This window comes from Amaranthus tricolor, chromosome 7, assembly GCF_026212465.1.
Source record: "Amaranthus tricolor cultivar Red isolate AtriRed21 chromosome 7, ASM2621246v1, whole genome shotgun sequence".
NCBI classification, from domain to species: domain Eukaryota; kingdom Viridiplantae; phylum Streptophyta; class Magnoliopsida; order Caryophyllales; family Amaranthaceae; genus Amaranthus; species Amaranthus tricolor.
In genome coordinates, this window is record NC_080053.1 from 5,025,745 (window position 1) to 5,097,188 (window position 71,444).

Genomic DNA, 71,444 nt, shown 5'->3' on the forward strand with positions numbered 1-71,444 from the left:
TATATAAAAAAAAAAGAAAAAGGTGATGAAAATGTGAGAGATTAGAATATGTTCTTACAGTTGTGGTAAATGTAAATGATATTAACTTAATAGTGTAATTAAGTTTGGGGTGAGTTCTCTTCGATTATTTGACTTTGTTTGGTAAAAAGTATATAACCAGTCCTACTTGACAGTGGATTACGGATGAGGATAAAATATAAGAAATATTAAGTCAAAATTCTAATTTAATATGAAATCTTTTTGGTAAGGTGTTTAAGTATAAATTTGTATGAGCTAACCAAAACAAACATTATTATATTAAAGTAGATCATTTAGGGTAAGAACTCATCCCAAATATAACTATGAATGGGTGTAACGGTCCATTTGGTTGGTGGTATTAGACTTTGATAATGGGAATGAAAATTAGTGTAATTTTGATTGAAAAATCTATTATTATCTTAATGCTTATGTTTGTCCAGCTTTAATCATTTCATTTTCTTCATAAATTTCATTTCAATGCTTATAATCTCTAGATATTTTCCACTAACTTTATTTTAATATTTTTTATTTTTTATGGTCTCCACATCTTTCCCACTACCTCTATTTAAATATTTTTTTAATAATTTTAATTCAAAATTTTTCGCTAACTTTATTTTAATTTTTTTAAAATGTTTATAAGCTCCACTTTTTCACTTATAATCTTATTATTTAATAATGTAATGTGTCAATCATCTAAATAAATCATTTTTTTTAATTTCTGTGAAAATGTTTATAGGAAATGGAGGGAGTAATAATTTAATTTAATAAAAATGAAAAATAACATTAGATTCGAATCTAATAATATGGGTTGGGCACTTGGGTTAAACTGGAAGAAGACATCAGTATCGTTGCACTGGCCCATTAGCAACAGCCCAATAGTCGCCGTTTTAGGCTTTATTTGTATGGATTTTCCCGCCGGTCTTCAAACAAAGCGACAAATCCATCATTTTCATGCGAGAAGATGGAAATGGATTAATGAAGCCCTTTTAAATTTACAAAAACATCCTTCTATCTTTATTTTGAAATTTGAATTTAAATTTACAAAAGTGTCCATTCAAGTCATTGACTCGATTTCGAATCAAATATTTCTGATTAATTTTAGGAAAATTTACCCAGAATAATCCAACCTATTCATGATTTTCCTACAATAATCCCAACTATCGATTAACCATGAATAATCCCAACTATTGACTCACTTAACCTGTGCTGTTGTTGCTCTTGTTTTTACCGGCGAAACAGGTAATTTTCTGGCATTTAGTCAATAGTTGGGATTATTGTAGGAAAATCGTAAATAGGTTGGATTATTCTGGGTAAATTTTCCATTTTTAAAAATATTTATCTTTTTTTTTATATCAAAATGACTTGCTACAATAGGTAGCAGGTCACCCGGGTGTACCCAAGGCAAAGAAACTCCTAAGTTCGGATTATTCATGGTTAATTGATAGTTGGGATTATTGTAGGAAAATCGTGAATAGGTTGGATTATTCTGGGTAAATTTTCCTTAATTTTAAAACAAACTTTAAGTTTATGTTAATTTTAAATTTATTTTTTTATTTTAAATTAAAATTAAATTCAATTAAAAAATCAAATAAATATTAAATTATTAAATTTATTTTAAACATCTCAAAATATTTAATTAGACAGAAAAGGCGGCAAAACATGTGCCCTCAAAAACTGGGGCCTCTTACTTTAACTCTGTTATCAACCCTTTTCTTCTTGTTCTCGTCTTTCCTACTCTTTTATTTCTCTCATTATTTCTCTCTCTAACAAGTTCATCTCTAACAATCTCGCTACCCATTTCAAGAAAAGGTAATCCAATTTATGGAATTCAAGATGGTTTTCATTTTTTTAAAAAAAATTTTTATTGGGTTTTTCTTGGAAGGGTTTTAGTTAAGGTTAGTGTCTGAATTGATGTTTGATTCTTATGAATTCAGTTTTTTTTTTTTTCTTTTTTTCTTTCTTTTTTTTTTTTGTAAATTAGTAAATGGGGAAGGATTTTTTAAAGATTTTTTTGTAATTCATATTGATTTTTTTGGAGGGTTTCATTTATGGTGTGTGTCTGAACCGATGTTTGATTCTAGTTGATGAAGTTGTTTCTGTGATTTAGAAAATGGGGATGAATGAAATTGATAATCTATGATTTTTTATTTGATAAAGATTGTATTTTAATTACAACGTTTGTGAATTTGGTGAATTGTGTGCATCTATTGGGCAATAGGGTTTTGGAAGTTGCTTAAGGCTTAATATTTGAAATTCCCTATGTTGATATTTTTAAACTAATTCTCCAAGTCCCAAAAGATCACTAAATTCTTTTTTTTTCGTAATATGTTTGGATTTTTTTGGTGGCTTTCAGTTATAGTGGGTGCCTGAATACAGTTTGATTCATGTGAATAAAGTTTTTTTTTTTAAAAAAAAAAAAGAAAATGAGGAAGGATGCAAATGATGATCAGAGATTGTCTTTTTGATAAAGATGAGATCTTAACACTAATGTTATTGAATTTGTTGAATTGTGTTCATCTTTTTGAAATTTTGGGTTTACATTTGGATTTTTTTTTGTTGAATTTAGTGTGTTCGTTGTTCATACAATTGATTTGCTTTGATCCTAGTGAGTTTACTAAGTTATCAATTTTTGGATCTGTGATTCAATTTGATTAAGTTGTACAATTTTGGATCATTTGGCCTATGTTTCTAGAATTCGCCATTCGCATATATTAGCATATGTTGACAATCTTTTGTTTGATTTCCTTCGAACATCCAAAATCATTCGGTACTTCTGGCAATTCTTGTTGGTTACCTGTGGGACTCTTTTTGGGCTAACTTTGACCACTTTTCTCTGGCCCTCTCTTTGGAGAGGTACTGGTATAGGTTGTGCCTTACCTTTCCCCCATCGGATCTTACTTTCAAATGGTATACTGGTTTGATAACTATGGCTATGTGTGCGTGTTGTTGATTATGTTGTCACACTTACTTTATGCTCAACCTATTCTTCGGCATTTCTGAAGTCTAAATGTTGGTTTCTCCAATTGGTGGAAATGCCTAGAAACAGGATTCTTCAGTAGTCTCTTATGACACTATTTTTCTGTTTGTTATTAAAAGTGTATTGGTATGCGATTGAATTTTCCTTTCCTTTTGAAATCAATTGATGTAGTTCATACACTTGATTTCCTTCTAAATGTTTGTTATTTCTACCATATGATGCAGTAGTTGTGCTGCCCGAGAGGATCAAACTAGGATTCGTTTGTGATGGCAGAAAACATGTCTCCCAATGTGCAATTGGATGACCTTTCAGCTGAGGATATTACCCTATCTAAACCTCAAGGTAACTATCTTCTGGTATATCCTCTCTTTAATATTTCAAGCTACCTTGTAATTATGGCAAATACTTCCGTTGGTTTCTTTTAGTTGTTACAGATATTGTCATCTTGTGAGGAGAAATGAAATGTAACTATCTGTTGCAACTAATAAAAACCAGAGGTAATAGACTAGTCAAAAAGTTTCAACCTAAAGACCATCAAGAACCCAACAGATCAAGAAAAGCCAATCAAAATTGAAAGCTCGAAAACCTTTTTGAAAATCAAGAATTATAATTCATAGACCTTGACATAAATTGGCAAGTAACCTGTAAATCTTTCCAGACCCGAATCCATCAAAATTTAACCGAGTTCTTGAAATCCCATTAAAACACGAAATCTTTCGAACCTGATCTGACCAATTCATCATTTCACATAAAAATCTGTACTTTATAGCTTTGTTTATGCTTGGTAATTCGTTATGCATCGTCGTGAATTAACTATCATCTGGCTTTGGCCTTTTCATCTCACAGGCAATTTAGAAGAGCCTTTTGGTGTACCTGGGTCTTTTACAGATGAAGAATATCCTTTTCTAACCCCAGAACCAAAGCTTGCTTCACATGAAAAATATGATCACCCAAGTTACACCTCAGAGATATTTTCAAGCTTTATTAGTGGAAGTACTGACATGTCTTCTAAAGAAGGCTCTGAAAATTTTCCGTCATCATCATCATCAGATGCTGAATCTGCAACATCTGACCAGCATGCCAACAGCGATGAAGACCTTCAGCCTAAGGTAATCAACTTCGAGTTCGACACCAATGGAATGGAAGAAGAACTTCACGTAACCAATCAAGTAGATGGAGAAGTTATGCTTGAAGAAAAGAAGGAAGAACTCTATGACAAATTGCTTGAAAAAGTGGCTAATTATGAGGTTGAGCTCAAGTGTACGAAGAACAAGCTTCAATCTTCTGAAGAAGAAATTGCAAGGTTGAAGAACGAGAATTTGACTCTAGTTGAAGAGCTTGGGATTTCAAAAGAGAAACTTCGAATTTGTGAGGATAACATGGGCAAAATGGAGCATGATCTTAGACATGAACTTGAACAAGGTCAGCATCAGTTTCAACATCAACTAGATCTGGCCAACCAAAGCATTGATCAATTACAAACTGAGCTGGGTTCGGAAAGGAGGCTGGTTTCTGAGCTCCAAGAGATGATTAACAAGACTAAAAATGATTTAGATGATTATAATCGCGAAATTGAGAAGCTCAAACTTGCCTTAGATGATGCCCATAAAGACGCTTCCAACGACAGGACACAATTCCAGTATGAAATCTCTTGTCTGAATGAAGAAAAAGATGCTTTGGAGCTGAAACAGAAAGTGTTAGAGGAGCAGATAAACCAATATGAAAGTGAAAAGATTGAGGCTGGAAAGTCGCACGAAGCAAGAGAAACTGCTTTGTTAGACGAGATCAAACAGTTAAAGATCGAGTTATCCCAACAAAGTTCTGTTGTCGAGACTCTGAACCAGAACCTTGATGCTAACAATCTGAAGTATGACACTCTTATGGCACAGAAAGATGAAGTGCTTGCTAAAGTGCAGACGCTGGTTGCTGAACTGAATGCTCGAGAGATTGATATGCTGCAAATGGAGGAGCGCATCAGCAAAATGAATACCGAACACAGGGAGCTGTTAAGTGAATCAGAGAACACAGAAAAACTGGTGGAGGAATTGAGATTGAAAGTACATGATCAAGACCAAGAGATGGAGAAGCAAAGAGGTGTTATTCATGATTATGCGAATGAGAAAAGAGAAGCTATTCGACAGCTTTGTTTCTCGTTGGAATACTACAGAAATGAGTACCATGAACTCCGTCAAGTTTTCACCAAGTGCAAGCAGTCTGCAGTTATGGCTGCATAAGGAAGCATTATGAACTATGTTGTATATGTGTGATATTGCTGTCAATTAATCTTGATTAGTTTCTACCATCTTGTTCAGCCTGTAATGTTTTTTTGTTCATGTGATTCAGTTATAGTATAGTTAAACTATATTCATCCTGTTTAGGTTGTATGCTTTGACAGTCATTGTCCATTCTATGGAGAAATATCCAAAACTGGTTTCTTATTTTGTACTATAATATGTAGTAGCTATAAGTGGGTGAAGCTTAATACTTCCTTCTATTCACCTTATTAGTCCCACCTAACAGGGTATATTTACCAACGCAATAATTTCAGTATTAATATCACTAATTATGCATGATTATATAATATAAAAAGTCGATATCAATAATCTTTTTATTGAAATGAATTAAACAAGATCCCACCTGACTATGTTAAGTTAAAAGTGGTTGATAAACAGTGTTAAAAGTCAAATGGAACTAATATGTTGAACAAGAGTGAGTATTTATGAAGCAAATTAAATGGTGACAATGGTTAAAATACTTAGAGTTTGCGGTTTGATTCTTTATGGTATACATAAATTTTCAAATAATTTTTCAGAAACTATATATTTAACCTATTGGTATATTGGTCTTTATGCTACACAATAGTCTTTTAAAATAATCCATGCAGCTCTTATTGACATTTTTTAAAAGTTATTTAGCTTTTCAAATCCAAAATTATAATTTTCTCATTTAAAAACCAAATACTTACAATTTTAATTTGGTTTTTGTATGATTATTTTGTTTGGTCTATCGTTCATTGGACTATAGTTTTTCATAAATATTTTAGGTTTTTGGCCCTTTTAGTAATAGCATACAAAGTTAACCTCGTAAACAAGGTCAAGTCTTTGTTCGTTGTGCTGTTAGTAACAGCAAACAAAGGGTTTGACTATGTTTGACCAAGTAAAATATTTTTTTTCTTTCATTAACAGCGAATAACTTGTTATTTTTTAACCAGCCTTCTTTATTCGCTGTTAATGACAGTGAACAAATTCAAATCACAGGTTAAGATTTTTCGTGCTTATTTTGAAAATTTTGTTTATTCCATGCCTAATTTGAAAATTTTTTATATGAATTTGCTTATTTGTTCAAATTTTCTTCTTATTTGATTGGATCTTTTGAATAAGATTATTTTCATATTGATTATATCTTAGATGTTTGTGCTTAAGGTTATTAGGATCGAAATACTACCAAGGATCGTAGAAGGGGTATGATCGATATCGATAGATTGGGATCGTAGGATTGTGTGATCCTAAAATATTCATTAATGGTGCTTTATACTTAGTATCAGTTATATTTGTTCATTTTTAAGTTTTAAGGTGTAAGTAAAAACTTATTTGACTTTATCTATTAAGTTTGAAAAATAATACTTTAAATAATTATTTTTAAACTGCAAATCAAGAAAAATTTGAATTATATATTAATATTGATATAATTATTTTAAAAATATATATTTATACATAATTAAAATCTTGATTATCTGAAAATATTTTATGATTGAAATTTAAAACTACCCTTGTAGGATTGGATCGTTAGATCGTAGGACCGTAAATTGTGTTATGATCCTACCACCTAAATTATTGAGCTAAGTAGGATCGCACGATTTTACCACATTAAGATCTTACATATAATCCGAATCGATCAACTATTTTTAAATCATAGGATCGTAAAAATTAGAATCGTGGATAAAAATTGGAATTCTAATAACTATATTTGTGCTAAGTTAGCACTACTAACTAATGAATCGTGAACTGTTGTGGATTCAAGGATTCAAGATATTATGAGATCAATCAGAAGACATGCAAATCAATGCAATCAAACAATAACAAAGATAACGAGATTCACTCAATATAAGCTAATCTTTCTTAGGTCTAGATTATGTTTATTAATTGATGAAGAAAAACAAAGAAGTTCTCTTAAAGAAGTAAGAACTCATAATAAAGTATCATGATGAAACGGTCAACAATAGATATGATGTCACTAGGCATGGCCACGGTCCGGGTTGGTCCGGTTCCGTTCCGGTTCCATCCGGTTCCGGTTCCATTTGGAACCTGTCGCGAACGGTTCCGGTTCCGGTTCCGGTTCCGGGCGGTTCCAAACGGTTCCTTGGCGGTTCATGAGGCGGTTCCGGCGGTTCCAACTCACGGGACGGGCGGGTCGGACCATCGGTTCCATTTTAATTTTTTCTTTAAATTTTTGTATAATAAAAAAATACTATAATATCGCGGACGTACCTTTGATGATTACTTGATTATTAGCGAAATTCATTGCATGTCAAGTTGTCATCGTTATTGAAATATTTACTAAAAAGAATGGAAAAAAATAAATTAATAAGAAACGAATCAATGATAATGTCGATAAAGATGATTAATAAAAAAAGAGGGAGAAAATGGACTTGAACCTAGTACCCAAATGAATACTAAGCTGCCTACGTATCCCGAAGGAATCAAAGCCCACGTAGTTCTTTGTCATACCTTTTATTTATAGTTGTTGAGTGTTGATTCATCGTTGTCGCTTGTCGGATTGATCCTATTCGTCTTCGTCATCATCATGTGGTTGATTAGATGCTTCCGCTGACTCTCCTCCTGACGATGATGAAATTGTATCCATCATCATCCATGGATCATCATCGTCGTCTTGATCATCATCGCTCCTTAGTCCTTGTGTTCGAATCTCCGCTTGATCCCAATCTTTCTTGCAAACACATATTTGAATACTATGTGGAGCAAGACGAGATCGCTTTTCGTCCAAAACTCTTCTACCTGCACTAAAAGCAGACTCCGACGCAATAGTTGACGCGGGAATTGCAAGGATATCCTTTGCAATTCTCGATAAAATGGGAAATTTAACAGATTTTTCTTTCCACCACTCCAAAATATTATAGACACTTGGGTCTATTTCAAAGTGGTGTTTAAGATAACTATCTAGTTCTAAATATGTGGTCGAGGAAGAAGAAGATCCTACAAAACTATCATCTTGAGTCATTATGTTAGCTATTACTGAATTATAGAAAGTGGGACGAGCCGAAACGCTAGCACGCCTAGACATATCGCGTTTCGGGTTATATACACTAGCGTAAAAATCATAGAGTTCAACTAAATATTTTTTATATGTTCCTACATAATATTGTACATCAGAAGACGGGCGATCTAACGATTGATAATAAAATCCTATTACTTTAGTTAGGACCTCAGTTTTAAAACGTGGGTCCAAAATGGTTGCGATTCCATAAATATAAGGAAAATCGGTAAAATATGATTTCCATTTTTCCATCATATCTGCAAGAATCGGCCTTAATTGTGGGTTAGTATCTTCATGTGTATGTTTAAGTAGATGATAAAAAATAGTAATACATTCACTTATTACTAAGTGAACGTTCGGTTCATAAACATAAGAAAAAATCTTAGTCGCGTGGTCATACGCTTCTAATATGTTATGTACACCTATTGCTAATTCCCAAGTTTCATCAGCTATGAAACTATCTGTACACTCACTATATAGTTGTGTTATTACTGGGCGATAAGCAATCGCCTTTCTTAATAAATCGTTGGTTGAGCCCCAACGTGTAGGAGTATCTAATGACCAATACACTTTTTTAAGTTGGTATTGGTCACATAATTGTTTATATCTTCTTTTTATCTTTCCGATCCTAAGCCATTTCACTATATCCCTAATTGGTTCTAATAATTCACTTAATTGTTTTATGCCTACTTGACAAGATAAGTTAACTATATGCGCACAACAACGTATGTGTAATAAGCTACCCCCAAGGATTAAACTAAAGGCAGGTTCGTTAAACAAAAGTTCTATACATTTAATGTTTGCGGTTGCATTATCAGTTGAACAACAAAATATTTTATCTAATAAGTTCCATTCTCTACATATCTCTACTAATCTATATTTTATGTTTTCACCGGTATGTCTTTCTGGCATTGTCTCAAAAGCAATTATTCTTTTTTGAATAATCCAATTTCGATCTATCCAGTGTGCTGTTACACACATATAAGCTTCTAAATGTGGGGGAGCAGACCAAATGTCAGTTGTTATGCTAACCTTACCATTAAACGATTTAAACATTTCAACTAATTCATAGCGCATTGATTCGTATAATTTAATTGTGCGTCTTTTAAGAGTGCTCCTAGGGATTGCTCTATATTGTGGTTGCAATTGTTGTCTAGTGAGACGCTCGTATGCCCTACTTTCACCGTGGTTAAAAGGCAATTCATCACAAATTACATACCTAGAAAATTCATCAATCATGTCATTACGATTATATCTAAAAGGCATACCTGTGTTGGGAATGTCCCATTGTGTCTGTCGGCTTCCACTTGTGGTCCCGCTGCCGCTTGCTGCGTGAGTTTCTTTTGTGATTCCATGCTTCTTTGCCAAATGTTTGTTAAAAGATCCCGTTTCACCACCTAACACGTATTCACAAAATACAATAAATAAATGTTTATAAAATATGAATATATAATGTATGAATGTATTATGTATGTATAAAAAACTTAAAAAGTATTTACCTCTGGTGAAACTGTATGAAACTAAGGGCTTTACTCCTTGACTTTCAATAATTTGACAAGTGCATAAGAAAATATCTGGATTCTCGGTTGGTTCTTTTGTGAAATACGACCACACATGTGAAACAGCTCTACTACTAGGAGGTGGCATTGCCGGAAAAGGTTGTCTTACTGGTTCATCTTCATCTAAATAAATAATTTAAAATTATAAAAATATAATTAAATAAATAAATAATTTAAAGTTTAATTAATTTGAAGAATAATATTATAAAACTAACCGATAGTTTGGAAATTGACTCGTTTACCACGAGCTTGTCTTTGTTGTTGTTGTTCTCCTTGTTCTTCATGTAGTCTTGTTGATGACTGTCGAGATATATGTATCCCAATTGGGGTCGTTGGTTCCTCTTCTTGTTCTTCTTCTTCATCAATTTGTATATCTCTTTCCACTTCTTCTGCATAATTATGTAACTCCGGGTCGTACCCTTCCGGATAATTATGTTCATAATTATAATTACTAATGGAGGGTGTTGTTGATACCGACAGAGTAGAAGTGACCTTTCTTTTGGAGGAACTGGAACCTCCTAATGATTTTGCCACTTTAGTAACTTTTTTTGTGGCTTTTTTCAAAAATGAAGACATGATTGATAATATTGAAGTAATAATAGAAATATAGAATTAAGAAATAAATAAATAATTAATTATGTAACTAACTAAATTAAGAAATAATTAGAAGACTAATTATGTAATTAAGAGAATAATTGCGTAATTAAATAATTAAGTAGAGAGAGTAAGTAGAGAGAGTAGGAGAATAGATGAGTTGTGAATGAAAATGATTGAAAGTGATGAGTATATATAGAGTAAAGTGCAACGGCTATAAAACGGTAACAAACGGCTAGTTTTGGCGAACCGGTTCCATGGAACCGGTAGGCCGGTTCAACCGGTCCGGTCCCGGTTCCGGTTCCACGGAACCGTTGAGCCGGTTCAACCGGACCAGTTCCGGTTCCGGTTCCAGAACCGGTTCCATGGAACCGTTGGACCGGTTCCGGTTCCAAACCGCGGGTTTTTTACCCGGTTCACGACGGTTTTTTCCGGCAGTTTCACGGTTCCGGCAACTTTTTCCGGCGGTTTCGCGGTTCGGGGCGGTTCGGAACCTGTCGCAAACGGTTCCGGTTCCAAGCGGTTCGGGACCGGTTCGGTTCCGGGTAACCCGCCCCGTGGCCATGCCTAGATGTCACCATAATACAGTCAACATTGTAAAAATTTTGCACAATAGATATGGTACAGTGCAAAATATAAAGGACACAACTGAAGAGTGTCAACAATTTTGAGAGTGTAATTGTATATAATTCTGCTGTTTCTGTTTTTTGAATATTGCTAAATAAGTAAATATTATAGTTGCTTTATTTGCTTCATTTTCCATTTAATATAAATAAAAATGAGTGGGAGAGCCCACAATAGAAAATTTTCATGTGGTGACCTTGAAATTTTGACGTTTTCATGTGATGGACAAATGTTTTTTATTCGTTTACTGGCTTTAAGTTTTTAACTTTTTTACTTGGTAGACAAAAAAAAAGATTCTTGTTAAATTTATTATGTTACCTATCGTAAAGAGTTTTTTCAATAAAAACAAATGTCACGATCATCCTTTTTAAACACGCTTTACTAAAACACGCTTTACACGCTTTGCTAAAAATTAGAAATTGTTGACCCTCAATATAATCCGAAAATGTTAACCAACCATAAGGAGAAGACTTCATTAGTTGGGGAAAACCCTACAAATTAGAACATTAACATCACATTATTCGAGAAAAATGATATATTACTCTAATAATTTTAGAAATTTAATAATAAAATAGAAAACCCTAAAATACTAAAACCATATCTTCCCTGCTCCGAATTGAAGAGCATTTGAAAAATGCCATTAACCAAGAATTATTGTATTTGTGAGATTCAATAGTATGCCAACTGACGACTACACTACGTACTCGGGTATTCTCTTGAAGCACAACAATGAAAACGACAGCCATGTTATATGAAGCAGAGAAGTACACTAAGTTTCTTGAAGCACAAATTGAAGCATTGAAATGTATGCCAGGTTATGATGATTATGGATGGTGCCTAGTTTCTGCTAAACAAATTGAATTAGGGTTTACTTTAAAAACCTTATTTTAAAAACTAGGCAATTAAGAAATTGGGGTAATTGGGTTAATGGGGTGGGGGCATGTTGGCGTTAGGGTGGGGGAATGGTGGTGTTGGGATGGGGCAATGGTGGTGATTGGAAAGGGGTAGAGAGAGATCGGGAAGAAGGGTCTAATTAAGTGTAATTAGGTTAGCTTGATAAATTTTAATGAAAGTCAAAGGTTATTACCTTGGTTAATGGTCATTTAGCAGGTCCTCTCACCTGAATCCGATAAAGTAAATATATCGATGTCGTATTTATAAATTTGAAGGTTGTTCGTTAAAAAAAAGTTTGCAGCTATTTTTTTTAAAAAGCTTAAATTTCAAGCTTAGTTGGCAATGAATCCTTAATTTTTTAAAATAAGAGGCGCAACATGGAAGAAGTGTGTAAGGGAAAAATTAAAGAAAAAAAGTGATAAATTTTTTATGACAATTATATAAATAATTAATAATTAATAATCAAATCCTATAGACATAATAAATAAGATAAAAAAGTTGAAATTAGAAAAAATATGGCAATTGATATAATCCATAAAAAGGAAGACATTTAATTAAAAAAAATTAAACTTTTTCATTTAAGCTTCAATTTCAAAGTATTTGGACAAATGAGTGTCACTCCAAACTATTTGGAAAAATAATCTTATAAGAAAAGCGTTGTTAAGAGCAGCGTTTTTGTACCCTAATTGGTTGGAAACTGAATTTTGAGTGGAAGGAAAAATATTATCAAAGACAACGTTTTACACTTAATGGAAAACGCTACCCTTGTTAGTGTTTTTCCTCAACCCTATTCTTTTTCTTTTTTGAAAAAAAAATTAATTAGAAAGTTTGGTGCTTATACAAGGATTTAAACCTTAGTCTCCTAGAAATTCAAAGCATGTATTAACCACTAAAACAACTTAGAATCTTTGAAACTATTTTACTATTAATGTGGTTTAATATGGAAATAAGTTTCAAAAATGAAAGTCAAACTTTGACTTTTATTGTATAAATTAAGAATAATATTAGTATCATTGAAATATTTATATTTTTCTTTACTTAAATAATATTTTAATTTTTAGTTTTAATATTTTTAATTTTTATTTTTTGTACCTTAATAGGCTAGGAACTGAGTTTTGGGTGGAAGACTAAAAACACTGTCAAAGACAGCGTTTTACACTTAGGGCATGCTTGAATTGGGTGTAAATATTTAAGAGGTAAAAAAGTCAAAACAAGAAAACAAAGTTGATAAATGAGAAATTAGTGAAATTTAACTGTTATAGAGGTGGATAAATGGTTTTAAAGTAATGAAAAATGAAGAAAGCTTTTAAATTTGTGGGGTAAATATTTATCCTAGGGGAGAGTGGAGGAATGTATTACCTCCATATTAGGGGAAATCATCTTCTTTTTTCTTCATTATTTTTATTTCATGCTCATTTTACCTTCTACACAACTATCTCAACTACTTCAAATGCATCTCTATTTGCTTTCATTTCATTAGTTTGACTTTATTTCCCTCCTTAAATATTTACATCAAATCCAAGCATGACCTTAATGAAAAACGCTACCAAGCGCTATTCCTCCCTTAATTTTTTTTGTGAAAAAAATAATTTAATTGTTTGGTTATACAAGAATTCAAACTTTAATCTCTTGAAAAGTCAAAGCATGCACTAACCACTTAGTCAACTTAACTTCTTTAACACTATTTTACTACTAGTGTCATTTAATATTAATATAAATTTCCAAAATAAAAGTCTTTAAAAAACTATTAATATTTAATTGCAAACTTTGATTAATAATGTACCAATGCAAGCGTACCCAAAGTCCCAAACTAGTTAATTAAAAATATAGAAATAAAAAAAATGGTTGACTTGAGAGTTAGGGGACCATAAGAATGAGTGCTGACTGCTGAGTTCTGACGAAGTCCTTACTACTCTCTCCTAAATTATTTGTAATATTAGAATTTTAAGTTACTTCAACATATTTATTCCACCTTTAATGTATTTAATTACGCGTAATAAAAAATATAAAAAGTATAGATTAATAAATATAATCCTTACCTTGATATAAATTCAATAAGATTTTATTTGATTATATTTTTAAATTATAGATTAAAAACTAAATTATATTAATAAGATAAATGAATAATGCAAAATCTTAATATTTCAAGTAATTAGCAGAAGGAAGTATGAAAAATTATAATAGTTTATTTTTTAATATAATAAATATCATATTAAATAAAGAGAGATTTTACATTTTGGAGTCTAATTTTAAAAAATTAATTGTTTAAATAAGATTGAAAATTTTGATACAGTTCAATTTTTAGAAAAATGATACATATTCTCTCGTATCCATCCTAATAGTTCCATTTGACTGGGCACATTTACTAATGTAATAGTTTTATTATTAATATCTCTAATTGTATATAAATAAAAATTATAAAAAATTAATATTAATAAGCTTTGCATTGAAATGAATTAAATAAGATCTCAATTGACTATGTTATAACTTATAGATTAAGAATAAAAAAAAAAGTAAAAGTTGCAAGTGAATAATGAACAATATCAAAAATCAAATGAAATTAATAAAGTGAATACCAGATTGTATAAAATAAATGTTAGAACTTAACAAGAATGTCAAGAGAAAATGATATATGGAGCATATAAAATAAATATCAAAACTTGAAAATGAATTCTCAAATGACGAGATTTTTTTTAAATGGATCTATCATAAGTTCAACCTATTAAAGATTAATGTTTACTTATTATATTTTTAATGCTTACATAACATACATCCTTAATGCTTATTTTCAATATTTTAATTATCTATACATACTTATAATATTTTAAGAAATGTATAATGAATCGGCCTAATTAGAATTAATCTCTTAAAGAAACAGTCTCTCACAAGATTTAAAAAATTTTTTTTTTATATCATAGAAAATACTACTAATAAACTGGAATACACAGACACGTCCCTGGACTGGCGTGTTCCGTGTCGGACACGGACACGCGAAAATCCGTGTCCGACACGCCAAATGAAGTGTCCAATATTTTAATATTTTTCCGGACACGCGGACACGGCAAGGACACGAAAGGGACACGGCTATGGACACGGCAAGCAGTCAAGGACACGTTTTTTTAAAAAAAAAATAAAAATAAAAAAATTGAATACATAATTCATAAGTAGAATTCTGAAGCAGAAGCACTCGTCACTCGAATTCCCTTCCCTCTATTTGTCTTGGCATGGCGGATCTTTCTCTCGATGAGCCCGAGTTGAAAACTACTTTTGTAGCGGAGAATGATGATGGATGTCATATGGATGATGTGTGATTATTAAACTTAAATTTACCTATTTATTTGGTTTTCTTTAAATTATCTTTAATTTGATATATTTATTATATTACCATTTTCGTGTCTCCGTGTCCGTCATTTTTAAATTGGCGTTTTTCCGTACCCGTATCGTGTCCGTGTCCGTTTTAGTGCAACCTAGCTATTAGCTAGTATACTAATCATAGAGTAAATTGACGAGGAGTGATACTGAGTTGTTATTAGTCCATCTTCTACGGAAACCCATAAAGCACGTCAGTTAGCCGGTTCAGGTTGGGCCACCCAAGTGCCCCACCATTAATTTCCCTCACTTTCAACCTCTTAAAGCCGCCAACTTTCATTCTTCTTTCTCCCACTCTCATCCTCTTTCCTTCTCTGTTTTTCTTTGTAGGAAACCAAACAAGAGACAAGAGATACTACTCCAATAAACATCCCAAATTACAACTATTTTTTTATATAAACAAAACACCATTTAATGATCAACCCAATAATTTCCATATTTTTCTTTACCCAAACTTTCATTTAGAAGTAAACCAAAATACCCCCAAAAAAATCATGATAAAAAGAAAAGAAATTACAATAATTGGTCATGAAAATACAGAGGATAGGAGAAGAGAGGACCCAATCAATAAAAATGGGCAATTTGACCTTGCAGAAGAAGTATTTGTTATTTTGACTATTTGAGCTTGACGTTGAACGGTTGAAGACAAGTAAGGATATTAATATTAAGAGACTAATTCTTTCCTCTGAAGGTTCTTACATTTTTTCCTCTTTTAATTTCAAAATGTTTTCCTTTTTATTCATAATTTGTTTCCTGTTTTTGATCATCCATTTTTTAATTATTTCTAAATTTAGCCTTTTAAATACTCTTTTATTTTAAATGTTTAATTTATTATGCTTAAACTTGATCTGGGTTTATCTTCATTTAATTAAATTAATGATAAAGATTGTGTAAAAGAGCAGCTGATAGTTGGTGCAAATTTACAAACTTTTTGATTGAAGTTGGTGCAGTATCTTCAATTTGGTGTTTATTAGGGTGCAAATTTACAAATTGTTTTTAGCAATGATTTCCCTTTTTTGTGGATGACTATGATTTCATATCATACGCCTATTATTATAAGAGTATCTTACAGTTTGTGTTTCATGGAGTAATATGAATTGTTGTGTTAGTGTTTCAAAACATTGGGACAAGTTCAGCTGCATTCACTTTTGCTTTACAAAAAGCAATGGATACTGCAATCCTCCCCAACAACTCCTCAATAAAGAAAAAGTGGGATTAGTTGTAGCATTGTGGAGTATTCCTCACTTTAATTCAAATCTCTTCTTTGTTTTTCCTTTGGCTGCATTAAAGATTCCATTTTTCTTATATACTGCTTAGATTCTCTTCCATTTCATTACTGGATCATTAAACAATTGTTTTTTTTTTTTTTTTGATATTGGTTCTGATACTTAAACCCATATACCAATATGGGATTTTGATTTTATGAATTTTGGTGTGTTAATCTCCCTTCATATTCTTCTCTATTTTTAATAACTATAAGTGTAAGAGTAAGGTCATATAGACCGAGCTTGAGCTTAGTGTCACGTGATTCGTTAATTCCCCTGTGAATCGCAAATCAAAAAATGAATTTTTTAAGCAAATCACAAATCTAAAAGGTGAACTAACTAGCAAATTATGTTTCACCGACTTATTGTTATTGTTGGTCTATAGTACTCACTATGATTCTTTTATTACTGTTGTATAGATTTCTTTTATTTGGGTTGGATTTCTTTGTAAAAGGGTCTAGTTCAATAGCTAATCTTGATATGAATTTCCATTGCCTAGTTTTTATAACAATGATTTGCTTCACATTCATTAGCATCATGTTCCCCACTACTCCATACAATAGACAATTAGATCTAGGACTTTGTTGGTGTATGTCAAGAAATTTAAGAGTTTGCCATGTTTTCCTACCTCTTATGGCTAAATGAGACTGTGAGCTACAGATTTGCCATTTTGAGGGGACGTTTGCTAACTTGGAAAAATCTTTCTATGGTCATGTTTGGTTCTTATTTCGTATACAAATTTAGAAATCAGAACACTAGTTTTGAGATTTTTTCTGTATATTCCCCATTTTTTGTAAACCATGTAGTCTCATGAGTTTCCTTGTTAATTTATGGAAAGTATTTATATGCTTTATGATGAATTGTGCTTTGAATTCCTCCTGCACAACCATGACCTTTTTGTTCAATTTTTCTTGGTGACAGATATAACCGAACAAGCATGGTTAATAAGAAGCATCCACAAGGTCGATTAGTTAGATGTCCGAAATGTGCAAGCCTCCTTCAAGAGCCAGAGCACGTTTCTCTATACACTTGTGCTGGGTGTGATACTATCCTACAAGGTAAACCATCAAACCGAGCTCCTAAGGGACAAATTTTATGTTCACTTAATTTGATTGTATGGTCAGTCTTGTTTCGATTTTGTTGTTTTGTTCTTGATATGCTTTGAGATTCAATTCCATAACATTTGCCCGTGCCTCTGTGTTATTTACGTAGTCAAACCGTTCGAACAGAATGGAACAGGGTAGTGGGGTTTAACATTGATATTTCTTCTGTTTCTTTTTGAGATTTGAACACTTAATGTTCATTGCAGCTAAAAACTACAAAGGTCATCATAGAAACACAGCTTTGAGCTCACTTGAACAAAATGTCGGTAGGAGTAATGGTGTCACTTATGCTCGTAATGGTGGAGAATCTAGCGGTTCAAGTCAAAGATCAAGCTCTTCTGGTGAACATTCAGAGGGTCAAGCTCCTGTCAGTGATTTAAGGAATTCTGAGCAGAATGGAACTTCCATTTCTTCGGATAGTAACTCTGTGTCGAAGAAGTCTGATATCCTCGAGAATGAGGAGGATGGAGAAAGAGGCAATAGATTTGATGGAAATCATAGTAAGTCTGATCAGAAAGGATCAGCCAATTCTGTCCAACATACTGTGTTGTCGGAGGAGACTAGTTTCATAGATATTAAGGAAATTGGGGAAATAGACGACGAACAATCTGATCCAAAGAATCAAGTTGATGACTATCTTACTGTCCTTGAAAACGTAGAAACTGAGCAACTTTCTTTAGCCAATTCGGTGAAAGAAGATGACAATGGTCAAGATGAACAGTGTGATGGCGTTTCTGTAGAGAATCCCTATCAACATCAGTTAGGAATCGTGATTGGTGAAACATCTGAAGTAGAAGATTCACACGTACTGGAGAACAAAGAATTGCAGCAACTTACTACAGAAGAGGAATCAACCGAAGATGAGGATGATCAACATGAACTAGAGCTGAAACGATGTGTGCACTCTGGCAATGATGCTTCTTCCCTGAGTGAGTCTCCGGCGGTAGAGTATCCTGAAGAATATCTTGCTTCCAAACATAATGCTCCTGAAGAAACCAGCAAGATGCACCTCCTAGAGGAACACTCTCATCAGGATCAACAAAAACAAAAGCAGGTTAATAATGGTGACTCTGCCAAAGATGTTTCATCGTGTGCCGAGTCTCCTACCCATTTTGACTGTGAAAATCTGACTGAACATGATTCTTCTGATCAACAAATATCTGGTGAGACCAGAAATTTTCATCTCATAGAAAAACTTTCTCATCCGGATACATCAGGAAAAGAGGTCAAGTATCTTGATGCAGATGAACCAGAAGTTGCAGTATCAGGCAAGGAACAAGAAAAAGGTCCGGGTTCAATCGAGCAAGTTGGATATGAAAACTCTGCCATCGGTGATACCTCTTCATCGATTGAGTATCTAGAAATTTGTGAGCCGGTGCATTCTGATTGTCAAGCAGAACATGATGCTTCAGATCAGAAATTGTCTGACGAGATCAGAGAGATGCACCTTCAGGAGGAATCCTTGCATCATATAGCAGAAATTGAGATTCATCACCATGATTCCAATGAACTCGATGAATTAGAGAATTTAGGCAATGAAAAACACAATCATTCTGATCCAGTTGATTTAGTAGAGGGCATTAAGGATCAACTCGAAAGTGTAAAGCTTTCATGTGCTGGTTCATCGTTAACTGAAGCAACTCAGGTCTTGAATGTTGATTCAGTATTTGGGACTGAAGATGGCTTAGAAGTTTGTGGAAGGGATCATGTTACTACTCCTTCAAGTGCTACAGATTCAAAAGCTTCTCAGGAGATGGGTACTCCCAAGATTTCCGAAGACTTTCATTGTGGAAACAGCTCGTTAGATAATGCTGATTATATCGTAAGTGAAGTTGGGAGCGTACTGAAAGAGAGAAGTACTAGAAGGAATTCAGGAGTTCCAACACAAGACGGAAGTTCATCATCATTGCCAATAGACCAGAAGGTGAAACGCGGCGTGAAAGAGGAAGGACCCCTAGAAGGAAATGGAAATTCTCAAAGAAACAATGCGTGTACGCTAAATAGAGATAGCTTCGTGCGTAGGGTTCCATACCACCGAAAAGGTTCTGAAATGACATATGAAACAGGTAGCTGTTCCAGTTATGCCTTGCATGATGAGCCCTCAAGTTATCAGATGCATCATCATCTTTGCAGAAGGAAATTTTCTGAAGCTCCTTTTTTGAGGGAAAAGGAGTTTCTTCCCATGTACTACAACAGCGAAACGTCAGGAGAAATTAATGACAGACCAAATTATCATGATTTCATTGACAGGTGGAGGCGAGCTGAGAGCTGGACGCAAAGTGGGACCCTCCCTCAAATGCAATATTCAGGAGAACTCTTCGGTGGGAGGAACTCATATATGCATCGCTACCCTGATGATCGAATATGGTCTGCCCAACTACCCCCGCCTGGAGTTTATTACCATTCAGGGGCATACATGGGTCCCAGCTGGGAAACTAGGTGGGACCCCTACGACTCATACCTGACAAGCCCACCTCAGTATTTGGGGTCAGACTTGTCCTGCGCTTGGGGTCATGATACACTATCCATCTCTGATGATCTGAGGCATAAAGATCAGGTCAGGAGGAGACTGTACTTGAGGGAGAAACGACAAGCAGTGAAAAAACAGTTCCGTCCCATAGCAGGTGGGACTCCATTCATCACATGCAATTTCTGCTTCAACATTCTACAACTCCCCACAAATTTTCTCATTTCTAGAAGAAGCAGAAGAGAAATCCACAAGCTGAAATGTGGTGCTTGCTCTAAAGTTCTAGAATTTTCCCTCGAAAATGAAGGTTCGTTTGCTCCTTGTGAAACTATCATTCACCGAAATATCAATTTCATTGAGAAATCTCAGGCAAATCACTCTCGTCAGAGTAGCTTAAATTCTGCAAACGTTAGAGGGTTTGTTTCACAAAATTCCTTAAGTGCTTCTGGTCGAGATAAAAGAGAGCTCATCCATGGAAGCTTGAGTAATCGAGAGACATTGGAGGTATTATATGATACTGAACCTACTGCTAGGGAAATACCACTAAGAGTAACCTGGAAAGTTCCTTCTAGGAGTAAGTCGCCTCTTCACAGGCTGATGGGCTACCCTTCGCTCAAAGACTTGTTATAACTGCACACGAAGATGATGATGTAGAGTAAGAGATTGGATTTTTCTAAGTTCTTAAGCTAAGAAAACAGATCGATAGTTATAGACGTAGCAGCGTACGAATTGCCACAGATTCTTTTTTCCTGATACTTGAAAGAGGAAGGACTAAGGAGCATAGCAATGTTACGGAACTCAACATCCATAATTGCAAATCATCTGATTAGCAGTAGTCAAGTAGATAGTTGAAGATTAATACTTTTATTTGTTTGCTATTGATGAGGTTTAGTATAGTTGAAAGAGCTATTTGTAACATATATTTGATTTGATATGTAGGAGTACAAATTTTTGTTTGTTACTTAGAATTGTCAGATATATACCAGATTTTTTTATATTATATCCGTCCCAATGAGAATGCAACGTATCTCCTATAAATCAGTCACGTTGGAAGCTTAAATGTTGCATTTCAATGGAATAAAGGGAAAGGGAGTATTGTTTTTAGAAGACGTAGGCAAGATAAAGGTGGTTGTTTGGGTGACCGTGAGGGCCGGACAGCAGCTGCACACTGAGATTGTTGAAGAACACAGTTTTTAGGGATGAAGGAGGCGAAAGCAAGACATTAGAAGACTGATTTGACCTAGACTTTTGACATTATATTATATTATTTGCCTCGAGTACTTAATTGCAACAATGAGTTTAGAAAACTAAATCATAAAAAAGATTGCTAAAATACTTCTCCCGTCCCTAGGAAATTGCAACAAATGTATATTGCACAAAAATTAAGAAATAGTGAGATCATTTGAATTAGGTAGATGATATTAAAGGAGAATTGATATGTGGATGAAATAAAATAAAGTAGTTATTTTCATAAAAGAAAATTGTAGCAAAATGAAAGGGACAAACCAAAAACGAAATTGCGGCAATCTCTTAGAGAATATGTGTTTTCCCCTTAAATATCTCCACATTTAAAGAAATTGCAACCTTAACAAAACTTATTAGATTTTTCTTTCAAATTCATCCCCTCAAAATACCTTTTATTCCTTTTTGAAATCCAAACAAATTCTTCATTTATCTAAATCCCTCCCCTGACTCCACTTCTATCCAAAAACCATGTTAGGGACAAAGGGTGTATAAGCTGAGAATAAAAATAATATTTTTGAGATGTTATTACTATTCAAATTTTAACAAATAAAATATTACCCAGTAAGATGTGCAGTAGTACATAATTCATCTTTAATTTGAAGATGCACATAATTCAATTATCTTTAACTATACCCTTTATATGTTGGGAAGTTGGGATTAGAAAAGTCATTTTACAATTCCCTTTTCTAAAGGTACAGTGATAAATTTGTATATCTATACATGCAGCATGTGCACCCTATCATATGTACACTATAAGACTCTTATTCAGGTATTAACTAGTGAGATGATTGGATATACATTTTCTATTTCATAAACTACTTGGACAAAAAGGCTGCTCTTCTAGAAGATATCCAAGTATACGATCATATTTATGAATATCAGTACATACTATCTTGAAATCCACCCCTGTTGCTGCTAGCTCTTCGATTAGAAACAATGGTGATTCGTTGGTCTTGTAGCATGTTCATATTGGGAGCCAGCAACCGAGTGTATCGATCAAAGTACAATAGCTGCTTCAATAGAAGGGCAAATTCTCGAGGGAATTTCAGTCCATATGACTCACTCACCCGTACCTGCAAAATATACATTGCTATGAAGTAAATATGAAAGGAGTCCATACGACTCACTCATTAAGTGATTTCCTCCTAAGTGGGTTTGGCATCGCTGGATGTCTGTAACCTTACCCTTGTAAATACAAAGAGGTGGTTTTCGATTAACCCTTGACGGAAAACATCATATGATTCCTCATAAGTCATTTTTACTATATTCCACTGCATTATTCACACATTATAGCATTATTCACACAACCGAAAAAACTGACTGCCAAGAATCTTGCTGTTATACAACTAATCGTCTGTCCCACAAAATTTATCCATTTTCCATTTTATCCGTCCCAATGAATTTTCCTTTATTTCTATGTTTTGATCTAACCTCACCTCTTATACTCTCTATATTCTCTCTCTTATTTCCAAATACCCCACTACTTTACAACTCCTTAGTCTCCGTGCCAAAAGCAAATTGGACAAAATAGTTGGAACGAAGGTGTACTTATCAGAACATAAACATCGACCTTTCGATTATGATTTTGCGGCCCAAACTACAATGCTTAATTCTCAATGCTAAACATACGTCAACGTTCTAGTCAAAATTCTTTTGAACGAATGACCTAATATGCACATTTTGACTTAAGAGGCGAGAAAAACTTGGTTCTAGTGGATTTCTAACTTGAATTGCCTCAATATGCACAAATCCATAAATAGGGAATTTATGGCTTTCAAATTGTAACACTAGTCTCCAACATTTCAATCATTTAAAAAATGTAATCTACAAAACCATTATTCAATAATTCACTGAGCCAATGCTTTTTTGAGCACCAAAACTAACATGTAAAACTAGAAGGTTGAACAGCATGAAGGAGCAAGACAGCAAGGTAGGAGAAAACACAGTTTTGCAGAAAATTAATTACATTACTCAGCACAAGCTCAAAACTAGTTAACCAAGACTGAAAAAGGGCAATGGAAACACATCCAATCCTACAAGTACAATAAAGTGATAAACGATTGGCCATAAAACCCACCACTCAAAAGCAGCAACCCATGTTTTGATATTACAAAAGAAAAGCCAGCATACAGTTCTCAAAAACAATAGCAAAAGAGTATTACCAGGTCAAGAAATAGGGCGTTCATCTGCCTCTCATCAAGTAATACATTAGCGGAAACAGCAGTTGCATTTGTACTTGGCCCCCGCGATGCTGCAACGACAATTTCTGTATCTAGATCCTGTATCAAAAAGGATTTACAAGTTTATATATAGTTTAGCACTGCACATTTTCCTTTACAAGCTTAGTTTGAACACGGTTAGTGAAAAGAACCAGTGTTTTTCAGAGACCATAGGGCAGGTATAGACTTGCAGCATGCAAGCATTCCTACTAGATTTAAATTACATACATCTGTAAGTTGTAGGTTTCTCTCTCTTTGAAGACCTTTCTCGAGTCGAGGGACTCTTTGACCGAACTCTCCTCTATGGGTATGAGCTGCCATCGTTTTTCTCTCCCCAGACCCTGAGCATAGTTTTCTATGAGCGGGATACACTAGGTATGATGATGATGACATCTGTACAAATCTTGGTCACATACTCTTTGGCTTATGCATGTTGTAATAGAAAATGTACAATGCAGCAAGGACTTTACATGCTACAAGAAAAAAGATATATCGGCTAGACCATGAAATCAAAAGAATAAGCCAAAAGCTAGAACAAGGACAATGACTGGGATTTATAGTGAAAGTTGGTTGTAAAATAAACAAATATTTCTACTGGCCCATTGCCAGGCAGGACATGCTAACTAAATTATTTTACTTCTTTTGACGAAGTTTCATATGCAAAGTGACTAGAACGAAAACTATAGAGAAGGATTTTACTTGTTAGGGCTAAGCATCCACCATCAACATGCTAAACATAGAAAATACAGAATATTGTACAAGAAAATGGACTACCTGAAAGGAGAGGCTATTAACCTCACTCAAGGATCAGTAAATTAAGGTTTAAGTGTGTGTTTGTGTTGTGTCAAGTATAAGAACCAAATATGCAAGTGTAGATGAATGACAATAATAAAGTAATAATCAAGACAAAGTTTAAGGTGGTTCACCAATCTTGGGCTACATCCACCATCTAGCCTAGGATTTATATTAATGTGTTTAAAGGAGAAAATATAAACTTGAAGGAATTACAATGGAGTATTAGTGTGGGAAGAGAGGAGCTAATTAGAGGGTAAACTTGAGCAAGTAAGGTAGCTCACTATAATGAGACTTTGGTGCAAATATTATAGTGGTAGTATGAGAAATGGGGCAGCAACTAAAGTAACAAAGCTGGCAGCTTATACAAAGAACAGAAGGCAGCAGCTTCACGTCAGATTTGCATGGAGTAGCTCTGCTGCTTGGCTTTCCTCTTTCGTGCATACTATGGTCTCCCATGCTCCTCACACTTGCACTTAGGACTGAAAATTTGCACTTCACATCCTTCACATGTCAAGCTAATACTTCCAATAGTACAATGTACTAATTGATTCCCAACAAACCAATCACAAAGTGGTAATTATTCTCTTCTAACTACACTAACTAAAATAATTTATTACCTTAATCATGTTCTTGATTACTTGGTGAACATAAGTCATCAATAATCCTAACACTACTATTGATGAGAAATTCTTGAGGGGGTCTCTCAACATGGCCAACAAATACACATGTCCAATGCTGACAAATTTAAGAAATGCCAAGAGCCAATGTTGGAAGACAATAAAGCTTTGCCTTTGATTTACGGATACCAAGACAATATTTGGATAAGGGGAAACGGTAGGAAAAAAAGGGAAGAAAGTGGAGGCATAAGATTTTCTATGTTTGGATAGCAAAAGGAGAAGGGAGAGAAATGAAGGGAACGGAACTGGAAAGATAAATTTTTTCACATATTGTACAAACCAAATCTTTCTACAATGAAAATTTTGGAAGAAAGAAAAAACACTTCCTTCCCCCTTCCCGCTCTTCCCTTTCCTTTCGTTCCCAAAATGCTTTCAAACATCCAAACATGCTCTAAAGGAATAAACAATTATAACCGACCTGTATTGTGGAAAAGATCTTTTCTAGATCTCTTGCGAAGGCATTAGCATCCACATTTTGGTTTGCCGCCCCCATTTCAATCAAGGCTGATGCCATTGATTCATATTCTTCTGTTGCTATTGACTGAAGAAAAACTTCCATGGCAGCCCAAGTCTTTGGAGATATACGTCCAACAATACCTGGAAACGAACATAGGAATTCTAGAATTATTTCTATCAGGAAAAGAGAGGCAGTGAGCAAGAACAGTGTTCGATCCAAATGATAGGAAGCACAATTTTCACAAACGTTGACTGTAGAGCTTCACATGACACTAGATCAGGGTTATAACTTATAAGGATTGAGAACTTACTTAAAATAGATCGGAGGGTAGGATCAATCGGTAGAATTAGATCCAAGGATTGATCTTAAGAATAAACTTAAATATGCAAAAATTTTCAGTCACTAGTCATAATATTCATTTTAAAAGTTCAAATATGGTACATGAGAAATTAATCATAATTGTGATTTTGAGCATATATTTTTCGAATCGGATCATAGGATCGCAGGGTTATGCTTTGATACAACCGCAAAAAATTCTATTCCAATTAGGATAGAATGATCCTACCAAACTTACGATCCTACATAGGATCCGAAGCCGCTCGTCTTTTTTCAATCGTTTAGTAGTAAGACCGTAAATTAGACTTGGGATTTTGTAACAATGCACAAGACTATCAAAAGGAGAAAATCTATCAAACACATGACACCCTTTAAATGCACTGGTCACAAATAAATGTCAAGCAACATGTACATTCTTAGCACTAATAGCATGTAAAAAATCAACATTAACATCCACCCACATGAATCACTGTGTGATTGACATAAAAAAGCTCTTACCAAAATGACAAATATTAGAGAGTGATTCGGGAGAAGGTGAGTATACATAATCATATTTTCTTACGGATTTTTTATTAAATCCCCTTACAAGAAAAGAAAAAGAAGGATGTTTCCAATATAGTAAAAAAAGCCAGATGATAAGCAGTATAGCCCGAAAAGTACATACCAAAGTCAAGAAATCCAATGCGGCCATCGCGTAATAGCCATAGGTTGCCAGCATGAACATCTGCATGAAATGATTCACATGCAAGCAAACTGCCAAACCTACAAAGACATCAAGAGTAAATTACAGTCAGTCTTGGATCTCATATACAGAAAAGAGGTAAGGCACATTGAAATGATTAGAATCTAACCAGACATTAAGGGCGGTTATCAGACTTGTCTCAGGATTAGGAACAAGGGAGTTTATGGAATCTAGGTCTGTAAGAGGAACTCCATAAAACCTTTCCATTGTCAAAACACGTTTTGTGCTACAGTAATAATATACTTTTGGAGCTGTAGCCTGCCTACTGAGCCCCATAGTGTCTATGTACCTCCTAAAGGCCTCAATATTTGCAGCCTCCTTACTGAAGTCAACTTCTTCAAGCATTGATTCTCTAATATCCTTAACAATACCAACCTACAGTAGGAGAGAAATTTACAGGATACTCAAGTCAATCAAAATTGAAATAGCTCAGCCTCTATCAGAACTCAGAAGTCAAAGGAGCTAACACTGGAGCTCAGGAAAACACAACAGAAACTAAAAGCTTCATATAATAGAAAACTTCTCTGTTTTACCAGTGATGTGCGGCTGAATTCAGGGTTTAAAAACTCCACAATGCGAGCTACAATGTAGACAAAATTTAGATCGGCTACTAATATATCTTTCATCCCTGGTTTCAAAACCTTTATGACCACATCCTCTTGAGAGCCTTTTAGTCTTGCACCATGAACCTGGAGATATGCCTCTAGTTTTGGGTAACTTGCCATTAGCCAGATAAATCAGGCAGAAAATAGAAAGAATATAACCTGCGCTATCGATGCTGATGCAAGGGGCGTTGGATTAATATATTCGTAGACACTATCAATTGGTCTCTTTAGTTCTTCATTCAGGATTACTTTGATTTCTTCAAAGGGGATTGCAGGGGCTTGATCAAAACACTTCTGAAACTCCTCAACATACTCTGGAGGGAATAGTGTAGGAGCAGATGCTATGAACTAATCAAAAGAGAAAATAAGAAAGATCAACATCGCAACTTTGCAACAAAACTGGTTAGTTACACAGAGGAAAAAACAAAGACAGCTCAAACGATCTTAAAAAACAAAATATGATGTGGAAGTAACAAAAGGAAATCTAGTAATATTCATGGTCATTTTAGAATCATCTCTCTGTAATTACCTGGCCCAGTTTTATATAGGTTGCACCCAGTCGTTCAAACAATTTCCTCAGATAGAAGGGAGAAAGCAATCCCAACTGTAGCTCAGAAGGTAACCCAGCTGATGAATTCGTCCACTACAGCAAGCAAAGAAGCCTTAGTTTCCTGGATAAATTGTAAAAGCCATTCATATCGACAAGTGTAATCTATATCATACTCAATAGTCCAAATTACCTTTGAGACATCTACTAGCCACTCACTACCAACCCCAACAACTGCTTGGACACCTTGAGCAAGTCTTAAGGCTCCACGAGGCCCTGTATTTATGGATGTCTGGATTATGTCCTCAACCAGCCTTGGAAGATTTTGCATTCGGTCTATGAAGGAATACAAAAACACATCAAAATTGTGACAAGTGTGAAACTTTGCATGTAAGTACAATGTAAACCTCTTAATCAAACAAATAACACCAAATGCATCCCATCCTTTTTCATTTGCCTAAACCACTTGTCAAACTTTCACCAGGTTGCTATACAATGTAAGTCTTTGACAATTAGCACATTCAATCGACACATATCTTTCAAAAGAATTAAAATCATGTGCAAACTCTCACTGGGTCTTTTTCTGAGGCAATTTTCAGCAGGCACAGTCCAAAAATAAATTCCAAGGTACAAAATCACCATCCATCTATGGATGGCGGGTGCCTAAGGTACTCGCTCTAGCACTTCACTTGCTTGCCTAAGGCTCTGGGCACCTCCTCTCAAAGTCAGAAATCAACCCCTCTCATGGAGTCCTTCATATAAATAGATCAGTTTCTCTCTCCTAAAAACAGAACCACTTTGTAAAACAATATCTCAGTTTTTTAGAAGCTCATTTACTTTCGTTCCATTGCTCTTAGTGTAGCTTAGTTTCACAACGATTCCCGTTTAAAATTGATTGACAATCGTACTCCTTGAAGATTTCTAGTATTTATTGTTAGAATGTTTCAACACTTGCTCAATTACTTATTTTCAATTAATCTATGTCTAATTTCAGAATTAGTTCATTTAAATTGGTGTTAGCATACGATTGTAGTTCACTTCAACCAACATTTTATGTTAAAATTCATGTTTTTATTTGTAGTTATGTCCATTTCCTTCAAAAAGAACAATGTCAAAGTCTTGATAGCAACATTTGGGGTTGGCTACATAAACCAAAAAAACTGACATGAGAGACCCACATTGTCGGTAACATTGTACTTTTCTTAGGTCGTATCTAATAATAATCTACAACGTAGAAAATCAATCAAATGATCATTTAGAGATACTTTCCTCCACTATTTATCCTTATGTACTACCTTATGCTCTTGTGAATTTCAATTTTCATGCCATTCTTCAATCTTGTGGTCCATTCCAAGTCATCTTCGACATACTTACTCTTCTAAACTCCTTAAAGTTCCAACCTTCATTGCTTGGTTTTAAAAGCACGCCTGAGTCGTGCCTAGGCATGAGGTGCACCAAGGCGGCCAAAAAAACGCCCCAGAGATTCAAAGCACAGGGCATTACGAGAGGCAAGGGAAAGGCTGCGCCTCGTGCGCCTTGTGTATGTTATCTTCAGTTTTTGCTTCTTTTTTTAAGTTTCAAGTACTAAAATACTTACTTTTACTTGATTGGGTTACCTTAAAGAAATAGTTGTTTATTTGAATTTGAAAGAGAAAAAAGCCTCTTTTTTGCCCTAGCCAAAGTAGATGAACATAGGCATTGTTCTTCTCTTTTAAATGTGCCGCCATTCTTGACCAGGTATTCTTCTTCTTCCTTTTTCTTCTTCCTTTTAACTCTCTATTCTTCTTTTTCTTTCTGATTTCGATCGGTTCTCTCTCTTTATGTTTTCTTTCTTTAATCTCATTTCTTCTTATTTTATTGAATGATGTTTGGATTTTTTTTCCCTTTTTTTTCTTGTCTTTTTTTATATAATTTTACTCTTATTGTTTATTACAATGATTCTTAATCTCTAATGTGTTTACAATTAGGCAAAAACAATGATTCTTAATCTCTAATGTGTAATTTTACAAAGGTATAATCAACCATGGATTGTGAGTGGCCTTTTAGACATAAGGGATAAACACCCATCATTTTTTCGTGGATTAATGAAATGCATCTAAAGATTGAGCTTGTGATATTGTAAATTTAAGATTGAATTGATTATTGTTACCTTTTAATCTAATTTCTTGATCACATATTGAGAAATGAAGATTAAAAAAGGTTAATTTCAACTCAATTAATGAGAAATGAAGTTCAGAAAATGTCGACTTAAACAAAATTAATTGTAATTCCATGAAAATAGGCTTTTTGGTCATGTATTTATGAGGACCTTGATTCAATTCATCATTAATTTGAATTCTACGAAAAAGAGTAATAAATTGAGATAATGTAGTTCTAATGAAAGTAATTACTTATAATATAAGAGAGTTCATTAATTCACATCCATAAATTTAGCTTGTCTCTTGTAATATTTGAAATGTCCATGTTTATTAGAGGTGCTAAACTAGCCCTTACCAGGCTAGCCTCAATGGTTTTTCATTGAGTTTAATCATCTTGTTATAGTGTTAATTGCCATTGTGTTGTACTTTACAATCAACTATAAGACCACTCATTGTAAAGTCCATTCATCATCAAGAATCGTTTAAACACAACCTTGAGCCTCCTTGAGTCAACCCTTTCATACCATTATGATACTTTTTGTAGTAAATTTAGGTGGTTTGGGTCATAAATATGTTTTCATCTTGAGACTCTAGGATAAAAAACACTTAGGAAAAGTTGTTATTATACTCATGGAATTTCTAATGCTTGCCACCACAATATAACGGTATCATACTAAAGTGTATTACTTGTGGAGGAGATAACAAAAATACAAATAGAAAAGCTCACATTGCATTCCTTAACTGTGTAGCATGTTTCTGATTTAGTTTTAGTTAACTAAACAAATTTATTGTACTGCGAAAGTTGGACTCTGGAATTTGGTGTCCTTTATGGCTCTTGTGTGCTCGGTTATTAATCAACCACCTACTTTTCTAATCACAATTTTTACAATCGGGATTATACCTAGGATCATTGAGGGGATGGAATCAAAATCGGAAGAATTGGATCGTAGGATCATGTGATTCTACGAATATGCATTAATGTGCTTTATATTACCAATTATCAATTATGTTTGTTCGTTTTTTCAGTGTCAAGGGTAAGTAAAAAGCTTTGACTTCATCTATTAAGTTTTGAAGAATACTTTTAACAGTCATTTTTTAAACAACGAATTAAGAAAAACTTGAATTTTATAGTGATATTGGTATAATTATATTAAATACATAGATTTATACATAAGTTAAACATGGATTATATGAAAATATTTTACGATTGAAACAACCCTTATGGAAACGGATCGTTGAACTGTAAGATCGTAGAATCGTGTTATGATCCTACCACCTAAAATTCTTGAGCTATGTAGGATCGCACGATTCTACCAACATTAAGATTCTACCTATGATCCGGGTCTGTCGTTTATGTTTGGATTGTAGAATCGTATATCAGGATCATGATTCTAATAACTATGTTTCTAACCATCTTTCTATTCACCAAAGCCAGGTGCAAGTTTGTTTTCTATTTCGTTTAGAAGTTAGTTTCTCATTGGTGTGGTTGGTGTACTTAGTGCATATATTTACCTTTCAAAACTTGAAGAAAATAAATCTTTTGGTTTAGTAGCTAGAATAGGTGTAGAACAAATCACTGCTAAGACACCTTACATTGTAATTTAGTTTCCCAATATTTCTTTAAAGACAAAAGGAGTTAAAAAAGTCAAAGTAAAAGGAAAGTATCTTGGTAAGTTTAGACAAGTGAGGGGGCAAGTGTAAAGGATATGCCTATAAAATACTCAATTTACCCCTTTGGTTTTGCTAAACTTCCCATTTTAGGTCAATATGTAGATTTTTCTATAGCTTCATTTTTTGTAATGGTTACATTTTCTCTCTCTATACCTCATCTACATAGTCATTCTAAACAATGTTCAGAGACACATCAAGCTGATCAAGACACTCATTGTGACTCTCATCAGAATTCAAGGCCTCTTTGTGACCCTCAACAGGACTCAAGGCCTCATTGTGACCCTTATCAGGATTCAAGGCCCAACTTACTATTGAACTACTACAATAAAGGAACTCAGCAAAGCCTAGACCAGCAACTTGTTTCAATAGCTCAATCTAAGGACCAGATTGCCCAGGTCAAGGAGGAGCAATCATGTGGAGTAATCCAAGAAGAGGCAAGAGCCATTGAGGAGGGCATAGAAGCATTCAAGATTCATGGTCCTTTCAGAACTCAATCTTGCATAATAGGCTGTGGGCAGACAACACAAGCCAACAGCCAAGGAGGACTTAACACTTTGTATCATGTATCCTAGTTTCAAATTGTATTAGGAATGATTAGAATGTTTAAGTCATCTTTAGGAATTTAACTTGCACGATGTTTTAAATAAATCCTCTTAAGGCACGTGCATGGTTAAGTGAATCCTATATATATACATAGGCTCTCATTTGTAAACTCATTCTGTTTTTCTGATTTTAGTGAGAAGTTTTCTTCAAATTGTGAGTTGTGTTCACAAGGGAATTAGGAGTCCTAATTCTATCCTGTGTGTCTTGTTGTGTGAGTGAAACATTCAAGACCATAGCAAGATTCCATGACAGGTTTGGTGAGTGAAGCCATACACAAGAGTGAGAGGTGGAGAGCCTAATTAGTGAGTGAAATTGAGAGGGTTTGCATCAAGATCAGTCCCTACACTGATCATATCTGAAATTCTGATTCAAAAATTGGTTTTATGACTTATGTTGCATCAATCCACACTGTGTAGAAAGGTTCTTGATCTCATACATAGTGCACATTCTCTCTTTATCTCATCTATATATTTTTTTCCATATACTTGCTTTTTGTCTTATTTTCCAATATATGAGTAATCATCCGTTATCGAAGAAAAATCAAAGCTACAAAAAAGCATGTCATTCACACCATTTATTTTACCTTCAGAATTTGTGTCAAATCCTAAACACGATACTCAAACATGGGTACACTTGGGCACTTCATTTGAAGCAATATTATGGAATTTTTCCATTAATTAGTCGAGATTGACACTTAAACACGTGCCAATGTTTTGAGCCTAAGTAACATAACCAGGTAATATGGAACAAAACTACACATACATTTAGAAAGATTACTTGGGATGAGAAAAACAAGAAATCAAGACTCCTTGGGTTTGAAATTTATCTACACTAGTTATAAGAAGTCACGTACAAAAGCAATTCCTTAGGTATGTAGTACCATGATTCTGTGACAACACAAACCATTTCACAATGGCAATACACAGAGAAAGGAGCACAAACAACACAACAAACACAACCAAGCAATAGCATCGAAAGTTATATGGTAGGGCAAAAAATGATAAGTGCGTTATAATATGAGCTCCACATAGCCTTATTGTCTTCTGAACTCTAAGAATAAATTTTATTAGTAGCATAATCTTCACCTGAGTTTCTAATACATACATAGTGACAAAGAAGCAAAAACACCACAAATTAGAGCTTGCCTTGAATAAAATAAGCATGTTGAAATCAAAAGTTGATATGTGTATAATTACCTACACATGACAACCAAGAGTCTATGACACAAGAAAAATCACAAGAGACCGGAAGAGGAAAGGAATATTGGTAATGCAAAATAAGAGAGAGAATACAAGGTACCTTGGAGACGTGAAGTGAAGAGATCTTGTGCTTGGGAGTACTGTGAATAAACAATCACACGGCGAGGGTGATAGTAGAGTTTCCTAGACCAAGTGGAAACATTTGTAGTAGTTAACTGCAGCCAAGATGAAGAATAAGGAAATAAAGTTTAATCATGATGCCTAAGTACGAAAATAAATTACAGAAAATAAAGTTTGAATATATAATACTCCATTGATAGTTTGATGTATCTATTCCCATGTCCATTATTTTTAACACCTAGTTTACTTAAAGTTCACCAAAATTACATTTCTAATTCTAATTTAATTACTTTATGGTAAAAGAAATTAAAATAATAAAAAGTTTATTAACTAAAACCATATTATCATTCCTCCAGGTGATAAAATCCCAAACAAATTCTAGCAATGTTAGAATATCTGATCCAACAACTTCACGCTCCAACAATTGTCAGCAATCCACTACAACTTGTAAAATCTTCAATAGGTAAGATTGTCATAGAATCTCAAAGTTTAGGTCGATATAAAGTTGGATAATTAAACAATGCTTGCCACAACTTCTAAACCTCGTTTTGGACGCTTTAATTGTTGTTTTTTTCACGAGTTGCTAACATCTAGTTTCTTAGTTTCTTTTAAGTTGTACATTTTTTGATTTGGTAGACGTTCACCACCAAGGGCCTCTTCTTTGCCCAATTGATTGGAATGAACTAAACTTATTGAAATTAAACTAAAATTAATTTATTTAGTAGTGAAAATGTAAGTGTGAAGGTGACAGCCAAAACTTACCAGAACCTAACTGAACCAAAAAAGTTGGGGACAACAAGCTTTTACTCACACACTTTTATTCTCCCCCTCCCTATTTTCTCTCTCTCCTCACGCTTAAGGTTTCTCTCTTTCTACCTTTCTAAATTAGTGTGCAAAAGTTGCAACCTCCCTTGGTTGCAAATAACATAAAGAAGTATCATTAAATCTCATACCTATAATTACATACAAATACCATTGACTCGAAGTTAAGCATTTGAACAAAATAAGATTCAACAATGTACAGCAATAAACAACAATAACAATAATTAAGTCTTAATCCCAAGAGATGGAATTGGCTACATTAACAAGAAAAACTCTCTTGTGGTCTTCCACAATATCCACTTCATTCATTCACTTTGTAAAGGAGGGTTTAAATAACTTTTGATTTGGCTTAAAGGAAACGTACATGGACCACGAGTAATAAATTAAGACATCAATAGGAGACATATCAAGGACAACGAAGGTAGGTCAGATAAGACAAGGACATGAAGATGAATCTAAAATGTTAAATGAGTAAGTTATAACTCCAAAATGAGGGTAATAGTTAGCCACACTATGTCTGTTAGTTATAGTCTCTAGTTCTTATTTGTTGCTACTTGTTACACTTGCATATTAATAACTATTCATTTAGCAATATTGTCTTACATCTAGTTCTTAATGTATTATGTATAAGAAGAAAAACAAATACCACTGGAATCTTATTTGATTCGTCTCGATGCATTTCTATCCACTTTTTAAAATTTTTTATCATGTGACTTTAAAGAAATCAACTATGTATAGTTTAAAAGCTTCAAGGTAAACAAAGCTCAACCTTGATTCAAATCCAAATTATTAATTCAGGAATTGATCGCTAGATATGAAATTAGTCGTGCATTGTTACCACCAAAATATGAAAAGTATCTTTGAGTGTATCAAGGCTATGTTCTCTTCAACAAACTTGTTAAACATAAGTGAACTCAGTAAGTACTGAAAACAAGTGAAAGTAGCTATATTAGTGCTCAATTGAACTGAAATTACAAGTAATGTCTAGTTTGGTTTTTTTTTTTTTTTTTTTATATATATATATATATAATGTTGGTATAGGGAATGAATTTAAGTGTGAATTTGATGAAATATGCTATACAATTTTCATAGTAATTTAGATTTCATCCTCACATATGTATTTTTCTTTACAATTTTCCAATGACACCTAATACCTCCTTCCATGGTAGTGAATGGAAGTGCATCTTTTAAGAAAAAGAATCACTAGGGCAGAACAAACATGATCCTAAAACTTGTGAATAGTATTTCTAGTTAAATTACATTATATATTCATTACCGTCTCCAACATTTAATACCTAAAGTATTATTTCTATTTGTAGTTTTGAGTTACAAAGATTACAATTCATCCATCCGTAGGATAACAGCTCGCATCAACTACCTCTAAGACTTAATCCCAGATCCCTAGTCCAACTTCAAAGTGTAGCAAAAATTTATCCTTACAAAGCCTAAAAACATTTTATTTCAAACAAAAACAAACACAAAAGATACAAACAAACAATAATCAACCACTCATTTAGAACATTTCTAAGTTTTAACCCACCAACTCTACTATTAAGAAATTTAAGATTTTACTACTGAATCTGGACAAACACAAAATTTCATAAATTGAAGCATAAAAAAGCAAAAAACAAAGTAGAAATTAAAGAGATTACAATAAATGCAACTTAATGACAAGTTAAGAGAGAAGAAAAGACCTGAGGGGGAGAGAAAAAGAAAGGTATGCGGCCATACGAGGTGTAATTTGAGCTCTTGAAAGCCATATTCGCCATTAATGAAACTGAAGTGTGAATTTTGGAATTGAAAATAAGTTACACAAAAGGAACAGGATGATAGTGAGAGTGACTAGAGGAAGAAATGAGAAAGGGGTAAAAACAAAGAGAAATTAAATTAGTGGTGGGTTGAAGATGGAAGATTTCTTTGACTATATTGATTACGCCATTTTTGTTTGATTTCCTTTGCAGATATCAGTATCTGTGTTCTTTTCTGGTTGAAATACGGGGACAAACAACTAACACATAATCAATCAAAATTTTCAGATCTTTTTATTAAGCTGTTCCAAATTTTCCAAAGACAACAATTATACCATAATTTTCACGAATTTAATGAAGGTAACATAAATTGTTGTGGCCGTCTCTAATTGGACCATAAAAAACGAAAAATATACTCGGTTAGATTTTAAGATATTATACGTTAAATAGGTGTGTAACATGCTGAAATTGTTAAGCGTTTTTAATCGTTTGATTCTTGTAAACCTTACTTGACATACCTTAACAACTACTTGACATACCATAAACACCTACTTTACACACACAAACTCATATTTAATATATCTGAAACACCTACTTGACAAACTTAAATACCTACTTGGTATATTCCAAATACCTACTTGGTATATCTCAAATCCCTAACTAATATACCTCAAACACCTACTGAGTATACCTTAAATACCTAATTGCATTCCAAATACATACTTGGTATGCCTCAAACACCAATTTGACAACTCCAAATAAATAACTACTTGGTATATCTCAAATACCTATTTTATATATCGTAAATTCCTACTTAATATGCTTCAAACCCTTACTTAGTCATAGTCATAGTCATCAATCCAGTACCCGCACAAGTTAAGGGAGAAGGGTAGCAGGGTAGCAGGCATATCATACCCTTGTCCCCTCAAACCCTTACTTGACAACCCTAAATACCTACTCATATACCTCAAATTCTTAGTTGATATACCCCAAATAACTTGCCAAAAATTCTTAGTTGATATACCCCAAATAACTTGATACATATCAAATCCCTGCTTGGATATCCTAAATCCATACTAATTAGTATGCCCTAAATTCCCACCATAATGATGTTTAAAAGATAATTATTTTTTTAGGTATTTGTTTTATTTTTGCTTATTTTTTTGTTATATGTAGCTTTTCATTAGTTTTTTGCTTTTTAACTTATTTTTTCTCATGTTAACAGTTAAAAAACAATTCTGCCAATTGTTAGGCCAACCAACAACAAGCAAATAATTGTCAAACATCCCTTAATTTTTGTTTTATCTAACTTAAAATAATTATATACATTAGCACTTCATTTATTAAAATCGTTAATGATAGTTGCGATCCTATATTATTAAAGAATCATTGGTCTCTTGAGAGGGCATAAGATAGAATATAACTACGCTTAACTTCAAAGGTCCAACCCAATTTATCTAAATACGAAAAAAAATAGAAATAAACATGATTAACTTCACGCAATTCAAAATAATCATCTTCCTTTATTACGTTTTTAGATTATTTATTATATTGCAAAGGATGAGTAAACATAAGATGAGTATAACCCATATGTGTATATCTTGTTAGTCATGGTGGGTGAGAAAAAGTTTTAATTTATACCTAGGACAAAGTGAATGTGAAAATTATAGGTGGCTTCTACGAATATGGGATAGGGGGTATTCGCACTCCTCCGTTAATAAAAAAAATCACACTAAATTAGACATTGGGTGTTTGATAAATAGTATTCCTTATCCACTATAATTTTTTCAATTGATTTTGATATATTTTCCAATGCACTATTTCAATTTTAAATATCTCTAATTGTGCGTGAGTAAAAATTATAAAAAGGTGATATTAGTAAAATTTACATCAAGACAAATAAAAAAGATCTCACATTATTATGTTTCAACATATAAATTAAGAACAAAGCACATATTAAGAGTGATTGATGAATAATGTTTAAAAATCAAATGAGACAATAATAGTGAACATGAAACATTCACATATTGATAATATTTATCGTTCAAGCTTATTTTATATATTGCAACTAATATGTAACAAAAAATACAGCCAATTGAAAATTGTCTAATGACATACTTTCATAATTTTAAACTTTTATAATTTTTAAATGTGTAAAATTTAAAATATAAATAATTAAAATAATATATTAAATTGTATAAAAGTTAAATTTAACATGTAAATTGCATAAAAAGTAAAATTTAACACGTAGATTGCGTAAGAAGTCAAGATTAGAGTTATCAAACATGATTTTTCTTTGTTGGATATGCAAATGAAACATGAACTTTCTTCTTTTGAGATGGAAATCAAACACGATCTTTAGAGATAACCAGTATAATGAATGAACCTCATAGGCCTTTGAGAACGGTAGTTAGGTTATTGCTTCGAGATTTAACGTCAAACAGTTTAATGGAGTACTCCAAATTAACCTACCACAATCAAAACCTCTCATTCGCTCTTCTTCAAACCTCCATCGTTCGATAACTCTTTTATTTTATTCACCCTTTTTCTGCTAACTCTTTTTCCAACCCTTTTCTACAAATTTTTCAATTTATTTTGTTATGTGTGTTTCAGAATTCTATCATTCAAAAAAATATTTAGCATCTTTACATTAATGGGTCGTTTTAATTGAATAAAAGTATTTGTAGATGGGCAGAATTAAACAGAAACCTAGACGTTCTGTGGGAGTATTTGTAAGTGGAAGCACTATCACTTCAGGTAAAAAAACAGCTAAAACTAATTCTTCTAATGATGTTGAGCCGAAGCCGAAAATTGATGATGATATTGTTCAAGATACTCCCTTTTTCGTTGATGTTGATAGAAGTAGTTGGAATTTGATTGAACATAGAGATATATCTGAAATTGTAATAAGTAATTTAAAATTTAGTCATGAGTTTTTTGGGTTTAATTTAACTGATGAATTTTACTTGAGAATTAGATTATGTAATGTGGATGAGCATTTGGGTAGGATTAAGTTGGGACATTGGCCTGTGTTGTCATCTAAAAATGTTTATCTGGAGATTATAAATAAAAGGTTAGTTGATGAAATTGAAATTTGTGATGTGATAGTTTGTGGGCAGTTTGATGGGAGTGATGAAGGTGTTACTGGTTTAGTTCATTTAGTTAGTTTGAAATTCTTGACATTGAGGCCGGTTTTCAGTGTCAAGTTATGTGAGGATGTTTCTTCGCTTAGAATTAGGGTGGAAATGCTTCAAGGTGCATTTGATGCTTGTGAATCAGTTCTAGATAACAATAGGCCAGTATGGAAAAAAAGTATGATGAGCGTAATGGGTTGGCTTAGGCCTGAGTTGATGAATTCTGAGACACGGTATGGTATATTCAGTAAAGTGGGAGTGGATTTAAGTTCAGATTCGGATAGTGGCGGCATGGAATGTTCAACTTTTGATGTTGGTAGATTCTATGAAGCCATTAAGCGTTCTAAGTGAGTATGAGATTTTTTCCATTTTGTATGTTTTACTTTATAGATGTGCTTGCCTTTATTTATGCTTATTTGCATCATGATTTCATTTGTAGACATTGTCCCATGTTAGATGTTGAGTTGCCTGACCTGGTGCCTGAGCTAAGACCATATCAAAGCCGGGCTGCTTATTGGATGGTACAAAGAGAGAAGGGTGCTTTGCAGGATTTCTCCTTGGAGTGGGAACAAATTCTTTTTCATTCTCCTTTGTGTGTTGCAATGAATTTTCTCGACTCTTGTTCAAGAATGTTTTACAATCCATTTAGGTATGTCTTGGTACTTGTTAGTTTAGTTATATACATTTTCACCTCCTCTTAACTATGTTGTAGGTCTATGTTCTCTTATAGACCTTCCTATTTCTGGTGTCCATGGTGGTCCAGTTTCTTCTTGTGTCATATGTTTCTCATTCTCGTGAATATTTTTATCATCAAAAGTACAAGCTTCATCTTCTTCATTTACTTGTCCCTCATAAACATTGATTACGTATGAAGGAGGAATTGGGTTTGTAATTATCCATGATTCTCCATTGGATCTTGCAAATTTTCCCAGTATTCGTATATCTTCGACGTTTGATCCTCAGAGAAGATAACATCTGTACTTATAATAATCGTTCTTGCAATTAGGTTCCATAATCTGTAACCAAACTCAGCTTTAGGATGAACAAGAAAATTACACTGTTTTTGTCTTCTTATTAAGTTTTGATCTTTCATCTCTTGGGATGTGAACGAAGACTGTACATCTTAAATTCTTTAATCACATAACCATTTCATATGTGGAATGCCATTATGAGGTGTGCATGAGACAACATTGAACACTTTTTGAGTAATAGTCTGATTCAGTCTTTGTACAAGACCATTTTGTTAAAGCGGTTTTGGGACAATTTCTCAATTTTTATCCCATACTTCCGGTAATTTTCTTCAAACAAACCTCTATACTCACCACCATTATCCGACCGCACATATTTTAAATTATGTCGATCTCTCTATCAACTTTTGCATGAAACTCTGTGAAGACATCAAGGACTTCAAATGTGTTGCACAATCAACAACCAGTTGAGTATATTTCTATAGTCGAAGCTTGCAAATAGCTCATATAGATGAAGAAGTTCGTGTAAAACAACATAAATATGCTTTACATTGTGATAATCAAAGCACTTTTCATCTTGCCAAGTATCCCAAACTCCGTTCTTAGTCAAAACATGTGATGTACGATATAACTGGATAAAAGATCTTTCACACTCTAAGTTATTTTGTTTTGAGAAAATTTATATAGATCATAATGATTCAGATATAATGACTAAAGTGCTAACAATGTGGAAGCTTGATGTATGTAGGAAGATGTCTGGTCACTCAGGATCCTTTGCATAAGTTGGGATTGGGAGATTTGTTGGAATAATTCTCTTTATAAGAAATGTAATATTACATGTTGGAGAGTAAAAGGAAGAGAACACTTCAATTAGCATAAGAGTGAAAAAGTAGGAAGAGAAATAGTAAGAAGAGAAACAAAATAAGCGTAATGCATTGTTGCAGAAGTCATCCTTTCTTGGTATTGCAATTACTATATAAATTCATGTAGTAACCTCCAAAGTATATGCGTAAGTGTAAAATATCGACATGTTTATGTATACATTCTTTTATCCTCTAGATTTTCTAGAGAAGAATCGATAACCTATTTCGTAAATGTGAAATTCATGTTTTGATTCCCTACCCCACCATCCTACACTTCCTTTGTTCATTTCTATCACTGTTTGTTCTGGTTTATGCAACATTTTCTACTATGTTTTACATAAGTTTGCGTATGAAATACAACCTATCTGATTACAGTTGATACAAGATTATTTATAGTTCCATAGTGTTATGATGATAAGCTACCTTACTTGTTCTCCTACATATCAACACATCCATAGTTATGTGGAATGTGCATTTTCTAGGAATTTCACTGACTACTAGGATGCTTATAGTGGATAAGTAGGCTTATACATTGCAATTATTAACTGTCGATGTCAATGTTCAATGCTACTGTATTTTGTTCCTGAATTTCTTTGTATAAGTTTTTTTTTTTTTTTTTTTTTAAAATAATCATCAGATTCAACTTTGCTCTTATGCTTTCTCTTCTTTCATATCACTTTTTCTAGTGGGAACATCTCCTTGTGGCAAGAGATCCCCCCTTCATATGTCACTGGAGGTATCCTTGCTGGTAAGAGTCTTTGATTAACTTTTGTACATAATGTTTTGTAAATAGGTATACACCTTTAGGGAACTATTAAACTAAAGATAGGTGACTATGTGTAGCGATATTTTAGAGTTTGCAATTTGTGGAAATAGAATCATTTTTTGTATATTCTATATATCTATCCAACATCATTTTATAATTTGTTCCACATAGTTTTATAATAAATATCACGTACAAATTGTGCTAGATGTATGCTTAAATTGGTTAGGATGTGCTCTTGTTATGTTGTGTTTGTACTTTCCTTTCATATGTTTCAGCTTTGCAGTATGTTACAGATTAATTTTAGATATTAGATTCTTTTGAAAGAATTGGATAATAATGGAAAAGTGTCAGCAATGACCTTATAATGTTAATTTATTTGCTGAAATTAAGAAATTAGAAGATAGTGGATATTTTTGGTTTTTAATTGTAAATGAACAGTAATTTTACTGATATTGTTTATCAATCTTCACAAACTCAATTTAGGTGGAGGTCACTTAATGACATTGGGGAAATGAAATAATGGAAAGTTTATGAATTCTCAATATGTTGCAAATTGTTTACTAACAATTTCAGGGTACGAAATATTCTAGCATTTTCATGTTAGATAACTTGTGACCTGTTTCAACCTGCTATTATCAATATAACATGTGAGTGTTAATATCCATTTGTGATATGCTTGGTTTGATTAGTATTATCTGCAATATTTGCAGATGAGATGGGCTTGGGGAAAACTGTTGAGCTTCTCGCATGTATATTAGCTCATCGGAAGTCATCTTCAGTATGTGGCAGTTCTTCTGGAAGTATAATAGATGGTCGTGAGACAGAGAATATTAGATTTAAGAGACTGAAAAGAGAGCGGGTTGAATGCGTATGTGGTGCACTGAGTGAAAGTTACAAATATGAAGGATTGTGGGTTCAGTGTGATGTTTGTGATGCATGGCAGCATGCAGATTGTGTTGGTTATTCGCCTTCTAAAGACAGACAAAGAGCTAAGGAAGCCTATAAGAGTCAATACAAGAATAAGAAAAGGAAAAAAAATGATCCTAACATAGTCCTGAAGAATGGCGAGTATGTCTGCCAAATTTGTTTGCAGTTGATGCAAGCTACTAGCTCTCCTATTGAATCTGGAGCAACCCTTATTGTATGTCCTACACCCATACTGCCGCAGTGGCATGCTGAAATTCTTCGGTATAACTACAACTCTCTTCTCATAATCTTGCTTTTTTTTTTTTTATTATATTTGCATTTATGAATGGCATGTAAGATCACATGGGAAAAGTGAGAGGGGGGGGGGGGAGGGGATACAGAGAAAAAGAGAGAGAGGAAGCCTGTGAAAGTAGAGTAATAGCTAGATTAGGATGAACTGACTGGTTAATGGAAAATAATTAGTTATAATGTTGTTCAACATAAGATCTCCGATATTCTCTTAGTCATTTGACCCATGTTTTGATCTATCATGGATCTTAATTTACCTAAAGAAATATATTTCTTTAACAGTATATTGAAGTCTGTATACTTGCTTCACAGTTGGCAAGAAAATTTAAAACATCAAAGGGCAAATTTCTTTTTTGTCTTGTCCAAAAACTTTCTTTCTATTAGTCTGTCTAGCGTCTTTCGGTTGGATCCGTCCCGGGGGTTAGGTTAGACCACTCAATATGTCATTTTTTATTCAATTTTAATGCTCACAACACATTTTCATATCGACTCTATTTGATGCATTGTTATCTTTTATATTTGTGCTTAAGCTATATTTAACTGAGCTTTCATGAGTTCTTAGCTTATTCTTGATTGCTTATCCACCTCTTAGTCATACAAATCCAGGTTCTCTGAGAACTTGTATATACGAAGGTGTAAGAGAAATTTCCCTATGGAATTCCCCTGCAATGGATATCAACGAACTAGTCTCTGCTGACATTGTGTTGACAACTTATGATGTGCTGAAAGATGACTTATCACATGACTCAGAGAGGCATGAAGGGGATCGTCGCATATTGAGATATGGAAAAAGGTTTCTTCTATTAGACACTTTCCTGCTTGCTTGCATATTATTAGTAGACTATTCTTCTTGTAGTTTTTTTATGTTGATATTAAGAGGATAGTAAACTATACCCTAGTTAAAAAAAAAATTGAGAAAATTTCAATTTCTTCATTTTAGTCATTATAATTTCTTCTAAACCACTAGCAAATATTATTTTCTAAAGGACCTGTACATTTAATTACGCTTGCATCTTCATACATGACTTTTTCTTTTTCGGCAGTGGGTTGGGCTGGGGAAGGGGTGGGAGGAAGCCCGGGTAGGGGTTTAGTGGTGCTGAATGATCGTCACTTGTACCACAACAATGCCATAGCCTTAATCCTAAGTTGCTTGATTGTTGAGGTTAAGAATCTGATGCAGTGCATATACTTATCAGTATTGATTAGATGGTGTATAGCTGAGAAAAAACATTCGGCTGCTTCTTGAAATTCTGAGCAAGCTATTAGCTATTGATTTCTACAGTGTATATGTTCTAGGTATCCTGTGGTTCCAACTCTTCTCACGAAGGTGTTCTGGTGGAGGCTTTGCTTAGATGAAGCTCAAATGGCGGAGAATAATGTTGCTGCTGCAGCAGAGATGGCACTGCGTCTGCATGCAAGACATCGTTGGTGTATTACAGGAACTCCTATTCAAAGAAAACTGGATGATTTATATGGTCTTCTTAGATTCCTTAAAGCTAGTCCATTTGATGTTCCTAGGTGGTGGGCTGAAGTTATACGAGAACCTTATGAGCGCAAGGATGTAGCAGCTATGGGATTCACTCACCAATTATTCAGACAACTGATGTGGCGTTCTTCAAAGTCACATGTTGCTGATGAGCTAGAGCTTCCTCCACAGGAAGAACACATTTCCTGGCTTTCTTTCTCCGCAGTTGAAGATCACTTCTACCAGAGGCAACATGAAACATGTGTTCATTTTGCTCGCGAAGTTCTTGAAAGGTTCAAAAGTGAGATTCAGAAAAGGGAGTGCTCAGACGCCCTATTATCTGTTTCAGATCCTTCTATTACGCATTTGGAGGCTGAAAAGCTGCTAAATTCACTTTTGAAGCTGCGTCAAGCCTGCTGCCACCCGCAAGTTGGAGGATCTGGACTGCGTTCGCTCCAAAGTTCTCCCATGACTATGGATGAAATATTATCTGTTCTTATAAGTAAAACTAAGATAGAGGGGGAGGAAGCATTGAGGAAAGTAGTTTCTTCATTAAATGGGCTTGCAGGTATAGAGATTATCCGAGGCGAATTATTTAATGCTATAACGTTATACAAAGAAGCATTAGCTTTATCTGAAGAACATTCTGAAGATTTCCGCCTGGACCCTTTGCTAAGTCTTCACATACATCATAATCTAGCTGAGGTTCTCAAATCAGCTCCAAACAGAATCCCTGAAAAGAAGCCTTCACAAAACAGTAGTATCACTTCTTGTCTTGATCGTGTAAACAAACAGAATTCTAATGGGGAGGAAAGCTTAGAAAGGGCTGGGAGTACTGACAATCTTTCTAGACTGAACTGCATTTCTTCAACAAACGGCTCAGAAGATGTTAATAATTCAGAGCCCCATGCACTGCATGTCTCTAGTGTTGAAAGCTTGAGCAATATATGCAAAGGTATAAAACAAAAATACTTATCTGGATTCTACACAAAGTTGTCACAAGCTCAACAGGATTTCCAGAAGTCATATATGCAGGTGTAGCTTCTTTTCACTTTTTTTTGGGCAATTCTTCCAAATTTTTTATTTTGATTATTTTGTTAATGTGTACCTGTTGTCACTGTATATTATGAATCTTCAAGTCTTCAATGGTAAGATGCGGTTGGTATCCCTCAGTTGTAAGCAAGGAAGATTATTATTCTATTTGACTTTCTAAATAGTTTTATGTCATCAAACGACGTTCTAAAATAGACAAATAGTTGTACATTGTTACAAATGTTCTAATGTAGTTAATATGGGAACATGTTTAAGGGATGTACTTCCTATTTTCCTCTACTATCTATTTCTGGTAAAAATTCCTTCCATGTGAGTGTTTTAAGTACATTGCCCAGTTTTCCGTGAACAAAGATTTTGATCAAGATGTAAAGCATATGATTAAGTGTAAGGTGACTCAAAAGGAAAGTTGTGAACAAGAATGCTATGTTATCGAGGTATGTTGCTATTTGCTAAGGTTAAAGATAAAATTCTACAGCACTGTAACCAACACTTCTACATGGGTCATAATGTCGTACTACATAAAGAGATTAATATAGGAATATGGGGGTAACTGAAATGCACATGTTAAGTTGGATGAGTGGACTTACCGTAATGATAGAATTTGAGATCAAGATATAAGGGTTTGGAGTTGCATATTTGGATATAAAATGTGAGACAATCGTTTACATTTTTTAGTCATGTACAAGAAAATAGGAAAATGCATCACTTGGAAAGTGGAAGGTTGAAACTTGAATGAACTTAGAAAGAGGTAGGCCTACGTGGATAATAGGATTGAATTATGACATGAAGATTGGAGATTTATAGTAGCATATGACAATAGATAAGAATTATCAGAGGAGGAGAATATATGTACATGATTAATGTAATTCATTTCTTTAGTAGTAAGTTAGTGTTAGATAAAGGTGAATAAAGCATGATCTTTGTTATTGACTATCTTTCACGATTTACGAATGTTGTACATACTTTCAATTAGCAGTTCTTCATGTATCAGACAAAGCATGTGGCCCAGCAGCTGTTTCACAGACAGATCACTTTCTTATTTGGAAGGGTTTTCAGCTTCATGGTACCAAGCTGGTCCAGCTTTTAAAGTCTATGTCGTTTATCCACTGTCCACTACACTCTTGGATATTTTCTTTATTTTCTTTGGTTACATACTTTGTGGGTGAATCTTTCCCTATAGTTTTCTTGGTACTTAATCGCCTGTATTATATTATTTTTCTGAAGGTTTGTGATGCTTCAAATGACAAAGAGAACAAGACCAGTGTCTGGTGGCTTGGAGCTCTTGAGCAAATTGAGCAAAACGAAGAAGCAGCTAATGAATTGTCACAAAAAATTGAAAATGCTGTTTTAGCCAGCCAGAATGCTAGCAAATCATCAAGAACTTCCTCCCGGTTGGTTATAAATTCTAAGCTTTTTTTTTCAAAATTCTAGTTGTTTTTGAGTAGAATCTTGGGTGCTGTTACATTATTACTTTTTGTTAATGATAGTTTTTTGAGATATAATTTATACTAAGATTTGAAAATTTCTGAAATTTGATTTTGTTCTGCACTATAAGTGGAGTTGCCAACAGCCAGCAGGTCAACTGACATCATCTTGAGATGATCTTGGTTTTACAAAATTAACCTGTCATACTATTACATGGTTCAAATTGTCTTAAGCTAGGCTATGATAATAACATACCAGTATGATGGACGATAAACTACCATTTTATTTACGAGACATGACCAAAACTCATTAAGTTATGACTAACAAGCACTCTCTCTTGATGGATGAAAAAATAGTAAGATTATCTTAGATTTTTGTTAATATGCATGGCACAATTTTTAAACAAACCCCTTCTGAAAGTTGGATTGTTCCCGTGCAATCTTCACCATTCACTTTATTTTCAGTATATAGTCTATAACCTAAATTATTACTCCCTCCTATTCACCCAATGTGCCTCATTTGAATTTTCACCATTTTTAGGTCGTTAAATGGGAACACATGTGAAATTAAAAAATATAGTGTTTTTAAATTTAAATAAGGATAAAGTGGGGTTAGTAGGTGTAAAGGTGTGAAAAAGTTAAGTTTAGTCAGGGTAAATTGGTAAAGTCAATATGCCCAAAATAGAAATGAAACATTTAGGGTGATTTGACCAAATAAGGAAATGAGACACTTAGGGTGAATACGAGGGAGTAATATTTTAGGAATGTTACTCAAGGTGTCCTAAAATCATATATGTAACTATCACATATGAAACAGGGATATGTTGTTGATATGTTTTTATGAGTTAAAGCTGTGCGTAGATGTCTTTCAGTTCTGTGAGTTTTCAAGGGATTAATGTTTGTATCCAGAAGTACTTTTATTTCAAAATACCCCTTCACCTGAATATATTTAGAGAATGACATTCTATATGGAGATTCAGAAATATTGATGAAGAATATGTATAGCATGTATAGGGTTGACCGTTGACATGATTGAGAAGGAAAAAGAGTAGTTTACATGAAAAGGAAATTAGAAGATAACTTGGAACTTTAGTTTGGAATATGGGAAGTTTTTATTGGGAGTAGGAAGTAGATTACTCAGAGTGTTATGTTTGTACTTTGTCATAGGGTTTTGTTTTTAATACGTTATTTCTTTCTAGTGGTAGCTGACTATTTTTGGCATTTGAGATGAAGCTGATGCTTGGATTGTGGAGTATAAAGGTTTTGGTTTTAATAATTTATTTTAACTACTTTTTGTGTTAATCTCCTTTCAGTTTTCGGAGTATAAAGGCACTTCAATATACTATTCAAAGAGGCTTGGACACACTGGAAGCTTCTCGAAAAAGGTTGTTAGATCAACTGTTAGAGATCGATCAAACAATGGAAAAACCAAGAGATGCAGATGTAGAACGTGTACGGTACTGCCCCAATTGCTATTTTAATGTGGATGGCCATTTGTGTGTCCATTGTGAAATGGACGAATTATTCCAGGTAACGTCACCAGGTATTTTTCTTCGTTCATGTGTCAGAGAAAGATCACTGCTTGTGGCATGTATGTAAGTTATTATCTTCCTTGTTTTAGGCTTATGAGGCTAGGCTCTTTCTTAAAAGAGGGAATAATGGCGTAATTATCTCATCTGCTGAGGAGGCAGTAGATCTACAGAAGAAAAGATTGGAGAGGAATCAATTTTATTCAAATTTGGCGCAAAAGTCAAAAAATGAGGCATCGTCAAGTGTGAATATTTTTGGCAGAAGCAAAAGGAACGCAGGGAATATGTTGATGGTGAGTTGCTCATTGCTCTGTGTTGCCTGTGAACTGATTTCAGCCCCTCTAGTTGTTTAACCTATTACATAAAAAACATTGCCTTCATTAAACCTTGCTCCTTGCCATATGGCGCCTCCACTTTGTAATTGTGCTTTATTATTCTAGTATATAATAAATACAAATGATTGATAGACCATGTCTAGACTCCAATCAACCATATATTTGGTAACACAACTAATATCTTTTGAACAAAATAAAATATTGATGAAAAAGTATACCTCATTATATAAAGAATTTATAACATTTTCAGTTGCATATTTTTATAATTCAGAGTCTTTAAATTGCAACGAGTACCTTTGGCACCTTTTCTTCTTAAAAGTCCTACATGATATTATTTATAATTCAACCTCCCTTCAAAATGACAAACAAGTTTAGAGGTTGGAGAAGTTAATTATATTTGATTGGGATTCACGTTAATTGAAGAAAGACACTTAGCTAAAATACAATCCTTTATTTCTTGTGAAAAGCTAAAACATTAACCGTTAAGAGCAGAGGGTATTGCGCAGCACAAGATTTAGGCCTAATAAGAACTGTGTGATGAAAAATTATCCACCCCTGCATATTTATTTTCAATCTGAAGGATATAATACTTTCTCCCTTTCAACCAAAGTTTTTTAATCTTCACTCTTATTTTACTTAATTATAAGCCTCAACTTAGGTAATCAAAGTACACTTTGTTCCATCTTTTATTTATTTCATTGTTTCCCAGCATTTAATGCATTGTACATGGTCAAATTCTAGTTACCATATGCCCAATGGTTTAATGGTTATATAACTTAGCTATATTAGGTTAGGTTTTTTATTTTATTCACTCCTCTTCTCATCTGTATTTGTGCCGAAGAGGGAGCTTTGCTGATTTGTTGCATGTTTCCTGAAGGTTTAGGACAAATTACATCAATGCAATGGATGGATTTGAATTTGTTAGGTTTGATTTTACTTTACTAGTATCTTGTTCATGCGTTTAGCTCTTGATATCATGTTCTGTAGGATTCAAGATTTCCATCTGAGCTGGAAATAATCCTAGGTGCAATAAAGAACTATTTTAAGGCATATTTAGGTAGAGAAGGTATATCAGAGGCCAGCAGACACCTGGTCCTTCTTGAGGTATGTGCTGGAAATATCATTGCAGTTAACTTGCTGCTGTGCTTCTTTACTCGGTGTATTTTTCTGTAGTGTTGCTTATCTTTTTAGTGATGTTTTATCCAAAATTCTTTATTTTTTTTATCTCACCATTTTCAGTTGTATTAGTTTCACAATCTACAGTTGGTTAATTGATTGGACTTGTTGAAATTTTACCGTCTTCAATACAGAATATGAGGAAGGAATATTCTCATGCTAGATCACTAGCTACTGCTCAAGCTCAGGTTCTTCGTGCATATGATGAAATTAAGATGGCAACTTCAAGATTACGCTTAAAAGATAATAATGAAGATAATTCTATAGATGCCCTGAGCCTAGAAGAACTGGACGTTGCTAGTGTGGAAAATTCTAGCGAGAAATTTGTGTCTTTGGCAGCATTATCACGAATAAGGGGAAAACTTCGGTATTTGAAGGTAGTTGTTTAATTTTGATTCATGTGATTTTTTGGTTTTATATAGTTGTGCCTACAATTGATTGCTCAATCTTTTGATGTGCATGGATGACGATTATGGTGTGGTTGATAGTATTTGTTTTTAGCAGTCAATGCTAGGCCGAATGTGAATTATTCTTAGGTTTTTCTTATTACAACTAAAATTAACAAGTTAAACATTGGAGGGCATGTCTCTTTCTCATTTGACTTGTCTTAGTCTATCCTCTCAGGATTGTAGGTGAGTCTTCCTGTGGATTAATGAGTTATGACTATATAAAATTTGCTTGAATTGGCCAAGTGACTGGCTTTAAATGTTCAGTCACGTTAATAGTTAATACATGCTGCAGTTTAAGATCAAGATAGGCTGATATTTATTCAATATGTCTATTTATTAGTTTCTTGTCCGGTTCATTAAGTGTCAAAATTGACCCGATTAATCGAAGTCGAGTGTGACCCGATCTTTCCCAAAATTACCCGTATATGAAAATCGAATCAAATTGTTAAGATATTTACATGCCCCAAGAACCGAAATTAATTTGGCCGGAGATATTATACGCGGAACACTCCCGAACACCAAAATGGAAACCTCTATCCATAAGTTTGACTATGTGTTAGGGCACAAATTATATAGTGACGGTCAACAATTTTCCATAGCTAGTTTGAGCAACAATACTGCACATGTGTAGGTGATTTTTAGGATGTAAATTCATAATCCGACCTAGTCAAATTCTATTCAAGATTAATATTCAAATCGATTGGAGTTTTTTTTGAATAGGAGGATTAAAGTTGGAGCTTGGGTTGGAGTCATATTTTGCTAAAATCAATAATCCTTCCTGAATCTTTCTTTGAATAGTAGGAGAGCCACACCCATTATATTTTCACATATATTTCTAATTTTTGATAAATAAAATTGAGTCCTAATAAGTTCATACATGATGGTGGCCGACAAAAGTGTTTGATTCGCTTAAGTTTTTATTTATTTCAACTTATTGGAACTTAAGTTGACTTATTTCTTAATTAACTGCTTTTCACAAAGATAATATTACATTAGAAAAAACTATATTTTCTTAGGAGTCAAACCTCTTATGAGAATCCGAGTGCAGCTGGAGGAAATTAAAGCTGGTCTTTATTCTCAGCAAAAATTGGGTTATGTATCACCCATAATAGTCATCCCAAGTTAGTTTTGTACCGTTGCAGTAACTTACTGCAACGGTACAACACTAAACTAGGGATGACTATTGGGTGGCCTGATTCCTAAGGAGAGCATATAATACTGATTTTATGAACCCGGTTATATTCCCATTGGTTTAGGTTAAATGGGTCATTGATGTGCCAACGGGATGGAGAAATGCTGCATAACCCATACTCGTATGAACACTGTTAGTTCGGAAGGAAAATGTTGAGGAAAATAACTTCAATATTGCATGTTTAGATGATATCTGAAATGTTCACAATTGACAACAATGACTAAAATGTTGAGCAGCAGTGATGTAAATTTTGATGATAGTTCTTATAGCATGCAGGTTTTAGGGATGTCATTGGAGATTGATACTTGATAGAAGTTTAACACCTAATCTTTAACTTAATAGGAATGGCCAGTAGGTATTTATTAAGTCTGTATTAAGATCACAATTCTTGACCATGTGAAGTGCATCCTCCTGCAACAGTGACCTATGTGTCTGATATAATTAGGTTCTGTAATGTGTTTTACCTTAACGGTCATAATGGGAATTTTGTGTAATTTTTTTGTTAGGAAAATGTCATACTTGTTCTACTTCAACCATCTCGTTTTCTTCACAAAATTGATTCTAATGCATTACCATTTAGACAGGTAGTATTAGGTGATAATGGTAATTAGTGAATTTTAACATCTTTATATTCAAAGTTTCATCACCATGGGAATTTCATGGTACTTTTCATGAAAATTTACATTACAAATCATTTTCATTACCACCATTTAATATCAACAACCAAATGGAGCCGTAAAAGTTTACTTGTCTATTTGTAAAGTTGGGGATTTGTGTGGCCTTTTTATTCATTTTTTTCAAGGTGGCTCATAGCTGACGTAGCTTGGGCCACCTTGTAGCCTTTAGCCTACAATGTATTTTATTTATAGTCCCTTCTAATGATTTAGCTTTCTACTTTCAGGGATTAGTAAATTCTAAACAGAAATCAGAAACAGACAACGCCGTAGCTGCTTCACTAGATTCCCCCCCTTCGAAGAATGATATTAATATCAGATTGGCTGAAGAAACGTGTCCTATATGTCAAGAGACACTTCAAAATCAAAAAATGGTGTTTCCATGTGGACATATAACATGCTGCAAATGTAAGTTTCTCTATCCAAATATTTTGAATACACATATTGTGACTTGCGAGAAACCAACATTCAGGCAATTTAAAGTCTGTTTTAAGATTGTGTTGATTAATTGAAAGTAGTTTTTTAAGCTCTCTTAGTACAAAGGATTTATACTCTATAACCTATTCTCTCCCCTTTTTTCTTCTTTTTGTTGTTGCAAGCAAGATTGAGAAGGTATGAGATGAAGGTTATGTAGAATATTTAGAAAAAGGCTGATTGGTCAAGGAGACTCCACAATGCCAAAGCCGTAAACCCAACAATAAGGACACTTGAGAATGAAAGACTGAATTTTTTTTAAAATTTATTTTGGGGCTGGGGGCTATATACCCAAAAAATCAACTAAGAATGCCAAAAGCCTATAACTCTGCTTTCCTAGTGGGGAGCAAAGTCAGGTTTGCTGGCTGTGATTGGACCTACCAGGGTATTGTTGATGATGAGAAAAAGGGGGATGGTGCAAACTTGTAGGACGGATTGTTGTCAACCTTGTGAAAGTGTTAAAGATACCTTGATGGTCATGACTCATGAGCACTGTGATACTGTCTTAGCATTTATGCGTTTGGCTTCTCCTCTGAAAGTTCTTTGCCTTTTTTCCTAATAATATTGGATATCAAATCATTATTGCATTGCATGTCTGAAGCTGTGTCCTTTCAACCTTAATTTGTTTGTCTTCACATGTAGGGGTTGTTAGGTATGACAAGCGGAAATTTAAGGGAAGAGGAATGCATAAAGCAAAGTAAGGGTAATGTTAAGTGTATAATTAATCATTGTTTGGTATAAAGAGATGTAAGGGAATGAGAAGAAAGAGAGAGAACCAAAAAAAGAGAATTGGTGTATAGTGAGAAATGAGTGGTAACAATTTAGAGGTATCCATTACCCGTATGAAAGGGATTGGGTTAACTCAATGGAATGAGTTAAGTGAATTCCTTACTTAAACCTAAAAAGCTCAAACACCCCCATAGTTTCTAAAAACATCTATGAAATTTTAACATTTATACTCTAATGTTGCCTCCAGTCCTTGAACTTGTGCATACTGGTTATATGGTAATATTATTCAGGTTTGTTTGCAATAACTGAGCGCAATGCAATTCCTAATAGCAAGGTTCAAGACAAGTGGGTGATTTGTCCTACTTGTCGGCAACATTCTGAATTTGAGAGCATTGCTTTTGCTGATGATGCGCGGAATAAATCCTTAGTCGAGAAGAATGAAAATTCCGAGGCTTCTGTATCTGTCCAGGGATCATATGGCACAAAGGTACTTGTTTTTCTTACCTAAGTGCTGTGAAGTTCGTCCTCAGGTTGTCAGTACTGTAAGGCTCATGTTAATTTGTCTTTTTGAAGATTGAAGCAATAACAAGGAGAATCCTATGGATAAAGTCATGCGATCCAAAGGCTAAGATACTTGTTTTTTCCAGCTGGAATGATGTCCTTGATGTTTTGGAGCATGCTTTTTCTGCTAATGAGATTAGCTTTGTTCGTATGAAAGGGGGAAGGTAACAAGATTTCCAGATTGTTTGCTAAATTATAACAGGTTGTTACAAAAAAATTGGTTCTTTATTACTGAATCCAACTTAAAGGTCTTGTAATAGAGTTCATATAAGACCTCCAAGCCCTATGGACGCTTTCTCTTTTCCTGCATTTCATCGATCTGAATCAATAAACTGAATATATTATCCTCCAACTGAATCTGTTCTTGACCAGTAGAACTTATTAGACCTAAATTGGTTTGCTGTGTATGTTGTGAAGTGAAATTTATTTGATAACAGACCCCATATATCCAACAAATTTTCCTGATGTGCTGTCTGTGATGCATAGTGCAAAAATGCCGTATTGGAACATTGACGCGGTTATCATATCGCCAAATATCGGACAAAAGCATGACATATCCGTCGAAACGGCTCAAAATGAGATTTTTTAGATCTTCACAATAGGAGAAATTTATGTTCAATTTTTAGAAACCATTACAAATTTGCATTATGCTGTGATGTTTATTGATGATTTATAATCACAGGAAAAGATCACAAACTGTGTTGAGCGCTTTTAAAGGACAGAAAATGGTGGAAAAGGGTAGTGGCAAGATGAATGATCAACACAAGCCAGAGACAAAGTTTATCCAAGTGCTGCTACTCTTAGTTCAGCATGGAGCAAATGGCCTTAACCTCCTGGAAGCTCAACATGTCATTCTTGTTGAGCCCCTCCTCAATCCAGCTGTTGAAGCACAAGCAATCAGTAGAGTTCACCGCGTTGGGCAGACCAGTAAAACTTGTGTTCATCGGTTCCTGGTACGCAGTGTTTACTTGAAATAATTTTGATTGTATTTGATGATGATAGTTTACTGAATCATATGCCTCCCCATCCGTGTGTCCCCTGTTCATCTTGTTCTTCCAGGGTAAAAATGAAGAATTGGATATTTCTTTATTGATTCACTCGCTAAATGTGTAAAAGCTTTTTGATCTATAGACTTCATTTTTCCTGTGAACTAAAGCTACAATCATTATTATAAAGAAACTATGGCTAAGTAAACATAGGTGTTATCCCCCTTTCTGAAAATTGCCTAATGGTGAAAACTTCAACTTAACCTCAAAGTGACAAAATTTCTCGTAAAGTAATACTAACAGTATTAAGAACCAGTATGGTAGAAGACTTGTAAATTGTTCAATTTTTGGGCCGTAGCTAATTCAAAGAGATAAAAAAAGTAATTTGCGTGTGCGAATAATTTTCTACAATTGGGTTTATTCAGTGATTTTTAATATTTAATATGCAAAGTTGGTTTGAGCATGTGCAAGGTGTTAAAAAAGCCTGAAAAATCATTTTACTTTTATTTTAGTTATTTTTTGGCTTTTAAATTCCAAAATAATGTAAAAAAAAATTAGGGCATCAAAAATTTTTCCCTGAGAATACGACAAGTTATTTAATAATGGTTATTAATATAGATAAATTTCTCCACCCCTCCCCTCCCACACTAAGTATGATGGGAGCAAATATAGATAAATCGAGTATTAAAGATGGGTAGAAAATAATCAATAGGTGAGATTATTCATAGGGAATGAGTGAAATATTTGATTATTTTTGACAATTTTCCCCTTTTTAATTAGTTTTGTATCTAATTCTGTAAACCTTTTTCTGTTGCAGGTTAAGGATACCGTTGAAGAAAGCATTTACAGATTGAACAAGAGCAGAAACGCCAGTTCTATTATTAGCGGAAATAAGAAAAACCAAGATCTGCCAATTTTGACCTTGAAAGACATCGAGTCCCTGTTTGCAGTATCACCTCCCGCAACAGAAACAGCAGCAACAACAGCAGACAGTAATGATGAACAAAGCGGGAGTTTAGCGCATTTACCGCCATCTGTGGCTGCTGCCATAGCTGCCGAGAGAAGGCTTGGCCAATCTACCTTGTGATTGTTGCTTCCCTTTCTTTCATTTCATGTTTGTCTCTGTCTTGATCAGTGTTTGTGTTAGATGTGTTAGTTCCAAAAATCTGGGAGTGCCCTTGTTTTTTAGGGTACTTGGGCCTGATTGCAAATTGCAATGAACTGGTGAAAGAAATTTTTTTTTAAATTGGTGCACATAGTGATAGTACTCTTTTTCATTCTGCAGTTATTAGAATTTCAGGAGTAAGATTAATTCATTGTTTATTAGGCTGTTAGGGATATACCAAGTATATATATATATATATATATATATATATATATGGATAGCTGCAGCAGGCTTTTTTATAGTGATTATAGGGATGTGTCACAATTAGCTGATAGTTGATGTCAATCAGTTGTTTTTATGAGCTGATTTGGTCAGTTAATTTTGAAAATGATGTTTAATAAGTTGTTTCAATCAGTTAATATACCAAACACTAGTAATAAGGTTTGACCACTCAACCATTTACTTATTACCACCCTAAAATTGCTAACAAATATTACCACCCTATACAATTTAATTAATCTATTCAAGTTAAATTATGCAGTGAATTGTTGTTAATTTAAAAGATATTTGATCAAAATCAAATAATTGGAACATGGTATATTACTCACATATCAGTGGTTCTTGAGGTTATTTTTATGGGGTAAGTTTAAGAGTATTTTGTAGTGGATTTGTTCCAAGTCTTTTCTCACCTCTTGAATTGGTTCGTCTTTCTCCTTTTCTTAATCTTCAGTTGCTATTTTCAGTTCAGTTTGTTTATTTGCTTTGCAATTACCCAAACATTGTTCTAACTTCTACTCATATCTCTTATGTTCCCCGTTCATTCCTTTCAACGGCTTTTAGTTATCATAAATTCTCAAATAAAATAAATCTTAGAGATTATTTTTATTAAGTTGGTCTAATATGCAGTATATGTCTTAAAATAGTCGCTTATACATTTAAATTGATCATTTATTGTTGAACATTTAGAGTATATATAGACCCTAGATTTGTATATACTACATACTTAGTATAGTAGTGAGACTAAATAAATATATTATAAGTCCAAATTAAATGCCTCAAAGAATTTGATGAATCATTACTTTGATTCATAAGTTTTGTTTGATGAATCATTACTTTGATTCATAAGCTTTGCTTGTGAAACATTACTTTGATTCATAAGCTTTGCTTGGTGAAACACTTTTGTTTCAAAAGAAGGTATTGTTTGATGCATAGCTCTATAAATAGAGGTTGCATGCCAAGGGACATTCCATCCCAATGTCTTATGATTTATGATTTCTCTCTTAAGAATACTCTCATTTTTGTTCTTCCTTTCATGAGATAATATTGAGAAAGTATTAACTTTTAATATCATCAAAGTTCATAATTCACTACAACACTTGTATTTACTATTGCAATTTCCTTTTGCTAGGATTTTGTTGTGTAGATTGTATCTCATTGTGAATTTCATTTATCATCCCAAGCACCTTTGTGGGAGAAATATCACAATAGGAAAGTGCATGAACGCCTTCTACTTATATCAAGTTTCCGAGCGACTTCTCTGATTGTCGCAACCTTATCTTCATGGTGTCCATTTGGTGATTTACAAAGTAAGGAGTTCCATTGCCATCCACACAAGGGAAATACAAATCGATTTGTTTATTTGTATTTGCATTATATTTCAAATATTTATAACCTTAAAATTTTCAACATAAAAATTTAGTTAGTTACGAACTCGTCTCATGGTAAGATAGTGTCCTAATTAAGTAGAGGAGTTCGTTCGGGTCATCAGGTCGGTTTTATGTGTTTAGGGTCGGTTCAAAATCGAGTTTTGTGTCCACGACAATTTTTACGTAATTATAAATTTATATGAACGTGGGTCAAGCCGAATTCGGTTATAAAATCGGGTAAATATCGAATTATTGAATCTATTTTAATTATTTTTCGACCTAATTAAACATGCTCGTTAGTTATCAAATTTTTTATATAGTTTGAGTTTGACCATTCAATAAAAAACTTCCACGCTGACATCATGGATTATGTAACCGTAATTGCTCAATTTCATAATTTTGAATGATCGAACATTTGGTTTAGATTAGGTTACTTTTTGTTTTTCACACTTTTTAAAGCAATTCAATATCTCAAAATAAAATATATACTATAAAATATTTATAAATAGTATATATATAGTGTATTTGCTGGAACATGACTCTTAGTACTAAGATTCTGAAAGAGGAAAAATTCCAATCACCACCATGAACGAAGGACCGGACGAAGCAGCCAGGACCCCCATAGAGGTCCTGGCTCCCTAAGAAAGACGACTTAGCTCCCTGAAGAACTAAACTTACTCCTTAGCTAAGATTCAGGACAATAGGTCGCACAAAAGCAGTAGGGTCATATCAAAAGGGCCCTGACAGAGAAAGAAGAACATAAATACCTGCAAAATGATTAACCCTGCAGAACGATAACAACGGAAATGATGACTTGGCAAGAGACAACTGTAGTTATGCTCAGAAAAGCTGTCAATACTTGTATAAGGCAAGGCACCACACCTACCTCGTACTCTATCCATATAGGTGTACTAAAAGACAAGGAGAAGGGACCATGGTGTAAGGATCAGAAAAGCACCAAATGCCATATACGCATACGAAATATTCTATCTCTCTCTCTCCACTGATCTCGAGAAAGATTCTATTAAGGTAAAAGCTTAAACTGCCATTAGGGTTTTGGAAACCTCTCCTAAGGCCCACCACTATAAATATACAGTGCCATGCATCACCAAGGGTAACGTAACTTTTACACTAAAACCCAAGCATTATTCTCTCGTACAAAAATACCTCTAATTCCTTATAAACTTTATCAGCAATCATCTCAAAACCTACTAACTTAATCATCGGAGGAGGGGCCCCGGAGGACCCCATTCCGGACCTCGTTTTGCTACCTTGTGTAGGAAAACACGGTGAAACAGTAGAAAAGGCAACTCAGACCTCCCCAATAGTTCATATACACTGTGAATCTTAAAAGACATTTACTTCATCTTTGTTGAGAGTGTTAATTGTTCTCTCCACAGCCGAAACATATGGTATATTTTTTAAATTTTTTTATGCTTTTAAATTTGTTACGCACCATTTAAAAATTCTCGCTGTGATTTGCTAATACATGAAATACTCCCTCTAGCTATTGTCTCATTTACTAATACACGTTTGATGTTATATGATGTTACTAATACAATTCTTAATATATAATCATATATAATTCAATTCTTAAAAATAATAAAAATTTAAGACGAATAAATAAAATTTCATTAGATCGAGCATGTTTTAACTAATCAATTAAAAATAAAACAATGCAATTCTAAAGTGCTCGATAATTGGTAAAAAAAATAAAAAAAATCCGAGAATTTTAAAAGAAAGAGAGGAATATGATAATTTAATCAAGAATATTTAATTAGAATATTCAAAAACAGCCCACATCAAGTCACACGTGGCAATCACAATCTCAACCTCACAATGACACCAAACAAATAGGGTTATTAGTCATCCACAAGTCACAACAAAATGACTAAATAATTAAAATTATGAGTTTTCCATTGTATCATTATTTTATGGAGGGTATGAGTATAAATTTTTGTGGATAATACATGAATATTAGTATAAAAAGTTATATCCGTCATGTTTATTGTGTTTATTGGATAGTGGTGGGTATAAGTTCTTGCCTCATACCCTGCAGTCCAGTCCAAGTCCAATATCCACCTCTGTACTATAGCTGCTTCTTCTATATTTACAATATATCAATGTATATTGATTTTGTATATCTTTATTAAAAATTATTGATAAAAATTAACGATATTAATTTATTTAATTGTATTGTTAAATATTAGATATACAATTAAATTTATAAAGAATTTTAAAGCATATAACAGGGACAGGGAATGTAAAGCAAGTATTATCTCGTTAACTATAATAGATGAGGATGATTTTGAATGCATAACGACCTAAACAAATACATAAAAACTTGGACGAGACAGTCTTATTATGAGACCGTTAATTTGGGCCGGCCCAATTCGCACGTGTAACAACATTTTAATTTTCTGGGCATTTATCAATTTTGACTTTAAAGATATCAATTTTGAAAATTGACACTTTAAGGTCAAAATTAATACCTTTAAGATCAAAATTGAAAAATACCCAAAAATAAAAAAAATAACCAAATTATTACATGCACAAATTGAGTCGATCCAATTTAACGGTTTTATTATGAGTTCATCTCGTCGTTGAATCAAATATGCCTATGAAAAATTTTAAAATGTAAGAGAGGATACCACATTCACCCTTTTTAAATGACTTCTATAAATAGTCTCGAAGACTCCAACCAAACTTCTCATACCCAAAACAAAACAAAACAAAGTTATGGAAGTCTCATCATCTAACCTCAGTACCCATAACTACATTTCCCCACTATTAACCTGCTCTTTATCTTCAACTAAGCTTCCCATAGCTCAGTGGGTCCCACCAAAGAGCACCAAGAAAACAAGGGCAGGGATTAGGTGCGGGAAGAACACGAGTCTTATGGTGGAATTAGAGAGAGAATTAGCAGAGATAAAAAATGAAGGAAGAGAATGGAGAGAGATGAAGAATTGTTGTGAAAATGGGAGTTCATCCACATCACTGGAATTATTAGAATGTTTAGAGAGAGAAGCTATCATGGGAGATGATGAAGGACGTGAACCCACCGATTATAATCGGAGGGCTCAGATTTTTGATAAGAGTTCCAAGGTGTTTCAAGCTCTTAAACAACTTCGTTCGAGCTCTTAGACTTAAAAACTATTACTTTTTTGTTTTTTTTTTTTTAATAAATTTTATTTTGCCTATAATAAGCAAAATATATGTTTTGGTTTGGTTTAATTTTCCTTGCAGCTTAAATTTTGTTTTGTTGATTGAATCGAAAGTTTCTAGCTATTTTGGAAAATTACGTAGCCCCTAAATTCATGTATAAGCCTCCTTGTTCAGCTTTCAATGAATTAAATTGAATTACATAAAATTGAATCTAATTTATAGAACGAAACACTAAATAAATAGTGAAATGTGTAAATTTTAGTAACAAATTAAAGGGAAATTTCATATGATAATCTTGAGATTTTAAGTTTTTTACATGATAACTAAAATTTTTAAAAATCTACATGGTAATCCTAAGGTGTATCAAATAGTTTTTTTTTTAAATTGAAATGTGATTTGAAATGGTGATTTGGATGAAAGATGGTAGAATTAGGGTTTATGTTTTGGAGGAAATGTTAAAATTGATTGAATTTGAAATAATGAGTGGCATAGATAGATGTAACTTTAAAATTAACGTTTGCTAACGTTTTATATGCAAAAAGGTCACGTAGAACAATTTAGTAAACCTTAGGATTACCACATAGATTTTTTAAAAGTTTTGGTTACCACGTAAAAATCCAAAACCTCAAAGTTACTACGTGGAATTTCCCTAGAAAATCAAATTGAAATAGAAAAAAAATATGTTGAAAATTGGTTTAAATATAGCATTTGGCAAATTAAAAAAATAAATTCAAATTTGTGTGAAATTCAATTCCATCGTTGTTTTAAAAATAATTTAAGTTTAAATTTTAATAATGACTTAGCATAGCTTTTTATTTATAATTTTATAATTAAAATTTATTATTTAAAATGAAATAATTATTCTCAAATATAACCTCAAGAGTTTTGAGAGATAATTACTATTCTTTTGTTTGGATAACATATTTAGAGAGGAAAAAAAAAATAAAAGAAACTCCTTTTCTTTCCTTTCCTTTTTTTTTCCTTTAAAATTCTTAATTTTAGTGTAAAAGTGGTGAGAAGTGTATTTCTTGAATTTTTTTAGCATATGGCCCAATGATAACTTTTAGGAAACTCCTATGCATAGATCAACTTACATATTGTAGTTAGGTCTGGCATATATCCTACATATTGGAGATTAATATTATGTCTCATTCTGTAACTAATGGATTTAACCTAATAGGAAATCCATTTAATCCAAATAATGTCTACTAACAAATTAAGATTTACATTGCGAAAATTTGAATGAATTAAGCAAAAATTATAAAAAAAATCAAAAAAATTAAGTAATGTTTTAAAATATTTCTCAAAGTAAACACTTTTTTCTCAGAGTTAAAGTTTGAATTGTTCGCTGTTACTAACAATAAATAAAGAGAACTGGTAAAGAAAAAGTCAAGTTCTTTTTTCACTGTTACTAACAGCGAACAAATACTTTAATGTTTTTTTACCAGATCCTTGTAGTAACTGTGAACAAAGGAACCTGATCAAAAAAGGTCAAGCTTCGCTGTTAGTAACAACGAACAAAAGTTTGACCCTGTTTTGATTAGGTAAAACCTTTGTTCGCTGTTACTAACAACGAACAATAAAACTTGACTTTTTTTTTACCAGTCTTCTTTTTCGCTATTAGTAACAGCGAATTATCTAAACTTCAGCTCTGAGACAAAAGTGCTTACTTTAGAAAATATTTTAAAATATTATTATTATTTAACTTTTAATATTATTTTGTTTATTTAGTTGAAATTTTCTACATTGGCAAAGAAAAAGATATAGGTCATGAGCGTCAAGGCTTTAGAGACAGAGACGCAAAAGATTTGAAAATGCAATTACGAAGTTTAAGAGAAAAGAAGAGACTGAGAGATTATAGTATGAATTGATAAAGAAAGGAATTCTTTTATTATAATGATTGATCAATACTCATTTTAGGTTTTTTAAAGCTTTCAACAAAGTTGTATTTAATATTTTGGTCTCAATTAAATGTATAATTCTAATCTTCACCTAGCTAATTTAATATTTAATAAATAAAAATTAGTCCAATGAATAAAAACAGGTTTATAAACAATAAAAGGATTTCCTTTGTACTTTCTTCGTTCTCTTTTGTTCTTTTCACATTCCCAATTTGAAAATTTTAAAAGATTCTTCTTATTTAGAATCATTCTATTTTAGTAACTAATAGAATAGAATTTAAGAAAATTATTACAGTTACACTATAATCTATAAAAATTAATTTACATTTTAAAATTATTACATCTATCTAAAAAAATTTAAAAAGGTTTTTAGCAATGGAATAATGAAATTATCCTATATAGAATTTTCTTTTCTTAATATATTTAAGGATCAAATTTCCTAGAGACAGAAAGAAATGGTCATATTGATTTTCTCATAGTTGGTGAGAATGAGACTATTAATATAAGAATGAAGAAAATATCTAACTATAAAGATCTGTTTGGATTGAATGTAAATTTTTAAAAGGTAAATAAAAATTAAAGTAGAAAAAAAAATAAAGTTAAATAGATGATTAAGAAATTTGATTGTTAAAAAGGTAGAAGAATTATTTAAAAAGTAATAAACAATGGATAAAATAGCAATAATTCCCTTATGCTGAGTATAAATTTACCTCAAGAGAGTGAGTGGGGGAATTCTTTTCCTCCAAATGAGCACAATTTTCACAATTATATTAATTACTTTAATTTTTTTTTATCTCCATCACATTTACTCTATTAATTTGACTTTTTTTTTTTATCCCTTTTAAGTATTTTTACCCTTAATCCGAGCAAACCCAATCCAACTTATAACTCTCTTGGTGGAGATTTGAAAAACATTTGGTGGCATGGAAAATAAGCCCCACCAAATGGAGCTAGAAAGCAAATTCCCAGTACGCTGAATGTAGGCAATGGCATGAAAGTAGTATGTAATTAAAGTTGGTATAATGACAGTTTACTAGTTTAGCAGCCATAACAATTGATTGGAGCACAGGCATTGGAGTATCCATATTCCACAATATGACTAAAATCAGAAATCAGAACTCAGAAGTGCAAGCTCGAATGGGAAAATTATGCCATCAACAGCATTAATCATCTGAAATTCGATTCGATTTGAATCACAAAAAAGCCTCATATTCTGAAACACAGGAAATAGTAAAGACAGTTGGTATTATTAGATTCAAGGCTAAGTACAGTTTTGTTTCGATGACTGGAGACCATGTTAATTCTCCTCCTGTGGCTTGTCAATAAAAGTCCTCTTGATCCAACCCCATGGCTGTCAACAACAAGAAATAAAGTATGTCAGATTAGTTTAGAATAGCATGGTCAGCCAAGCCCAAATTTGACATACAAAAATACCAAGAAATGGCATGGCATAAAATAGCTTCTCTATCTTTCAAGAAATGGTACAGCCAAAGTTTGTCTAACATATGCAAGTCTATCTTTAAAAAAAGGTAAGGCAAAGAAATGGCAGTACAACTCCTTTAAACATGGCTAAATTGAGTTTTGTAAAACAAGCACCAAATATACTGAATTCACATCCAGAATGTTTATACATCTCTTCTTTGATCATTGGACGAGTTTCCATATTAGAATAGAATTTTGATTCACCTTAAGTTCTTAATCAAAGAAAACCCTTAGTTTGAATCCACTCATTCTGATGACAATACAAACTAATACAATATCATGGAGTAGCACACACCCGCAACGATTAAATGTTTTCATGACCTCGTATGAAGTTAAGCCTTAGGGAAAACATGGGCACTCTAGTTATAAGTAGAGAGTGCAATTACATAGGTGCTCCAATTCTTAAGTCGAGTCAAACTATTCATAAACTTCTTTTGGTTCATCAAGGTCAGAGTGGCACTCATTACCCACCAAAGTAATGGGTTTTAAAGTTTAAACCATAAGATCTCCTTAGAGGAGGCTAGTAAAGAATACAATCTATCTCCAAAACACATTGCAACCCAAAAAATCAAAAAACGCCTCACGAACTCTTAGGGTGTTTGGCAAATGATTCTTGTTTGACCAACTAAAAGTGTTAGTTGTTTTGGCTAAATTTTAAGGAAATTGGATAAGACGTTTGTTATGGGAGATATTTAGTAAAATCTTTATTAAAAAAAGTGGGTCCACAAACCAATAACAAAGAACTAAGCTAACGAAACTAGCTTTTTCAGCTTTTCAGCCAGCAGGCTGAAAATCTATTTACCAATTTTATTTTATTTATTTATTTAATTTAATTTTATTTATTTTTTTTTTTTTTGCATTTTAACCAACCAACAAACCAAATAAAAGGTGATTTACCAAATACCCAAAAAGACATTAAACTAAACATAGAATACATATATGTAACTTAGTTTCAAAAGGCGCAAGGCGTACAAAATGGTCTAGAACAGTAAGCGCAACGCGAAAGTACGAGTTTTTTTATAAGGTGACGCACACCTTTTGCTCAAACGCTTATTAAACAAATCCTAAACATATTTGGTACTTTAGACAATATCATAATCATATAATAATTGCATAAAAGATCTAAAATATTCGTTATCGTGACATAGTGTTAAATGGCACAAAAGGTTCTTAAACCCATATCCTAAAGCATTCTCGCTAAACATTCTGACTAATTCTTATCACATTTTTATCAAAGGAGATAAGAGGGAAGACGGAAAACCTAGAAGAGAAGAAAAAAAGAACAATCAAGAACAAAAAGACAAAAAATCGAAGTGGAAAATCATAAAGGAATGCAAAGAAACTTGAAAGAAAATCCATTCAAAAGAAGTAAACAAAAGTCAGAGGAATCTGAAAGAAAAAAACAAAAGAAAGAAAAATGAAAATTGATGAAGCCAGAAGTAGAGAAGAAGAAAGATGAACAACCTAGAAGAGAAGATAGAAAAATGACTGTAGAAGAATGCAGAGAAAAAGGAAAAAAAGACAAAAAGAGGGATAAGGTACCTTGTCGTGGTGAAGGCACTAGGAAAGAAGTTCGCAAAATTTTAAGGCTCCACGCAAATTCATTATTCATCCTTGTTTTTCCTTTTACTCTCTCTCTTTGATAAAGTCATAATTCTTTATTATGTCTAATTGTTTAACGATTGATTATCAAAGCATGCTTTCTCCCAAATGAAATCAAAAAAGTAAAAAAAGTGTGGCCGAGGAGCAATAAAGCGCTAGAAAACAGGCGCCTTTGTATTTTGAACTCGGACTAAAAAAAAGCAATGTAGACATTATTTGATGCGTACCTTGGAAAAGTGCAAATGGATTAGAATGTATTAGAATCTTAGACTTATAAAAAGAGTCATAGTAGAAAGATGAGAGTAGCGGAAATGCGAATGTTTCGATGGATGAGTGGGTATACATTGAGGGATTGAATTCAAAATAAAGTTGCAAATATCGAAGAAAAGATGAAAAAGAATCGTTTAAGATTGTTTTTACATGTGCAAGACGTAATATTAGCAAACCTGTAAGGAAAATAGAAAGTTGAAGCTCGAACGATTTAAAAAGAGGGCGAGGAAGACAAAAAAATAACTAGAAGGACAATTGGAAATGATATGAATTACCTAGACTTACAAATTGAAATGGTAGGAAATCAGAATGAATGGAGAAGAAGAATCAATGTGGACGACCATTAAAACTGATATATTAGTTCATATAGCCGACCCCAACCTTTTGGGATTAAGGCTATGGCATTGTTGTTGTTGTTGTCGTCGTCGTTGTCTCATGTTTTGTAAATCCTATTTCTCTTTCCTCAACACTTCAACTTCATTTTTTTTGTTTGATTATAGGATAGGCTAAGGGATGCTTAAGGATTATGTGAGAATCAAACCCAATAACTTTCCAGTAAAGTGGTACTTAGTCTCAACTAAGAGAAAACCCGATCTTCTTGACTTTGTGCTTTGAATCTACTGCTTTTTTATGAAGAATTGAAGATTCAGGGGAGCACCGTCTCTACAATTGCCTTCCATCCATTAAAATGAGATTCCTCAAATATTTGTTAGAGGCAACTACCTTCTTTTTAGATTTAAAATTTTTTGTTTTGGAGTGAAATCCTGATTTGTGTTGATCAAAATTCAATTTTTTAAAACTTACAGAGTGGAGCTTAAGGGTACATCGGAACACACACGTGCCCTCAATTTATGGCTAGAGCCTAGCTATATAGGTGCTAATATTCAAAAAGTTGTCAAAGTATTCATAAGTGTATTGCTTCATCAAGGTGGAGAACTAGCACCCATAATGACCAATTTCAATAATGGAGTTTAAACTGCTATAAATGGATTAGTACTAGTTATAATCCAATCTTATTAGAAATATCCAGTCTAAATTCTTAAAAGAAAGCTTAGGCACTCTCAATTCTTGTTTATGTCAAAAACAATCAAACTTAACATATAATACATGTCTCAAAGCAAGAAATTTGATACGCTTCCATCATACTCCTCATTTCCTCGAGTTTGCCTCATTAACCAATAAAACTTCCAAACATAGCCACAATTACAATAACAAAAGAGTTTGGTTTCTCATATCCAGAACCACAAGAACTAAACCTTTAACTAAGGGAACCTTACACATCATCATTTCTAGCTACAACGTTATTCACTGTTGAGCTACAATACATGTAAAGTAATTTCACTTTTTATTTATCTTTTCTTCATCAAATCAAGTCATGCTAATAGCTTAGGTGATTGATTGAAGCAACAAGCACCAATGAAAGATCAAGTATATTGATCCTTTTTAGGCAAAAAAACCCAATATTCATTGAATAAAAGCATAAGTCCCAAGAATAAAGCTTCAATGTTCTACTAAATCAATCAAAGACCCAAATGCCAATCTTCTAAATCATCAAACAAGAACCAAAATTCCAAATCCCACATAATTAACATCTGTGAGAGCAATATGAAGTACATAAAACCACCTCATAATTCAAGCAAATCAATCAAAAATCACCAGCTAAAACATTAATCTGCAGATTTAACCCCAAAATTTCAGCAATCGCCAGAAAAGTACTTTCACTAATCATGCAATTCATTGTCAACCTTTCCTCTCACCTACCTTTTGTTAGATAAGAATCAACCCAAACCCAAATCTACTTATTTAAATAACTTGCATCAAATCAATTAAGATTTTAAAACTTTTACATAGTTCATCCTCTCGAGCCCAGAACAAGAACTTTCAATAAAAACACATCAATTTGGACAAAATTGTAAGACATGAGAAATAAACCAATAAAAAAAGATGTACCTGGACGAGATAAAGGCCGGCAGTGGCAGCAGCAACACCCCAACCAACGGCGGCTTGAATATCGGTAGGTTGAGGTCTCATTGATGGCTTCAAAAATTTGAACATTCCTGTTGATCCCATCATTTTCTTCCTACGTCGATGTGTTTTACAATCCTTTTTCGATTGGATTTTGAATGAAAGAACCCTAGATTAGAATATGCTTTGCACTTTTCTATTTTTCTTCGGTCAGACGAGAAATTTGTTTAAATTTTAGGTGCTTGAGAATTTGAGATGCATTGCTGGCCAAAGTAAAACATTATATTAATTTAAAAGAAAGACATCTAAAATTAACAAAGGGCATTTGGTCTAGTGGTATGATTCTCGCTTAGGGTGCGAGAGGTCCCGAGTTCAATTCTCGGAATGCCCCTAAAATTAATTTTCTTGTTGATTTTTTTATTTTTTATCTAATAAATCCTTAAGTAATCACTTACAATCTTAAATAAAAATGTCGATCCCAACTTTAACTTATAGTCAAACACTCGGAAAGAGATTTCTTTATTTTTTTTTCTTTGTAAAAATTAAGCGCATGATGAGCAACTCAAGTCTTTAATCTTGAAATTAACAAGACTAATTAATTAACAAGACTAAAAATTAAGCGCATGATGAGCAACTTTATTTTTTATTTTTTTTTTATTTTCGTATTAACAAGACTAAAAATTAAAATTTTCCGTGAACAATAGTTACTAATTAATTAAAGTCTTTAATCTTGAAAGTGAATATGAATCTTGTCAAACTTGAACTAGAAAATGGAACACAGCTTTACAAGAGGATAATAAAATTTTTCCCAACAAGGTAGACCGTTCCTTTGTCCAAAACGCCATGCATAAATATTTCGATTTGATTGTTATACAAAACTATGATTATGAGAATGATTAGTAGTATAAATTTTTCACAAACTATAACATGTTATTTCCATGGTAAAGAAACTTCATAAAATATTTTCTTTCCTTTGTAATTTTTCATTACCACCTGATATAGCATTTACATATAACAATGTAATAAAATGAATTTTGTCAAGAAAATGAAATGATTGAAGTAGAACAAATATAAACATTAAACTTGTCTAGAGGGTTTTTTATAAAAACTACACTAAATATTCATTAAAATTTCCACAATTTGATACAACTGCCAAAAGAACAGTTAAATAAAAAAAAATCTTCCCAACACATATTCACACTTGTCTAGGAAGTCTCCACCTTTAATAACTACTTGTACCAAGGATTTCCCAACTCTTTTTTTTAATTACTTTTTAATGTGTGATCCAAATCAAAGTTTCAAGCTGTAAAATAGCCAGACTGAAAGCTGTTTGTTTCACACCATGCAACCTGATCCATGGTAGACCCAATATCACTATACAGCTGATAATTATTAGGTAAATTAGTAGAAGGGTATTCTCCAAACCCATAGTTGTAACTAAACATGCTCAATAAAGAAGCATCAAAATTCTGATCACTATCAACACCAACAGTCTCTTCAAGAGGTAGCATCACTTGGGATTCTTGTGTTGGTTGTTCGAAGTTTTCCGAGCTTGGTGTAGTGCTCCAAATCGGATTTTCGTCGATGATATATCCACATAAATTATCCACATCCATATCAGTAATTGGGTCGGATTTGTTCATACTATCTGGTGCTATGAATTGGGCATCAGTGAGCTCTGTAGTTAGTGCACCCAAATTGGTATGATTGCATTCAAAGTTGATGGTATTCTGCATTTCAGTGTCTTCAGAAGGCAATGAATTTGATTGAGACTGATGATCATCTGAGAAGTTTAATGAGGTTGAATTCAACGAAATTCGATGATGATTGGAAGGTTTAGAAGCATTATTGTTGATATAAGTTTTGGATTTGTTTTGGGTAGGAAGGAGATTATGAGTGTTGGGGTCTAAACCTTGAGCAAGGAGCTTTTTCTTGATGCAAGAGTTCCAGAAATTCTTGACCTCATTGTCAGTTCTACCTGGGAGATGTTTGGCAATTTGAGCCCATCTATTTCCAAGTATTCTATGAACTTCAATGATGGTTCTCTCCTCTTCCTCTGTAAATGAGCCCCTCCTAAGATCTGGTCTCAAGTAGTTTATCCACCTCAATCTGCAGCTCTTTCCACATCTTTGAAGACCTGCATCAACAATTTCCTCACTTATATAAGCGAATTCACTTTACATCACGGGCCATGGCCCAAGTCATTTGATATTGAAAACATAACATAAAATAGAAGAGTGGTATGCAGTCAAGTTGGTTCAACACACCTATAGTGGTGATTATTATATTATGGATTTGCCCCGTTTACAATAAGACTTGAATATAAAATATATATGTACTTCCACAACTACAGTATGTGCTGCCACTATTTTGTACAAAATCATCCCCAATAATTATTAATTATAGTAAAGGTAGCTTTAACAATATCTAACCTTAGCGATAGGGGCGGAGCAAAGATTATTAGGGACCTATTTACTTTTTGATGTTTAGAAAATTAAAACTCTTTGTAAATGGGGACCACAATTTTTGCAAAAATGTAACATTGGTAGTTTCTAAACTGCTAACTAACAATATCATAGGAAGACACATCATCAATTGAGCTACTTGACTGATGAACTATAAGAGTTTATTAATATATGAGGCTTTTATTTTCTAGGAGCCCTAGCCAGTCAGACACTTGAATGGGCCTCTGCCCATGATTCTTGAAGCCGGCCCTATATGATTAGGATTAAGGCTTTGCATTGTTGTTGATAATAGGACACGTAGATATCTAAAAAAGTGGGGTATATGTAAAAAGTGAAAGTATATTTGTAAAGTAGCAATAGAGTCAAAAGTGAGGATAGAACACAAGTACCTGCTAATTTGGGGACAGAGCTCCAAGAAGTATGGCCATGAATGGTGATGTGGGTAATTAGTTTTTCATCTTCTTCTGGAGACCATAATCCTCTCTTTACTTTCTGTTTGCTGCAGCATTGATGACCCATTTTTTATCACTCTTTTCCCCTACACATGTACTTGGCTACTCTTCTAATCATGAGAAAATGACTTGACTATGTATGTATTTATAAATATAATTAGATAGTTTTATACAATAATCCAATGCTTAACAATACATTTTTTATAACATGCTGGTAATGGATGGTGTACTGTAAAATGTAAAAAATAAAAATAAAACTTGTAGTGAGAAGTGATAAAAGGAAATTATGAGCTGGAAAATTTAAACTTGGGGTTCACTCATACTTAGAAA

General features: G+C 33.4%; 5 protein-coding genes, 1 long non-coding RNA gene and 1 other non-coding gene across 13 annotated transcripts; 4 read left to right on the forward strand and 3 right to left on the reverse strand.

The window, feature by feature from the left end:
• Window positions 1–1,695: 1,695 nt before the first annotated feature.
• On the forward strand, window positions 1,696–5,474 carry LOC130818897 (protein NETWORKED 4A). Of its 2 annotated transcripts, none has more exons than XM_057685152.1 (3): window positions 1,696–1,827; window positions 3,220–3,337; window positions 3,842–5,474. In XM_057685152.1, exons 2-3 carry the CDS (start codon window positions 3,262–3,264, stop codon window positions 5,227–5,229), a joined length of 1,464 nt encoding a protein of 487 aa, XP_057541135.1. In that variant the 5' UTR covers window positions 1,696–1,827; window positions 3,220–3,261; the 3' UTR covers window positions 5,230–5,474. The 2 variants fall into 2 exon arrangements, with proteins under 2 accessions (XP_057541135.1, XP_057541134.1); XM_057685151.1 differs by having other exon boundaries at window positions 1,730–1,827; window positions 3,223–3,337.
• Window positions 5,475–15,544: 10,070 nt separating this feature from the next.
• On the forward strand, window positions 15,545–21,142 carry LOC130818898 (protein ENHANCED DISEASE RESISTANCE 4-like). 2 transcript variants are annotated; one of them, XM_057685153.1, is made up of 3 exons: window positions 15,545–16,000; window positions 17,496–17,632; window positions 17,884–21,142. In XM_057685153.1, exons 2-3 carry the CDS (start codon window positions 17,512–17,514, stop codon window positions 20,772–20,774), a joined length of 3,012 nt encoding a protein of 1,003 aa, XP_057541136.1. In that variant the 5' UTR covers window positions 15,545–16,000; window positions 17,496–17,511; the 3' UTR covers window positions 20,775–21,142. The 2 variants fall into 2 exon arrangements, with proteins under 2 accessions (XP_057541136.1, XP_057541137.1); XM_057685154.1 differs by having other exon boundaries at window positions 15,545–15,958.
• An 864-nt stretch (window positions 21,143–22,006) lies between these two features.
• LOC130818899 (uncharacterized aarF domain-containing protein kinase At5g05200, chloroplastic) lies at window positions 22,007–36,348 on the reverse strand. The gene is made up of 11 exons (XM_057685155.1): window positions 36,015–36,348; window positions 33,479–33,593; window positions 27,961–28,103; window positions 27,750–27,863; window positions 27,380–27,568; window positions 27,149–27,304; window positions 26,725–26,990; window positions 26,538–26,635; window positions 25,499–25,677; window positions 23,552–23,668; window positions 22,007–22,462 (listed from the first exon to the last, which is right to left on the reverse strand). Exons 1-11 carry the CDS (start codon window positions 36,087–36,089, stop codon window positions 22,268–22,270), a joined length of 1,647 nt encoding a protein of 548 aa, XP_057541138.1. The 5' UTR covers window positions 36,090–36,348; the 3' UTR covers window positions 22,007–22,267.
• Window positions 36,349–38,364: 2,016 nt separating this feature from the next.
• LOC130818900 (uncharacterized) lies at window positions 38,365–56,369 on the forward strand. Of its 5 annotated transcripts, none has more exons than XM_057685156.1 (16): window positions 38,366–39,549; window positions 39,642–39,851; window positions 41,720–41,781; window positions 42,510–42,987; window positions 43,607–43,807; window positions 44,311–45,514; window positions 46,757–46,923; window positions 48,270–48,486; window positions 48,578–48,778; window positions 49,808–49,924; window positions 50,131–50,373; window positions 52,539–52,719; window positions 53,805–54,001; window positions 54,088–54,239; window positions 54,758–55,028; window positions 55,879–56,369. In XM_057685156.1, exons 1-16 carry the CDS (start codon window positions 38,756–38,758, stop codon window positions 56,146–56,148), a joined length of 4,965 nt encoding a protein of 1,654 aa, XP_057541139.1. In that variant the 5' UTR covers window positions 38,366–38,755; the 3' UTR covers window positions 56,149–56,369. The 5 variants fall into 5 exon arrangements, with proteins under 5 accessions (XP_057541143.1, XP_057541142.1, XP_057541139.1 ...); XM_057685158.1 differs by having other exon boundaries at window positions 38,367–38,825; XM_057685157.1 differs by having other exon boundaries at window positions 38,367–38,825; window positions 39,659–39,851.
• Window positions 56,370–63,950: 7,581 nt separating this feature from the next.
• On the reverse strand, window positions 63,951–68,444 carry LOC130818902 (uncharacterized). Its single transcript, XR_009044034.1, has 2 exons — window positions 68,183–68,444; window positions 63,951–64,229 (listed from the first exon to the last, which is right to left on the reverse strand). It is a non-coding gene; the product is annotated as an uncharacterized LOC130818902 (long non-coding RNA).
• A 72-nt stretch (window positions 68,445–68,516) lies between these two features.
• Window positions 68,517–68,588, forward strand: TRNAP-AGG (transfer RNA proline (anticodon AGG)). The gene has a single exon. It is a non-coding gene; the product is annotated as a tRNA-Pro (tRNA).
• Window positions 68,589–69,238: 650 nt separating this feature from the next.
• Window positions 69,239–71,366, reverse strand: LOC130818903 (transcription factor MYB8). Its single transcript, XM_057685161.1, has 2 exons — window positions 71,052–71,366; window positions 69,239–70,334 (listed from the first exon to the last, which is right to left on the reverse strand). The coding sequence occupies exons 1-2, from the start codon at window positions 71,179–71,181 to the stop codon at window positions 69,496–69,498; spliced, it is 969 nt and encodes a 322-aa protein (XP_057541144.1). The 5' UTR covers window positions 71,182–71,366; the 3' UTR covers window positions 69,239–69,495.
• Between the last annotated feature and the right edge of the window lie 78 nt (window positions 71,367–71,444).

What these genes read in the sequence shown, in the direction of transcription:
- LOC130818897 (XM_057685152.1), top strand. Translation starts at nt 3,262, where the DNA reads ATGGCAGAAAACATGTCTCCCAATGTGCAATTGGATGACCTTTCAGCT. An exon ending in TACCCTATCTAAACCTCAAG is followed by an intron (nt 3,338 to 3,841) that starts GTAACTATCTTC and finishes TTCATCTCACAG; the next exon opens with GCAATTTAGAAGAGCCTTTT.
- LOC130818898 (XM_057685153.1), top strand. Translation starts at nt 17,512, where the DNA reads ATGGTTAATAAGAAGCATCCACAAGGTCGATTAGTTAGATGTCCGAAA. An exon ending in GTGTGATACTATCCTACAAG is followed by an intron (nt 17,633 to 17,883) that starts GTAAACCATCAA and finishes TGTTCATTGCAG; the next exon opens with CTAAAAACTACAAAGGTCAT.
- LOC130818899 (XM_057685155.1), bottom strand. Translation starts at nt 36,089, where the DNA reads ATGGCGAATATGGCTTTCAAGAGCTCAAATTACACCTCGTATGGCCGC. An exon ending in GGCTAGTAGATGTCTCAAAG is followed by an intron (nt 27,864 to 27,960) that starts GTAATTTGGACT and finishes TGCTTGCTGTAG; the next exon opens with TGGACGAATTCATCAGCTGG. An exon ending in CCTATATAAAACTGGGCCAG is followed by an intron (nt 27,569 to 27,749) that starts GTAATTACAGAG and finishes TCTTTTGATTAG; the next exon opens with TTCATAGCATCTGCTCCTAC.
- LOC130818900 (XM_057685156.1), top strand. Translation starts at nt 38,756, where the DNA reads ATGGGCAGAATTAAACAGAAACCTAGACGTTCTGTGGGAGTATTTGTA. An exon ending in AAATGGACGAATTATTCCAG is followed by an intron (nt 48,487 to 48,577) that starts GTAACGTCACCA and finishes TCCTTGTTTTAG; the next exon opens with GCTTATGAGGCTAGGCTCTT. An exon ending in AGGGATCATATGGCACAAAG is followed by an intron (nt 54,002 to 54,087) that starts GTACTTGTTTTT and finishes GTCTTTTTGAAG; the next exon opens with ATTGAAGCAATAACAAGGAG.
- LOC130818903 (XM_057685161.1), bottom strand. Translation starts at nt 71,181, where the DNA reads ATGGGTCATCAATGCTGCAGCAAACAGAAAGTAAAGAGAGGATTATGG. An exon ending in CTCTGTCCCCAAATTAGCAG is followed by an intron (nt 70,335 to 71,051) that starts GTACTTGTGTTC and finishes TTGTTGATGCAG; the next exon opens with GTCTTCAAAGATGTGGAAAG.